Source organism: Carassius carassius, chromosome 48, assembly GCF_963082965.1.
Source record: "Carassius carassius chromosome 48, fCarCar2.1, whole genome shotgun sequence".
In the NCBI taxonomy this organism is placed as follows: Eukaryota; Metazoa; Chordata; class Actinopteri; order Cypriniformes; family Cyprinidae; genus Carassius; species Carassius carassius.
Genome location: NC_081802.1, coordinates 18,590,182 through 18,651,129, shown reverse-complemented (window position 1 = coordinate 18,651,129; position 60,948 = coordinate 18,590,182). Strand labels below are relative to the sequence as shown.

Here is a 60,948-nt window from a genome sequence, read left to right as displayed (position 1 = left end):
ATAATAAAGACAGCTAATTTGGAATGCGTCCATATATGCCTTTTCTGTTTCTTTCTCATTAAGATATCAAACCATTAGCCTAAAACTGTATAACCACCCACATGATGAAGACCTGATGGTGTTTTGTGTGCATGTGAGTGTATGGAGTGTGTATTAATTGTGATGTACAAATGTGTGCCCTACTGATTTGAACTTTTGTGTGCTAACTTCAATAAAGTTGCATTCAAAAAGAGACCCGTGGTTCAGTTAAGCAAAGCATTAATATAAAAAAAAAATCACAGAAGGAAAACAAAAATGCGAATAGCGTCATTTATAAACTGCTTCCTTGAAAAGTAATAGTTGCGTTTTTGGAAACGTGTAAAAGTCAAGTACAGGTCCTGATTTCTACAAGTAAATGTAGAATCAGCTGCTCTGGGAGATCTCACCTGAGGTAATGCCGTTATGTGGATATGCAGTGAAAGTCATAAAAGGGAAACAAAAAGGGCTTTCTGAGCATCTTTTCAGAAAATAAATTATGAGCCACTTGAGACAAACAAATGGCACTTCATATGGTACAGAAACTGAGGTTGTAGCTGTCAGCGTCGTTTTCCCATCATTTCTTAGTGTAGCATTTCAATTTCAACCAGAAAAAAGACTAATAAAAACATAAACGGTAAAATAAATATAATATATATTCATTTGTATATGTATAGATTTTTCTTCCATATAAAGGTATCTCTTGAAATTTTTGGAATGCAGTTTAAAAACAAGTTTACAGAGAGCACAGAAACAACAGAAGGTTAACATTTCCACCTGTCCCATATTCTCCCCTTCAAAACCTCCATTAGTGTTTTTCACAAAAACACCCATGACGGTTAAATCATATTTCAGAGTACAGGGATAGAAGCTATTGTACTACAGTATCCTCTGATATTTGCCTTGATGATCAACGTTAAAAGTTAACTTAAAGGATGGGACCTGTTATTGGCAAGATGAGAATAATGTTAAGCGAAACTTTTGATTGTATTCAAAAAGTTTGATTTTCTGTACCTGAATGAAAAGGGTGTAAATATTGGTCAGTCAGACACATGAAATGCCTCGCTTGCCATCCCTGTCATAGAAGACAAAAAAAGAGGGTGAAATAGGAAAACAAAAATAATTTCCCAGAGTTTCAACTGCTCCTTTTCCACGTGCCCCTGAATGGTATTTAAGGATGTGGCACAGAAAGGTGCGTTTATTCCCAAGGATGAGGTATATTGTGCAAAGACTGTAGTTAATATAACATGTACTGTATATGCACATCTTGTACAGGTAGTTATGTCTGCATCGTTATCCGACTGACAAATATTGCGAACCCTTCTGCTGAATCTATCCTGAGATAAGAAAGTACTGAAGGCTACAGTGTACGTTTCAGAGAAACGCAAAAAATAATTGAAACACGAGCAGCAAGAGAAAAACTAAAACAGTCTGTTCAAAGTATGAAATGTGAAAGTGACATATTTTCTAAACAGCTAGTTAAAAGTTATTCGTAATGGTTTACATTCATTTGAGTGAAGACGGTATAACTTCTTCAAGAGGAGGATGTTTTGGACAGGGGGAGCCGTTAACCCTGTGATACATTAATCATCAAAGTCAAATTAAATAAATATGTTGAAATGGCATGCACCATAGTGAATCAGACAGCTGATGATAAATAAAGGTTGCAGAATGTACAGTAGCTTTGTGAAAGTTCAAAACTTTCTAGATTAGCAAATAAAGAAGTGATCGTTTGAAACTTTTAGATTTAAGTGCTGCAAAACAACTTCCAGTCATTGCCATCAGTGCAATCATTTTTAAGTGCCAATTATAGGGGAAAATATTCAATTCTACTAGATCTACTACTAATTTACTAGTTGCACTTCAAACTAATATTTTATCTTGTTTAACAGTAAACATTAAAGTAATTTTATTGGAGAATCCAACTAAACGTATTCTTAAAACGAGAAACCTAAATTTGCCAAATAAAAAATAAGGGTAAGAAAAATGTAATTCAAGGGCATCAAATTTTCTAAAAAACCAAGAAAACATATCTTGACTTCTACATCTTAAGATATTTTTACTGTAAAAAAGGACAAAATTACTGGTTAAGAAATGTTTAAATTGAAAAAGTCAATCAAAACGAGTGGTATTTTACATCACACTGATTAATAAATAAATCTAATTGACTGATTGATTGATAAAGGACCTAACTAATTTCTAATTAGACACTTCAAACGCTCAGCATTGGTAAAGTGTTGGTGCATTTGATGCCAGATGACCTAAAGGATTTACACAGTAGAGCTTATAAGTATGAATATATTTCTAACTTAGTTATGACTCTTTATACATAGTTATTTCCTTCGACTTGTTTCTTGTAGAAGCACAGTAGCATGTGATCAACTTATAAACTGAACCAAATATGTTACATCAGTGGTTTACTATTGTATGTTGTATTGATTAAAATACTCTGATTTCTATTAATTTCAGCATTGTCTCCACACATGGCTATAACTCCAATGCAACTACATTATACAAAGCTAACAAAACAATAATTAAAATGACTTACAAGTATAGCACTGTAGGAAATATATACAATTTACTCAAGCCTAATACAATGTGGGAAATTACTAGAATTACTTGATTTCACTAGGTCTAATATTATAAAGGAGCCCAGGACAGTGTCCCCGGTTGTCTACTTTGATGGCAACCCCGCCACCAAGTGTCAGATTATAAATAGTAAATCAGCCTCCACTTAACTGGTGCATGCCATTTACTTAATGATTCAAATTAAATAGTGAAATAAATAAAAGGTACATTTCAAAGAGTCAGTTTCATCATCAGAAACCCTGAAGTTTGAAGTATAATTTTTTTTCACAGACTGGGTGAGCACCAGGCAGTGATATATACCAGAATGCCCTTCAAAACATCATCAAAGTGGAGCATGCCATTCCAAAAGCCTTCTCTTTGAAATCTTCACAGATCTATGATCTTTTTTCGGGTTTATATACATCAGACGACACAGTTTAGATTTGGAAAAGGGGCGATGTGACAATAAACAGTGAGGCAACACTAGTCAAATCTGAGAATTTAAGCTGTCGACCACTGTATATTGAAGAGATAATTTTTTCAAAACGAAATGAGCATGTTTGGGTCTGAGCTGCAGGACGCCGGGGGTCGTTGAAATGCTCCCCCTTTGATCTTGCAAGTCTCCTTTATGCTATCTGCTACTGCAAAAGCTACTTTAAAACACACACCCAAACATATTCACTTATTTTTAAACAAAGTGCTATTTTCAGAGAGATCTCAGAAAATTCCCAACTGGCCAAGTGTTTCGAATAACATCCCACTGATATGTCCAATTCATGGCTCAGCTCGACCCAACCTACGCCTGGTATAAAGCCCTGCCCCTGACCCAACTCAATGACTCAATGACTGAATTGTGTCAAAGGTTCCAGTTCAAGTAGGTAATATGCATTGTTTCTCTAAAAACACGATCGCTATATTTGTCTCAGTTGCCCTGAGTTTTACACGAGGAAAAGAAACTATTCAGAGACAAGAATTGGCTCTCTGAAAGAATGCTAATTTATAATATAACAGGGTTATATGGTTATAACCCTACCTACATTTCCCCCCAACTAAGTTCCCCAAAACCAACCCTCTGCGAAAATGCTCTTCTTTTTATAAATATATGTCAGTGACTGACTGTAAGCAGCGACGAGGGAGCAGGCAGAATCAGCCAAAAGTGGACTGCGTGCACCCTCCCTTAATTAATTTTAGTAGAAAGATGAGAATCTGAAACACGTTCCTGTCCTGTGTGGCTTAAGTCCGCATTGTTCCTTCATGGGTGTTGAAATGTTAAAGAGTAGAGTACTGTAAAATGAGTATTATGTAGTATGCCAGACAGAACAGTAAGTGCGTAATGCAAGCAGTGTCGAGGTAATCAGGTCTAATTGCCAGATTTAGGCACTGGCGAGCGCCAGACTGCAAGTGTAGTGCAAAAGAAAGCGCTAGAGTTAAAGAAAAGTTTAGTTACAGTAAAGTAAAAAAAATAATAATAAAATAATAATAATAATCTTTTCAACATCACAAACATGCATCCCTGAATGACTAATCTTAAGCTTCATTTTTTTAAATGGACGTGTCTAATTCTTAGTCTGTTTCAATGGTGCAGAATATAAAAGGAGGAAACTACAAAGAGCTGAAAGCAATTGTTTTTACCTGTTAATAGAAAAACGGGCCTAGGATCGATCCCTGGTGAGAATCCAACTCCATTTGAAATAAATTAGTTTTAAAGATCATGAATTATATCATAAACCTACCAATCAGAGGAGATAAATTCCTCATTGAAGGGTCAATTTCCAGCCTTGCACGTAACCCTTGAAACCCGCTTCTCGTTTCTCTAAATGGCATGCCGTCCAATACTAATGGCGCAGCTCACAAAGTTCAGCTGAAGGGGGCAAACAAAGGGTTAATCTGCTTGCTTTTCTTTTTTTAATAAAATGTCTCTGTCGATACTCTCTTATGGCTTTAGTACGCATTTGTTGCTTTATGTTGTAAAAAACTTCAGCAAATGTTTGCAGTGTCAATGCGACCACTGTGATAACTGCCAATTTTTTTCTTATCCCCAGTTATCAGGCTTAAATCCTCCCATGAATCCCTGCAGTTGTGCTCACCCAGATACTGCAAGTATAAATTGGCACAATTAAAGCCCCATCCTCAATTCCAAATCATTTTAGTTTTTTAAATGTCAGAATCTAAAACGTTTTCCGTTTTATGAGGTGTTCTGTGTTATCTACTCGACTTTTTCTCCTGTCTCCTGCAAGACATCCACTTGCATTGCGATGGGTGTAGTGGCGGGCGTCGATGTGGATTCGGTTTCGGCGGTGATCCCAGAGTCCTGTCCCTCTGCCCTCATCATCAGTTTAAGCTTTTTCTTTGGTGGGTTCTTCAGGGTGCCCAACCGCTCTTTCACCTTGTACTCCAAGGTACTGTGGGGAATACCGTAGATGTTCTGCGCTTTCGAAACGCTCATCTTCCCACTCATCACCACAGCAATGGCTTCTTCTAGAATCTCGCTGTTGTACTGACGATACCGTCCCCTTTTCTTTCTGGGTTGCTTGGAGCCAGTCGGGTCTGCCTCTGGATCTGAAGTCGGGTACTGAGGTCCCAAAGTTGGCTGTTCGAGGTCTGCACCCCAGTACTCGCCCACAGCTCCTCCATCGAGAAGACCTCCAAGAGCAGCCCTGCGACTCTGCTTTGGCAAGATGGCCCTCAACTTCCGACTGAGCGCATTCTCAGAGTGCACATTGCCCAAAACTATAGAGCTGTAAGTATAGAGATCCGAGGAATTCCCATGGGAGTCCCAAGACAGATCCATGCCTCTGACTTGCGGGATCTTCAAGTCCACTGGAGGGGAATGTCCGGGTTCTTTCTTTACTGTGATGGAACCACTATCATGGGACTTTGTACCCTTGGTGAACACGCCTTGGTTCTCCTGGAAAAGAGGCAGGTCGTTGAGGTCGCTGCTAACTTGTTTGAGCTTCAGGAGGCCATCTAGATGGGATTTCCCCCATGTCTCATCGCGGGAAAGGATGGATTGGGCTTGGCTGTTGAGAAGACCCGCAGACTCTAGGCTAGCCAAAGATAGAGGTTGGCCAAGGAGGCGATGTTTTTGACTCAGGAGTTCCTCTTTTATGAGGAGCGAGCGGGCCAAGGGTGGCTTGAGGGGTCCAGAACCAATACAGTTCTCCCTAATCCCATCATGCAAGCTTCTCGGTGGCAAGCCATCTTCATCATCAACATCTCGATAGTTGTGATCAGCTCTCTGGGAACGCCTAATTTATGGAAAGATAAAACATTCAGATGTGAGAATGTGGTATGCTATTGGAAGGAAGTCTTGTACTTCAGTACTTCAGAAAGGGGCAATTCTTTTGTCTCATAGAAAGTGAATAGGGCAGTTTCCATGAATAAGATACACTTTAGCATCCCATTATGTTTTTTTTTGTAATAAGAAACAATTTTTTTTGTGTGTATGAGAACTGGATCCAACAATTAAAGTTAAACGTTGTAATTTTCACACAATCTGATGAATTTATGAACAAATATAGTAAAACTAATTATAAAGATTAACTTTATTTTAAATAACCATAAACACAGTTTTTTTGTTTCCAAAATTTTGCAGTCAACCCCATTAACACTTGATTTCCCCCAGTTACCACATGGTGACAAGTAACGCATAGTTTCTTCTCATTTTTTCACACAGTGTAGTGTTGACTGAATACATCAACCCCAATCATTTAACCATTACCAAACTTATTGCAAGAAGTTATTGCAAGAAAAATGGTAAATCAGTTCATCAACTTTCAAGTTGATAAACTTTTTGAATGGGTAACAGGTAAGAAAATTTAGATTACAGTTATTCTGTCGCTGAACTAACTAGGGTTAGCTAGTTTGGGACCAAATATTCAGTGACAGATTAATTTATTATAATTTAGCTAACCTGCTACTACTTCTAGCCTTTATCATTAATAAATGTAAATTACTAGGGCTGTCAGTCAATTAAATTTTTTATCTACTTGATTACATTTGTCGATAAATTAAGCTAATTAATTTCAAATTTAATTTAGCTGTGAAATTACCCACAAAAGATCATTTAAAGCTATTATTGTGTTAAATGAGAAAGTATCAAATAGACATCAAAAAGAGTAGCTTTAGAAATAAATATTTTATTTGATTCAACATAAAATGTATTACACATAAATGTTTAGGCTACAATGGCCTAACATAAACTATGCAACATAAAGGAAGATACTTTGAGAAACATTTTTTTTTTGCAATGAAAGTCACTGGTAACCGAAACAGCTTTGGTTCCAGCTATTTTAAAAACACCACCTTTTATCTTGTGCAAAAGAAAGTCATACAGGTTTGAAACAACATGAGGGTGAGTAAATGAAATAATAAAATTTTTTGGGTGAGCTATCACATTAAGGTTTTTTTTTTTTTTTACGAAATTATAATCTACTTAAGAAACTAAAACTACCAGCAGTAGGGCTGGGATAAACGATTATTTTTTAAACGATTAATCTAGCGATTATTTTTCCGATGCATCGATTAATCTAACGATTAATTTTCCCAGACCGATTCGATTTCGATTATCTCCCCATTAATTGACTACTAACAATTTATACATGTTGATTTACATATCTGAATGATATGTAACATTGCAATATATATTTATTGCTCTTAAAATTACAAAATAAAAGACTGACTAAGAATGCATTACTTTGCACTTGTATAGAGATAGCATTCAATAAAACCTTGAAGCCTTGAAAACACATAGCTTACTGAAACAAGCTTACTGAACACATAGGGCCTAGCTTACTGAAAAAAAGTTCTTCTTTCAGATGAAAATAACAACTTGATGTCTAGCATTCAATAAAAAAGTTCACCCAAAATACTTGTTTAGAGCAATTGAAAGAATACAGTAACCAATGTAAACTTGAGGGCTTTAAGCTAATACAGAGAGTGCTTTTACAAAAAAAAACAAAAAATAAAAATTTAACAGTGGGAGCCAGCAGCCTGTCATGGAGAAAAAAAAAAATCTCTGAATGCTCCACGTGAAACTTTGGCGTTCCGCCCTTTTTCTATCGTGTCTAATGATTTTGGTTAATATGCACGCGGGAGAGAGAGAGCGAGAGAGAGAGAGCAAGACAGCGCTCGTGTAGTTTGAAGACTGTGAGTGCGCGCGAAGCCGGGGCTCTCTCTCATACGCGCCCTGTCACTGTCACTCACCGATCAAATAAGGCTTTGACAGCCGCCATAAAAAAGGTCAATGCAGAAAAACCCCTGGATTGGTTATATAAAGTTGGACAGAAAGTTGATCCAGCCATCGCGTATATTCAGCGCACATAAGATAAACGTTTTGGAAACATTTTTTAGATAAATAAAAACAGGTCGACGAATCGATGCACATATTTTGCGTCGACGTATTTTTTGCGTCGACGTCATCGATGACCTCGACGCGTTGTCCCAGCCCTAACCAGCAGGTTGCAGTAAATGTCTTTATTTACTAATGAGTAATGAGTCATTTACTCATTCGATTCATTCAAACGGCTGATTCATTCAGGAATTAAAGGGATACTCCACCCCAAAATATAAATTTTCTCATTAATCACTTACCATCATGTCGTTCGAAACCCTTAAAAGCTTTGTCTTTGAAACACAATTTATTTATTTAGGCTTATGACCGTCCCATAGACTGCCAAGTAAGTAACACTGTCAAGGTCCAAAAAAGTATAAAAGACATCGTCAGAATAGTCTATCTGCCATCAGTGGTTCAACCGCAACGTTATAAAGCGATGAGAATACTTTTTTATTCAAAGAAAATGAAAATAATGACTTTATTCAACAATTTGTCTCCTCTGTGTCTCTCCACATGACCGTAGCACCATTTTGGAGATCATCCGCTGAACGCAAACTGCATACGCTCTTCTGTGTCAGCTGTGCTGCATGGATGTGCTGTTTTCTTTCAAATCAAAGTATAAATACACAACCTTGACAGTGTAAGTTACTTGGCAGTAAATCGGACAGTAAAAAGCCTCTTGGTTTTCTTCCAAAATATCTTACCGTATTTTCCGCACTACAAAGCATTGAAAAGCCTTTAATTTTCTCAAAAAATGACAGTGCGCCTTATAATCCGGAGCGCCTTATATATGGATCAAGGCGCTCTGTCAAAATGTTGACATTCCCTTTAGCACAGCTCCATCTAGTGGATGCATAACACAAACCCACTCAAACGTTTGACTGCAGTATCTTCTATTCTATGCGCCTTATAATCCGGTGCACCCTATATATGAAAAATAAGCCATTCATTGAAGGTGCGCCTTATAATCCGGTGCGCCTTATAGTGCGGAAAATATGGTAAATTGTGTTTTCCGAAGACAAAACAAAGCTTTTACGGGTTTGGAACGACATGGGGGTAAGTGAATAATGACACAATTTTCATTTTGGGGTGGAGCATCCCTTGAAGTAAACAGGTCTCTCTATCTATGGGCCTCTATTAATTAATCAATTCGTTCAAAATGAGGATTAATTCAGAAACTAAACACTGCCATGCTCCTCGGAGATGCAAATCAATGTATGGCTTTATAGGTAATATTTTTGTTGGCAAAATTGAGCAAAAACAGACAATATTGTGTTTAAAATATAACACAATATTAACTTCTTATTTACTGAACTGCTGTATATAAATCACATTTAAACTCCTGATATTCGAGACAAAAACAGTGCTTGTATGATAATATGCTTTCAATGTTTATGTGATATCACTTATCATATGATATAAATATGAGACAAAAACTCATACATGGGGCATTTTTTTGCCCCAATATCCTGAATTCAAGGGCACAACTGCATTTATGGAGTTGTTGCACCGCATCATGTTTGTCAACAGTCAACTGTAGGAAATGTAAGATGATGTAAAGGTCTGAGGGTGGGGACATCACGTTAACTGCGTTAAAATATTTTAATTACGTAATTTTTTCATGAATTAATTGAACACGTTAAATTGACAGATCTAAAAAAAAGTGTATTTAGACTTTCCCAGATATCTCAAATTTTAACAGTGTTTCAAACAATGCAAACCACATATAAAAATGAATAGATAAAATGCAGAATAAAACAGCTCATGCAATTTTAGTTTGACCCACCTGAGGTTTCGACTTAACATTTTACAATTTTTAACACCTAGCATTTGTTTTAGATTTTTTAGTTTTTATAAATGTGTAAGTTATTTGTATAAAGTTTCATAGATGATCATTCACATTACCATTTTGTATCTTTCAGAAAACAAAAAATGTTTAAGTAAAATAAATGTGCCTCTCCTGAGGAAATGATAGTCTGTACCTTAGTTTACTTACTTTAAAGTGTCTAAGTACAGAAAATAAAATGGACACTGACTGTCTAGTCTGTAATGTGACGTTCCACAAAGGGTGGTCCATAATCTTCACTTCACTCAGGGTCATCTGTTCCTATAAGCACCAGCTAAAATATGAGATTTGATTCATGGCATTGACCTCCTTTCAAATAAAGTACACTGCAGGTATGCACCATTTAACACTGGTGCAGCCAATCTTTCAATGAACTATGCATTTCATAGTTTGGGTTAAAATCCTTACTAGTAAATCTAAAATTACAGATGATGCTTTTCACTTACTAAAGCATATTTTTGCGTATCAGGTGATGCTTCTGCAGTGCTATTTTTGGGAGTTACGACAAACAATAGTGAAACACAAAATAAGCATCTGTGATTGGACAAAAGTCTCATCAAGGCTTCTTATTCACTGTTACAGACATGTAAAACAATCATGTCTGCGATGGTTACAATGCCACAAAGTGTTTGATGCGGGATGATTAGACCTAAACGAAAAGCTGTAATATTTTAACAATGGATAAAAAGACCTCTTACCCCTTAACTGTGGGCATGATTGAGAAACCTTGAGAGCTTTTCAGTGAGACACTACCATGACTGTGGTTTTTCTTAGTTGAGAGGTCAAGGACTCCATCTGAAAATAAAAACATTTCCAAAATAAAATATCGGGCCATCAGATCTTCTAAACATTGTCAATACAATAGTTACAGACATATTTTAATATAGATATTTTATCTTATTTTCAGTTCACTATTGAGATTGAATTTGTTTTTATTTTATATTTTCCATTTTAAACGCACATCAGATATACAGGCGTGAATATTGAATGTTTGACATTTATATTGATTACATATATGTAATTCATATAAATCCTTAATCTCTAATAACTTCATTCTGATCTCTGTTGGTCTGTTGTTGCGTTACTTTGTCTGGACAAATCACTGTTTACACATTGTGTGGTAATGGCTTTTGGTATCTGCGCATTTTAATGAGTACGAGTACAGGAGCACATTATCGGTATCGGTAAATTCTTACTAAATGAACAGACATGTTTAAATAGGTCATTTTCAGGCAAATTTTTAAACCTTGTTTGATTCATTTTAGTGTATCAGAACTGTATATTTGAACAAATGTTCACACACTTATTCAACAATTAATTTGCCTCAATTTTTACAGATTTCCCCTCTTCAAAATGTACATGCTTTATTTTTTAGAACGAAAAAAATATTTAGGTTAATTGTTGTTTATTATTATTTATTGATGTTTATTGATATTTATTTATTGATGACGTTTCGGTCACATGACCTTCATCAGGAATTTTGCTTAAAAAACGTACAGTGAGCGGGATTTGTTTTTTGCATTTTAGTATTTGACCTGTTTGGTCTTTGTCACCAACGCACCTACCTATTGCCGTCAGGTGTGCAGAGTTTAATTGTTAATTAATAACATTAAGGCAAAAAATAAAAAAATATATTGAAGATTTTTCAGTTGCCTAAATAATGACTTGTTTTCAGAGAAGAAATATGTTGAATTAGTTTTCTGGAATAAAATATATTTCCTTCTGAAATATAATTCTGTGTAAAGGATTTTTCGACATTTTTAAAAAGAAAGTATTTTTTGCATACAGCAAAATAGAATATAGTAAATATGAGCAGAAATGTTCCTCGCCTTGTTCTCTGGGTTCAGTCTCTGGTTTCTTGATGGTGAGGTCCAGTGGGGAGTCCTGGTCTGCCATGAGAAGCTTGCTGAGGACGGGATTCTGTGCGGAGGCAGCGGGTGTGGAGGCGTCCGGCTCCAGCGAGGGCGCTTTCGGCAGGCTTTGGTCCTTGGTGCCGTTGGGCTGGGACTGGGGTTGGGGTACGTCCTGAGTTGAGCTGGTTTTTGAGGTATATTCGGCAGCGAACTGTCGGATCATTCGCTGCATGATTTCACGAGCCACTAGAGGAATGTGGGGGTCTGTAAATCTCGGGAGGTCTGCTGAAGGAACATATATATGAAGGGATGAGCCAATTATTGTGTTATAGCGTATATATACTACTTGTTTTTTGAAGAAACAGCAAATAGATTTTAGCTACAAAATATAAAAATCTATCCTCCAAATATTTTGATCACTCCAATGATATTTACTGCTTATACTTCACACCAATGCTATTTTTGTATAATTGAGGTATTATTATACTTGAAATTTGTTTTTTATATATATTACATTTTAATTTGAGTAAGTTTTAGTAATTTTATTGTTGCATTTTTTAATACGTTTTAGTCATTTCAAATTTTAGATATATATTAATTTACATTTTATTCAATGTTTTTTTATTATATTTAAATTTTTATTACATTTGTAGTTTTTTAATTTCATTTTTTTGTAATTTTAGTTTTTTCATATTAGTTTTTTTATTTTAATTAATTTTTAGTTTGTTAAGTTACACTGAATGAAAATAAGTATTTTTTCCTTCGGCAACTAGCTGAGATAAGTTTGATTTTACGTTTTTAGAACAAACATTTTTTGAGTATTTTATTTCACGTAACAGTTTTGAGTATTAGTTAATTACAATAATTCTGCTTCACACACATTTGAAAAAAATATCTTGTATTTTGCAATATTGTTATTGAACATCCAGGGTTGAATATAAGTTAATATTTGACTAAAAGTACCTCTTGTCAAATTTCCTCTTTTAAGAATTTTACATCTTATAACAGTGCATCATTTAACGGTTTCACAAAACACATGGCTAGTGCCATTGTTAAAAATCAAAGCCGCTGGATTTGGCAGACAAGCCTTTGAAAACATTTCCTACAGAAAACATTTTCCTTCCAAAAAGGAAAGGCCCCTTCCTAATATTCGTTTAGAGTAAAAAACATCAAATATACAAATATAAACGGAGAGCCAGAAGACCGAAAACATCTGAACATCAAAGCACTTTTCTTGGACATCCATATACATATACTGTGTGCATAAGTCATGCGTGTGTATGAAATTATAAAAAAACTACTTTTTTTTAATTAATTGTCTGTTATTTCAAAAGTGATATTTACCATGTCATAACTATTTGAATTTTATCTTACAAATCTATTAAAAAAGACATCAATTTAATTCACCATTGCCTATGTTTATATAAAAAAAAGAAAAAATTACATAGAATTATTACATAGAAAGTCAACTACTTTGGTTTCAGCTCTTGTAATGTACAATATAATGCAAGGCTTACCCTTTCTATAGAAGACAACATTGAGGAAATCTTCTGCTTGCTTCTCAAGTTTGTTAATGTTGGACTGCTCTTGCTTGAAGCTGTCCGCTTCTGATAACACTTGGTTGTTCAAACCAACCAGATTTTCCTAGAGAGAAAAAATACAATAAAATAAGAGACAAAAATTAATTAAATAAATAAAACAAACATATTTGAAAATGCATGTACATTTGATAATCATACTTCATTATGAATTGTACATGAATTTCATTGTGGGGTGGGGGGGGGGGGGGTACCTGTAAAATGTACCAGTTTACCAATTATATTGTTAGCCTGTGAAAATGTCTGCAAATTTGTGAATACAAAAGCTGTTCAGTTTCAAAGAAAGAGTAAAGCTGATTTATTATTGCAAAGAAAACTCCAGGGCAAATGACTGACAGTGTTGTAGTTTCTTCACAGTCATCTGTCATGTCTGGAGATGTGTTGTCAAGTAATAGCTTAACAAAAACTTAAGTTAGAATAATAATTACCTGTCATTTGAATGGTAAACATTAAAACTGCTAATGAGCGTTTTTTTCTTTCAACACCAAAGACCCTACTACAACAAACATCTTTAAAGTGCTGCATGGTTGAAAACATTCAATGACTCAATGTGATATGTAAAATTGCTAATGCATTGTCTGTGGAAATATATAGGTAGGAAGATTAATTACCTTGACTTTTTCACGTCTCAAGCAGCAAAAGAGACAGTTTTCATTAAACGACCAATCTGACACACCCTCCGGCTCACAATCTGCAAGAAGAAGAAAAGAATTCTAACATTGCTATTCTTTTACAAACTCAACTAAATACACTTTTATTAAGCCACATATTACAAAACACATGTTGGCCAATTATAAATAATAATGCATTTTAACATAATATTTATATTCTGTGTTCTTCCTACAATGACAGTTTTCAGTAGCATCCCAAATAATAGTTTGTGCCACATTACAATGTTATTTTTATGTATATATATATATATATATATATATATACATATTATATATATATATTTGACTGCAAAATGAGATGAGACAATCTTCCATTTTTAACTACGCCAGGTGTTAAAACAAGATGTCTTATATGGGCATATTCCTCATGACTATAAAAAGTAACATTGTGACATCTGTTAGAAGCAACTAGATCGTGTTGTCAAAGAAAATGAATAACCAGAACTAACCTGTACTGATCTGTGTATAAATTATTAACTTGAGCAACATTTAAAGTGCATTAACACTTCCATCTAGAAGGCCATGTAATTTGTGGCTGTGTGAATTTTAGGTTACTGTTTTTGCAAAAATCAGTATTTCTCTTGATAATTACCAACACAAGTCAAAACTTTGGAAAAACATGACCTTTTTCTCCAACATAGAAATGATCATTGTGTGAAGCTTACATTTTTTTATTTAAAGTTGTGCAAAAAGAGCAAACCACTTTTATAATTGTAAACCATGTTTATAATTCATGTTTAAATTTAGTTTTGATGATTTAAGCTCATGAATGGGTCTTCTGACTTCATTGTATACACCTTCAGAAACAGACAATTAAAACATTTTCTGGTTGATATGCTAATTAGATTGATGCCGCATATTGTGAATTTACAAAATTACTCAAGGGCTTAGAATAGAGCCCTGTGGTACTCCAGAAAAAAAACTGGATGTTTTTCAAATGAGCAATTTTATTTGAGTTTACGACAAAAAAAAAAAAACTTTATTTAAAGGTTTGCTCCCTGAAAAAAACCTATAATGCACTACAGAAACAAGGGAGAATTGTAGATGCTCACTGCGCACCGTTACCATGAATAACATCACATTTCTGAAGCGTGAAACATAAAATAGCTAAGCCAACACAATAACACATGATAGAAGATTTGAAAAGCATAAACACATCGCTAGACAGGTAGCAAACACATCTAGTTAACATTTATAATGAATATTCAGCTGTTGAAAATATATGTTACAGAACAGTGTGTTCAAAAAACATTAAAAACTATGTCTGCCTGTTATTGATTAATAATACTGGTGATGTTCTACAAAATAGTAAATAGTCATGTTACTGTCCAATGTGTAGTATGCGAGGGTCCTTACCAGTGCCCAGATTCATGTACACACTATACCAATTCACTAGCTAGGGAGCTAACTGAGACGCACCCCACACATCTCACTTTTGGCTGCTCCTCTTAGAAGTCTCCACTGTGGATTATCCATATTTTTATTTGACACAGGATTTACTCACTAACTCCACCATATCTTAAATTACATATTTAAGCATTCTTAGAATAAAATGACAGTTTTAACATTTAAATACTGCCAACTTTTTAACTTTTTTTAATTAGTTATTTTTTCAAACTTATTAGTTTAATAAAATTGCACGTTCATTTGGAAATTACTTTAATTTAAAATATAGTTTTAAATATATGTAGTAAATCATATTTTTTTATGGATTTTCATAATTTAAAATATAAAGTCTGGGAAAAGGATAAAATAATAGCATATATACAAGAAAGGTTAAAAAAAATCAGATTCAAATATGACATAATTTAGACTTAAATTAAAAATTAACTCCAAACACAGCATTCTTCTTATCTAAAAAGAACCATCAGTATAATCTTCACCTTCATCGTATCCAATGTAACACTGACCTTGAAAGAGGGTAAGATCTTTAATGAGTCCTGGTCCAAACAGCCCCTCCAAAATGCTTTCAAACCCTGTGAAGAAAACAAAGGTATGTTCTTATTAGCTCTGTGGAAGGTCTATAAGTCGAAATCACATGTCCACCCACGTCCACCCCCGCACGTGCACAAACTGCTTTCAATTTTATGAACTAAATCAATGCTTTTCCGATTTAATACTGCCACTTAGTTTAATTAACTGCAAATACCAGCTCAAGAGCATAGTTGCATGAATACACCCTGAAGAATCTGCTAAAATAGGAAACAAAAAAGACAAGTATTAGCCTACTCTGTGTAAATGTTTTATAGTAATGGTTCTTGGAAAGGAAATCTTGGAAAGGAATCAAATGCAATGCAGACATCGGAATGTCAAGATGTGAATGCCAGTAGTTTTGGTGCTTTAAAAAGGGAACAAATTAAAAGACGCAATATTTTTGAGAGTTATACCATGCTAGTAGCTAATGCACAACACATTGCAATCTCCTAATTAAGTCAACAACAAAAATGATCAAGAAAAAGGCAAAACAAAAATCAAAAGTGAAAAAAAAAAGATTTATAATAGCAGTCATTATAATAAAAATAATTAATGTGAACGGAATAACATTTTTGTGCATTCTCTATTCTAAACCACACACTTAAACTTGAAAGGATCATAGTGGCATTTTCTCTAATTGTTTAAGGCAAACCCTTACAGCTTGTTCAATGACGTCCTGTCGCAATGATTAAGAAGAACATGATCACAAGTTTTTGTCCTTCAGGATACGGCGTTCTTTCTGACAGAAACACAAACCAGCAGGCTTAGTTAGTGCGATTCACTATTCATCAGCTGTTCCCGCTACAGTTTGCTTTTAAAGCATGCATTCCAAATTGTTGCTGGCTACAAAGGAGGCTTTGAAAACAAAAATGAGCACTTCAAAGTGTTCCAACATTCAAGTCCATTAAATGCACAGCATTACTGCTGAAACTGCAGCGGTTTTCAATGTCTAGTGGATAATTGCATCGGTACACAATGATTGAGTACTGTACACAGAACGAAAAGATATTTGTGTTAAAGCATACCATTTACGTTAGAATTGTTTTTGCAAATACATTTGAGAAACACTAACAATAAAAAAAAAAATAAAAAAAAAAGGGAATCATGCTCTTCCAAAAACTCATAAAACCCTCATTAAATCGACTTGAATTTTTTAAGGGATACTGAGTTTGTATTAAATGCTTAAATTCTATTCAATTAAGTGCTTGTTCATATGACGTGTAGTTAAATATGAAAAGCACTAGTGCAAGAGGCCTGTTAGAGGAGAACTGTGTGGGATATCGCCACAAAAGAGCGACTCATTCAACCCAACAAAACTAACATTCATTCACTACACAACACAACCTTAAATCACCAAGACCAAATAAAGAATGCATTGCATACATGCACAAAAATGTAACAATCAGGGTGAGGAAAGGTCCAATTGAAAGGAGCGGAACATACAGAAACAAGCCAATCAATTCAACACCAGGGAGTCACATCAGCAGCTTTTTGTTTGAACTTCCTGGTGACCATTAATTATCTATATATAGTGTAGTGGATGTATGAATAATTTACTTTCACTGGGCAACAAGCACCAATGCATCTAACCAGTAGATGAGATCGATATAGTTTGAGTTCTGCAGATGGTTGAAGGACACTATTTCCAAACAAGCTTTCCACACAATCTAACTGTTCAATGTAAAAAGTAATTAAACTTAACCTAACAAACTGCATACATTTAATCTATATTAAGGACAGATTTTAAGTGAAAAAGTGAGTGAAAGTGAAGTGACATTCAGCCAAGTATGGTGAACCATACTCAGAATTTGTGCTCTGCATTTAACCCATCCGAAATGCACACACACAGAGCAGTGAACACACACACATACACACACTGTGAACACACACCCGGAGCAGTGGCCAGCCATTTATGCTGCGGCGCCCGGGGAGCAGTTGGGGGTTCGATGCCTTGCTCAAGGGCATCTAAGTCGTGGTATTGAGGGTGGAGAGAGAACTGTACATGCACTCCCCCCACCCACAATTCCTGCCGGCCCAGGACTCGAACTCACAACCTTTCGATTGGGAGTCCGACTCTCTAACCATTAGGCCACGACTTCCCTCAAAGGTTTTTACTACTTCCCTTAGGTTTTTAGATGACACAGTTACTGTACAAACAATCATGCTTTTATTTCTAATGCAGAAATTAGCCTAAATACAATTAACTTGAAATGCTTCAATTCATAAACTACACCAGGGTTTTTTAAACAGTATCCTCAAGCTATGTTCTTGTCAAGTCCATGTTCCATTTTGTTAGATCAAATATGAAAATAAACATACTGCAAAAAAGACATAACAATGTCTCTATGCAAAGGATGAAATTTGGCATTATAATTATTTTTTAGCTGTGGTGACTGCATGTCAATTTATAGACTTTCACACATTGGATCGAGTACTGAACCCTGAGGCACACCGCTTGCCATTTGGCCCCTTTAAAATGGACTTGGATATTAACTGCTTCTGAATTATTATTACAAAAATTCATTAAGATTTTGGCTTTGTGAATGTTGTTAAGATTTTTATTTATTTATGTTAAACAATCAAACTGGTTGCTAATTTAGGTTTTCAAATATACACTTTCCTTAAAGACTTAAGCTATTGTCAATGTCTTCCAAACGACTTCTGTAACATTTTAAGGAACTAAGCACCACCCAAGAGATCAATATCATCTTACATAAAGACTAGGGGGAAAAAAGAGCTTTCTCTCTCCGGGGAGGACAATACCTTCATTAAGTCATTAAAATCAGCATATTGGAGACAGTGCATGCTTTCTACCCGTGGTTTATCTTAACCCTAAATTAAGCCAACTCCCTACCCCCAATTCTTCATACATTGGAGGCAGAAAGGGGGTTGGGGTTGTTCTTCAGGGGAAATCTGTGTCAACTACAACCATCTCTATCTGGTAGAGCCAATCCATGAGACGGCCACTACAAAGCAGCCTGGCCAAAGGCAACTAAGACAAGACACAACTTAATTTTGAGTTTAAGAACAAACCAATGAACAAATTGACTAATACAATGAATATAAGTGCCTAAAACACACCTACTTCAATACACACACACACACAGTCACTGTGGCAACCTCTGTGATGGTAAGAGTAGATCGCCCTTTATCCGGCTCTAGGCAATTCAAAAGACACCAAAAAAAAAACCTCCAAAAAATGTCCCCACCCTTATTTTTCAGTCCATTGTTGCGTTTAAAGAGTAGTTTCTCCACATTTCAAATGCATTTATCCAATTTCACTCCAAGCATATTCAAATTGGGGAGGGGCAGAAGAAACTGGGTCATTTCTCTTTGTTTGGTTAAGGAGTTAACCCACAAAAAAAAGCCTCAGTCTCTGAGCAAGCAATCATAATCTGTGAAGAACCTGCCATTGTGACCCTGACGGCTATTCTTTAAATTTCAAAGAAAAAAAAGCAGCAACATTTTCCTGATAATCATCCAACAGGAAGCCGTCGGCTGAAATTCAGTGTGGCGGCACGCAGGAGTCACGCTGTGCAATTCAACGATTCTGTTGGGGCCAATGATTTATTCAGTGTGCCATGTGCCAAAAGCAGAACGTCTAATTAATTATCCAATTATATAATTATCCAACTGAAGGCCACTAAAATGATTAGGAATTCTATTGTTCCTTGTATATAAAAATAAATGAAATAAGATTTGAATGTGCTCCAATATTAACTCAGCAAGAAACATAGCTAGAATAATATATGAATTCATTTTGAGCTAAAATTGGTATAACGATGTATAGATATCCTTTATTTAATCAAACAAGTGATGCTTTCTGAATTTACACTGTAAATCAAAAGTAAAAAGTAGTTAAGTAGTTTAGTTAAAAGTAATTATTTCAAAATCTATGTAAAAAAAAATTCACAAATCATTATCTTCAACTCTTGATGCAGTGACACTTTGCGTCTCAAAAAAGCAGCTAGCAATGTATTCAAAAGTGTATACTGTATGTTGTATTCTGTATTTAAGACGTTCATTTTGTTATTGTTGGAGTTGAACAGATATTAAGGTAATAGAGATCCTGTAGAAGATTTGACTGCTTTTTCTGCAGCCGTAAAGATTCACCCTTGAGAAAGTAGATGAATTCTTAAAGACGTATAGCTGTCTAGGAAGCATTTCTTCTCTTGTCTCAATCACCTGGGAGATACGGCGTACACATACTATACAAATGAATGCTGAATGAATAGAGCAGATATCACATGTGACCGGGCTTGGTGACAATGTGATATCTATAGACTGAAGTTCTCTATTCAGTGACCTCTTCCTGAAAGTGCTTTATAGGTTTCCTACGCTTCAATTCACACGTTCTGCCAGATTCAATTTACTTCAATTCCAAATAAACTGTGAACACGGACACAAAAGCATAGTCCATGCACAGCTGACCTTGTCAAATGCTTTTCTAAAAAAGGAAACTAAAAAGAAACACATAGTAGCAGAAATAAAGTGAAGAATTTTTGGCTCAACACAAACAATGAATTCAAAACATACAAATACAACTTTTTTCATGTTTGGCCTTCTCACAGAGTTTTTTATCAGAGAGAAAAGAAAACATTTTTAAAAGCACAAATAGCAAAAATTTATACCATGTAAGGGTGAAAAGACATGAAAGGAAGAAACTTTTCAAATGCGAAATGTTGCAAGCTGGATTTGAACCAACAGCATCCGCATGAGCATCAATCTACTGCACGGTACGGTTCACTTTTGGGGGGTTTTCCACTAAGTAGGGTACCTGGTACCTTGGTTGAAGTTCCAAGTAAACCGAACCAAAACATGGCGTGTAAACTCTTGAACTTGCAACATAAACACAAAACAATCGCTAGATTTAAATCAGCACAGCCAGAGAAGGATCGAATAAATCTGTTTCAAATGAGCGCTGCTTTTTTTAACCCAACGCCCTCGTCCTGAACGCCCCTCAACTCGCACGTGTCAGTGTTTACGAACAGATTAAATGAAACGGGACAAATTTACTCTTGACAAACTATGTATCATTATAAAGATCTAAGCCTCAAGCATCGACGACAGATTGCTGTTTTTCAATGGAAAGCTTATAAAGACTGTATTTGCTACATTTGTGTAAGCAGTTCACATAAAAACATGAATAATGGAAACGCTGTACATACCAGATCCGTCGTAATAAGGAGTCATAAACACATTCACAGCTGTAAATCCCGGTTTAGTTAGAAAGGTAAGGGTCCACTGAACGACATCTCATGAAGCACGTTTAGTCCAACGAAGCAATAACGTTGTAATATGGATCATAATTCCTTTGTTAATCCCGCCCACTCTAAAGAGATACTAAACTGCAGTGGAAACGCAAACCGAGCCCAGCCGTACCACATAGTCACTAATCTTCAAGTAAAAGCCTACATTAAATTTTTTGGATTCAAGGCCTCTAACTACTAAAAAAATGTTTTCTTTTATGGCAGAAGCGTAAACAAAACAGTCGCACACCACCCGTGTGAGATATAAATAAGCATACGCTACTGCCATTTTGACTGCATCTGCGATTAAATGCCCTCTATCTCAAATTTCATACACAGACATCAAACTAATTAATTTGAAGGACTCTAGAAAAAGCTAATTATGAGGTCGCAAGGTGCACATATTTTATTATTAAAGAGAGAACAGAAAAGGGAAATTTGTAGCGGCAGACCGGCTTTTCTCAGATGTGTGCGACCTAACCTCGGGGCATAAAAAGAAGGTTTGCACATTGCTTAGTGACACTGGGCGAGATCGCTATACTTCTCCTAATTAGCTTTTCCTCCATACCTTTTTGTCTCCTGCTGCCTGCCAGTCATTTCACGGACTAAATATATATAACATGTTTGGTGTGCAAGTGAAAAGTTGCTTTATAAAAACTCAGCTCGTCTGGCTTTTGATTTCTAAAGGACATGTAGTATAAAAGGTGGAAAAAATCCAATCAAGAAAGTGACCCCCATCATCCATTTCATCGTCTTTCTTTGCAGATGAATGACTAATTATGTGGTTAGGGTGAAGTTAGGAAGGTATTTATAACCCTATGGTCATAACCATCTACTGCGGATGCATTAGATCAAACGCAAAAGGTTAAAGGGTAAAATTAGCGCTAAAACGTTTTTATACTTTTATCCACAGTGTATCAAGAATAGAAAATGACTGATGAGTTTTTTTAATGTAGATATTCAGAGATTAGGGTGGCAGATGGCCAGTGTAATAAAGATCTTTTTTTTTAAATACATATACAGTTAAATGATTGCATATGAAATGTACACACATCTAATGTAGTGAGTTTGGCTAATCGATTTAAACTTTTCTTCACTACAAATATAACCTATATATTTGATATTTCAATTGCTGCTTTAATTAGAGTGCTGAGATTTCGCTGTTAAACAGCTCTTTTGAAGACAAAAACATCTGATCATGATCAATTCAGCCTGAAACTGGACTAATCATTCAGGCCCTCCAAGTCAACTAGTCACTCAGGAACCCCTATTAACTACTCTATTTTGAATTTTTGCACATCCCAGCTCAAAATCAGCAAAATATCCAATCTATCCATTGAAATCAACCAACTGGCACACTTATCAGACAAGAGTCAAATAGGACTGAGCAATATGGCCGAAAAAGATTATCACAATACAATTTCCTGAGTGAAAGTTGTAGAAACCAGACCGTTAATTGTGGTTTTAAACTACTCTTTATGGTCATGATAGAACATGATAAACACTTCTCAGTTTCTGTATGTTCTAATGATTGATACTGCTTCAAATCATGAAACGTGTGTATTAATATTACTTTTTTGTCTCTTAGAAATGCACATTTAACAGTAGCTTGAGCTGACAGTGGAAGTAGCTTTGTGCATTATCTGTAAAAATTGAAACAGCCTAATTTTAGATGGTGAAATGTAATTATTCTGACTGAGTTTTATTCAAATGAACCATTGTTCTTCCATAGTAGCTCACATTTAGATCATGTTAACCACAGCGTACAACACCTCAATGGTAAATATTTAACTACATATGATTTCTAGGTATATCTACAGAAAAGACAGTAGTCTAAATAGATTTAGTATAAATACACAAACGCTATACAATCACACAAGATACTGTCAAAATACAGTTCAAATGAGTTGTGCTGTTTCTGTCCACTTTTGGTGAATAAACATTTTATCTTTATCAAACTCGTTTTACCAAGGATGATTATGTCTTGATAATTATCATTATAATTTTACGCCCATAATAATACACATTGCTTGGGTCCAACTGATCCAAAAATAACTCGCTCATTGCTGTACCTTATCTTCGGCTCAATTTAGTAAATACATATTGTGTTAATTTACGTATATTTGATAAGGTTAACAAGATGACAATAATATCTTCCAGATAATTTTGTCCTATTACCTGAAAGACTTTGCTTTTCCATCAACATAAAAACCTGGAAACGATTGCATGAATGTTCTAGCAACAAGGTACAAGGCTAGTGCGCAAAATACAGAGAAAAACAAATAGAAAACACACTCAACTGCTTCCTGCATCAACTATTTTATTTTCCCTTGTTCAACTCCAGCAAGAACATTGCAAGTGGTCTTTTTTTTGTTGCTGAGGAGGTTAAACAATGTCATTCGGGCTCCTCTTGACCTAGATTGAGTTTAGAGTGCGGGAAAACCGTAAACCCTTAGCTGTGCTATGTGGGCACGGCCGATCACATTTAACCCATCAGGACATCGGGCTTCCATGACAGGACCTTTTAGGTCACCAAGCCCCAACTGCAGGGAATGTAGATCCCGTACATGCACCAGTCGTCATAAAGAGGAACTACTGGCCATGAAAGTCAATTTTAAGCTTTTGATGGTGGTGATTAGTGTCAAAAGCAATGTTTACTTGGCCATTTAAGACCAAATGTGCAGCATTAGGTTAAAGTAGACGTCTGGATTTAAGTCCGCTGCAAAGCAGGTTATTTATAGGGTTAAGTGTTCCAAAAAACAAAACAAATGTGATATAGAATAAAGGAACCATTCATACTTGGTTGACTGTGCTTTCAAAAGATGTACACTTCAGTCGATATTCCACAATACTTCATGTTTGCGAGCCACTCTGCGTTAGCTAGTTAGTCACAACAAACGGTTTTATTTTCAGGACTGGAACATGTCAAGCTGATGTGATGATCTCCAAGTAAACCCACAGAACATCTGTAGCATGATTAAAAATATATCTGTTTTTGAGAAAATCATTTTTTATTAAAAACTATAGCTTTTTTTTTTATTTTTTTTATATAGCCTAAGGTCAATCTGAGAATGAAAGCACTCTACAAAAAAGGCTTGGCCTTCATCTTGCGTATCTATGCACTACATTGTCTTTGTTTTTCACCCTAACCTTGGATCAATTATATCTTTTTAATCAGTCTGTCTCTCTTATCTATTTTCTGTTTTTACAATACAATAACATATAGGTAAACTATTATTTTGTATATACAATGCAGTAAATCCCAAGTATATTTAAAAATGCTTAATGCAGCAAGTAAAATACAACTAGGTTTGATTGTGCCACAGAGTTTTCCCCCCAAAATTAAATAATCATATTTAATAATTTTCAATGATTCATACCAATAGAGCAATACATACTGTTTAAAATAAATATCTGTCAACATCTATTTTTAGAACCAGGAACAAAACCACCATCAAGGTCGTTGCACACTGAGTCCGAAAATTTAGTCCGTAATTTTTGTACGTAAAAAAAATAAATATGACCTCACATTATGTCAATCACGTTTACACCGCCTGCGTAATATTAGTCCGTCATAAAAAAATTGGGATCGTGATTGATTTTTTGAATTTTTCGCAACCGTAGCAAGCATGTTGAGAGGTGTTTTGACAGTTCAGAGCCACCGTACAAGCGAACTCCGAAATACAGAATGGCGATTGTCGAGTTCATCCACATCGTCTCGCAGCACAAAGCACTTTATATAGATCCTTGCACACTGAGTTCACAAATTAGTGGTCTTCTTTTTAATATGTGGCTCTAGTATCGCTAGCTAAAATATCAAACTGTGCCACGGACATCCTGAAGTAAACTTTGAATCACCCAGAATTATCCCGCTGCTATTGAGGGGGAAATCTCAGTCCTCTCTATATCTCAGGATTGGATGGACCCAATATTTCCTTTCTTTTTTCCTGCAACAGATCAATTAATACGCATCAGACTCAAGTTGCAAGGTTTCTGTGCGTTACAAATTTTTTGGATTTCAAAAACTCAGTGTGCAGAGACCTTAAGAAAGTCAAATATAATGTTGTTCCCAACTTTCTTTCTTCTGTGAAAAAGAAATTCAGGAGAATGTCCAAGCTGCTCTTTTCCAAACAATGAAAGTGAAAAGAGAATATTTTAATTTTATGTAAAATAGCAGCTTGGACATTCTGTTAAATAACTCCTGACTTTCAAAAACAGAGCGTATAATTATGAAATTTTCCCTTTTTTGGGGGGGTTGAGCTTCACCTTTCATAAAGACATCAGAGAATGTTATCCATTGAATGCCACTGTCATAATTCAACAATACATGAGTGAAAGGAAAACTTCATCTCTCTAGTTGACATACAATGCAGGTGATATGATACTCCATTCAAAAATGCTCTTTCCCACCAAACAATCTGTCTATTGAATCCGCCAGATCCATCCCTGACAAATCAAACATCCAAATCAAAAACATTACATAGATTAGTTAAGACAATGCAGAAATCAGCAAATCAACTCACACACAAACACAAAATCTGCCTTTTTACACAAATGTTCAAAAATTCTTATTTGGCCAGCTGATTTAGCCAGAAATGAAAATAACCTATTTCATCTTATATATCCAAGTCTATTGTTTTGTGTTTCTCACATAATTTATGAGAAGTGGTTTCCCAAGGTTTAAATGCAAAACAACAGCATCTGCTCAAACTTCAGCAAATAACTTTATGTACTTTCTATATCGGCTTAAATATTATTCTAGGCTGGTTTTTAATGAGATTTAATCTAGTTAGGAACAGGTTGAAAAACACAGACAAAAAGTAATAACTTGGCTGAAGAGATAACAGTTATTATGCATTTCCACTAAATGACTTTTATAGTAAGCCTGATGCAGAACTGTGTGGGAATATTTAAATGAACAGAAATAACTTCATAATAATTCACCATTTTCCAAATAATAATATGTAGTTTATTTTACTTTTGTAATTATTTGCAGTTAATGTAGTCTTACATCGGGACTCCAAGTTAATCCTCATTTAATAGCAGAAAGACACTTAAGACAATAGTCTTCAGATCACCAGAGAATAAAATTATCTCTAGTTGGGAGTGGGGGGTGTAATTGATATGAGATTTCAGCAGGCTTGGGCTGTTCAAATCATGTGATTTACACATGCATTCCTGCCCTTTACCACCGAGAAACAAAAGAAATCATTTACACGTGGGATCCACATGGATGTAGGACTGAGTCGTTGGAGAAAATTAATGAAATAAGCATATAGCTCAAGGACGGGCTAACTTGTACCAGTTGGCTGGTTGTGTTTAAAAGTAATGAATTGAACGTTTTTTGATTCAGTAGCAAATTAAAGCATTGTTGCTAAGAAAAAAAAAAACTAGTCAACCTCACTAATCAACTAGTTTGTTGGACTAGTCGACCACTGCAAGGCACCCCAATATAGCTAAACATCATGAACCAAAAATGCATGAAAATATACTGAAAAAATGATAACATCTAAATTAACTATCCATTCATACCAAAAAAACAAATATTTGGGGGGGTTACATAAAATAGAAATTCCTCTTCAATGTAACAGTTGGAGATTACCACTTTTTACATTGTGCATTAACTGCAAAACTCAATATGACATGGACAGCAAGGACACAAGACTGAGACATCAACAGTGATATATACTTTATAATAGAGCAACTTATGTTCATATCAAACTATTTGCAACAATATTACTGGAACTGCATTCAATTAATTGGTACATTTGTAAAATGTAAAATCTAATAAATGCAAAAAGATAACCTGCTGAAAACATGCTACACTTGAACATGTCTTTGTCTACAACATTTCATATGTTTTTCTACACTTTTTAAGTGTTTAAGCCCAAGATTAAAACTACTTTGCTAAATGATGCTAAAACTGCATCATCAGTATTTGCATCAGCTTTCCAGCAGTTCCCTGAAATCATCTGCTGCATTAGGCAGCAAAAATACTAAAAAAAATCCTTCGACCCCCATAGGCAGCTTTTTAGGGCATTCAACTTTGAGTATAATCTAAACCCATTCTGAACACAGCAAGTGTTCAGGGGCTTTAATGGAAAACAACCAGTGTCTCATGAGACTAGTAGGCAGACAAAAAAATGGCAAACCATATGGATGATTTTGACACATTTGGATTTGCAGGGATTGGTTTAGGCTAATGTGAAGTACAGCAAAGAAAGAGGACGAGTAAAAATAATTGAGATTACCTTGTCTTAAACGGTTACTGTAAATCAAAAAGAAACACTCCCAAAGTTCTTGTGCAAGAGCCTGTTAAGGAATGTCTAACTTCATCGAATCAAAGGTCTCGCGTACCTGGAATCTTTTTGGAATTTAAGGAGAAAACTTAACCTGACAGAACAAAATGTGGCCAAAATTCAATGTTCTTGACAACAAAGCCTTATTATACAATTATTATTAATTTCCTTTTGCAAATTTAGTTGCAAACAACATCTAACAAACAACCATTATTAGGATTAGCATCAGTCGAAAAAGTCAGAATTGGGATAAATACGGATTTAATCTAGATGTCCTTTGACAGAATGAGAGTCCCTGGGGTTTAAAAGCAGAAAATAGTGGAGACAGACTTTCCAGATGTCAAAATACTTGTGACAGCCTGACGCATTTAAGATTCTGAACTGCTGAGAACAATCCAGCGAAAAACCAAAAGTATTATCTCTGTGGGAGTATAATGCTACTTCCCTGATAGTCACTTACATGGTTTAACGAAGCCCTGACAGCTTCAGCGCTTCAGTATAAAAGTGGTGGAAACCCAAGCTGTAAACTTTATAGATAAATGCTAAAATTAAGTAAAATCAAAGTTTTAGATACATAAACAAAAATGCAATTTTTTTTTCCAAACGTCCAAACAAAACGTAATTTTCACTTGGCCATCTAAACATTATTTATTTTTTATTTTTTTAATTTAAAGTGCAATGCATCCTAATGGTTTTTGTATGTTTCAGTGAATCGTTCAATATTTTATATAAAATATTAAGTAAAATGCATGATACATTATCAAACCCAGGCTTTTTAACAGTTATTTCATTATTTAACTAGTAAATAATTTAATCAAATATTATATGCAGTATTTTCCTCCTATACTGTAACTACATGCAGCTTCTCAACAAGACAAAGAGCCATACATAATTCAGATTTTTTTTTATCAATTTAAAATGCTGTTGATTTTCAGCGATGGTCAAAAAGAATGCAACTCGAATCAATGCAACTTCTCGCAGCCTACATGCCAATTAAATCCGCTGGAAACTGTCGTCAAAAAGCTCCAGACGCTTCTTTAACGACCTCTTCACTTGGGGGTGGATGTTCAAGAGCTGCTAGAATGGGTTTACAGTCCAGCTAGAAAAAATTAAAGGTAAAGGCACTCTCAATATGCGGCAAAAAGATTCCCAACCCACCAAAACTAAAATGCATGATTAGAAACCAATAATATTTTTTTCTACAGGACTACAATAACTTGTAAAAGGACTAGACGGTAACCAAACTGGATACTTTCAAATATCAAAGGAATATCTAAACCAGCCCTATATTTGAGCGAGATATTGAAAGAAACATAATTGGCCATAAGATTGCTGCTGATCTTTGATGAAACGAGAGGAAAGGCGAATGCATAGGGGAGCGTTTCGAAGAGAGCGAGGGGGAGGTAGATGATGACTAGAGATAAAAATAAAAAGTGACATTTTTCCTGAAGGTAATGCTTCTCACAACAAGCAGCTTTGACCTTCAGTTTTGTTTGAATTTGTGACGCTCTCGTGAATGACACCAAACGTGTGGTGACAAATTCACACAGAAAGAGTCTGAAAAGCCAAGAAAGCCAAGGTTAGGATGAGTTTTGGCACATCCATGTATGTATAAGCTGTTTGTAGCCAGTATAAAATAGATAGCAGACGAATAAATGTGTTTGATTAAAACAGCGGCATCTCACCAGAGTTATTTATTTAACCAACTGAAAGCTCTACACACACATGATCAAACTACATTTGATGCATTTAGAGGCTTCAAGGCTAGATAAAAAGACAACTTCAAGAGTTAAACTAAGATTAAAGACTAATACATCAACAACCCAACGCAACTCATTCAACAACCTTTTCACCAAACCTTGAGCCACCAATAAACGGAAATAATTGAATTGAAATATACTAGATGGTTACTTCTAGTGAATTAAAATAAATGACCAAGCTGTTCACTACCTCGAACAGAAAAGCGTTGATGAATTTGGTGACAAATTCAATGTTGGTACTCTTTGTCAAATATTATTAGTTTATCTATTATTAACATTATAATTATTACTAACGGTAATTTTTTCTTCAAAATGTTTTTCATTAGTTCGCTAATGCAGTATCGGTTCACAGATCAACAAACAAAGACAAAGCTAGCTGTATTAAACATTATAGTCCATGTTACATTACAGAAAATAATTTAGTAGCAGAGTACAAACAGAAAAAAGGAAATTATGGAAAAATATAATATCATTGACAGTCCAAATTCAGCATCAAACTGACTGGGAAAGAATCTTCTATGCTGGCTTTCAAGGAGAGTTCGTTAACAACAACAGAGTTTAGAATTTGGAACTTTGACCCTTGAAAAAAGTTTGTGGGAATGATTTATGATGCTCCCTAAAGCGTTATCAGCAGAGCGAGGACGGAAATTCTTCTCATGTAGGTGTGAATCAACTTTGACATACTTCTAGATTTCAGAAACGCGATGGGAGGTTAAAGACTTTGGTTGCTTTTTACATCCAACGCTAAGCTCTCATTTCCAATTCACTGGAGACTTTCCATTGTCTAAACCCAAATTATTTAGTCTACATTCTAGGCATCCCTAGAAACAAATATTTAAGCCTTCAACACAGCAATTATATTTAAAGCAGAGTTCCACACATTTCTGTATGGCATTTCAAGTCATTCGTGATTGGGATTTCATAACGACTTTATAGGGACTGTACTCTCAAAGAAATATCTTTATTCAGTTAACTAGCCTACATCGGGTAGCGATTAATTTAATAACCTCTATGACTATCGCGGGCCTAAAAACTCACAATGTTTCAATTTCACCAATATTATTGCCTTGGGGGACCTTGTTAAAAGCTCCCAGTCAAATATATTTCCCTTTTCTTCACAGAATAGCAATGAATTAAACCCCCCCCACCCCCTCCCCAAAAAAGCTTTCCCATCTTTAGTGTCCCATATATGATTATATTTAATATCTGATATTAAGGCAGCATTAGACACTCACCATTCATCGTTATATCTACAGTACAATGTTGTGGTTGATAGAAAGAGTGACCAACATTTACTCAAAAGCTGCAGTTAACAGATGCCAAAAGCCACGGGTTTTCTTTCTGACATTAAAAGGGAGATTAACACAAATCTAGGGTTGAAAACTAGGAAACCTGGCGGTTAAGACTCGACAGATAATCTCCCAATAACATCAGATACGGCGATTTAAAGGGATTAAACAAAGCTAATGAAACGTTAGATTTAACGGGGGAGGGGCGGGAAAACAACAGTATCTCTCATATTTTTGGAAATGAGAACCAAAAATGAGTAAATAACAAATAAGAAACGTGACTCTTGGCTTCTTAAAACCAAATATTGTTGATATTTGCTCGACATTTTGGCTACACTAGCACGTCTTGTTCATGACTGCCTTTCTGCTTCAAAGCGAGCAATCGATTAACGAAAAAAAAATCAAAACTGACTCAAATATCAGCGCATAAAAATCTCCTGACTTAAGATCAATGCTCTATGTTAAAATGTTTAGTGAAAGACGAATGTGGCCTTGACAAGGCCGCGATAACAACTAAGCAATATGCGCAGTGTCATTTTCTTTGTCAACCCCCACCTTCCCCTAAAATACAAAATTATTTTCTGACATTTCCCCATTGCAGCAATGCGCGCTCCCCCAGCGCCGATGATTTGAGGGAAGGGAGGGCACGCGCGCGGTGGGGCGGGGACGCGCACAGCCCTCCCCCCCAAATAATACAGTAGCCTACAATAAAGCAGGGAACGCGCACTCTGGCAAAACGGATACCGGTGATTGGTCAGTGCACAATTCCCTCTGTACACGTAACACGCCCTGCTTACAATAAATAAACATCGCCTAAATTTTCTCTAAAAAAATAATAATTCAAAAGAAATGATGTTGGGCCAAAACACCAACTGTTAAACATTCTAAAAAAAAAACGCAAATATAGCTCCAGTATTTAACAGATATTTATCGTCCGCGCAACTAAACTCATAACTGCGATTTTGGATAAGGTCCAGCGGGTGGTGAGCGGCTATAAGGAAAAAAATCGTTGCGAGAAAAAAATAAATAAATGCAATAGATTTTCGCAGGTCCTCACACCAAATAAACACATTCAATCAGCCGGCGATGCCCCACTACACAGTTCTGCGTTAGGTTAAACGAGCTTACCTACACAGTGAATGAGTTTATGCCTCCACGAGTCAAGCTCCTGCCGAAAGCCGCGCCTCTCGATCGTACATTGCTGCCTTCTGCACAGACTCGCCATTTTCTAGCGGCCCCTCCCGCGGGCGCGCGCCTTCTACCGGGAGCTTCCCGGCGACGACGTCATCAGCTCCCTTCCTCCCTCTCTCTCTCTCTCTTTCTCTCTCTCTCTCTGTCTCTGTGTGTGTGTCTTTGAGGCAAGCGCTGAAGGGGGTCTTCAGTGCTGCAGCACTGACATGTCCCTCCCTTATCCAAATCTTATCCAGCCTATGAGTAAAGCTTTATAGCGCATTTTGCTCTGAAGAAGGTCTGATATGAGTGAGGTCTGGGGAGGGCTTGAGAACTGTGCTATAATAACCCATATTAATACAACCCGGTAATTAATACAAGGGTTAAGACAATTCCAAGGGCCCAAAAAGGCAGCTCAGGAGCCCCAGAAACCACATTGACACACTTGTTGATGGCTGTCAGTTTAAGTGCCGGTGATGCAGTGTTGCCAGATATTGCTATGAAGACAAATAAAAGAGATGGGCACAATGATCGATATCTCTTACTTTCATTTAAGACACAACCGACTGTGGATGGTAGGAAACACATCTGTAAATTTCTCCATGTGACTCCAGTGGTTTGACCTCAATTTTATTAAGCGACGTGAGTGCTTTGTTTGCACTACAAATATAATTTACAACTTTATTTAGGAAAATATTGATCTGTATTGTGCGTTCACAAGAGCATCATAACGCATCTGTGTTGTGTTCATATTATTGAGGTTAAACCACTGGAGTCACATGGATTACATTAATAATGTCTTTCCTTTCTGGACCCTTGAATTTGTGAATTGCATGACTGACTGTAGAGGGTGAGAAAGCTCTGGGATTTCATCAAATAAGATCTTAATTTGTGTTCCGAAGATGAACGAAGGTCTTACAGGAGTGGAACGACACGAGGGTGACTAATAACAGTCACAGATTTACCTACAGAATTTAGATTTTATGGTGAACTATTCCTTTAAGACCCCTGTGGATCCAACAGGATGTCATATTGATTCACTTGGCAAAAACTGTGATAGGCTATAGTTAGCAGTACTTTTAACACCGGTAAGAAATATACTGTATAATCTGAGAATAAAGTTTAAAAATTTGGTAAAGTATTTTAAGTATTTCAAATACAAAATGCTGTCTCTCACAGAGTATTTAATTACAAATGACTTTTTTTGGGTCAAATAAAATACAAATGATAAAATACTCAAAAGTAATTGAATACCTATAAATAGCCTACATTGAATTAAAGTGGTCATAAGATGCAATTTTTCCTTTCTCTTTGAAGTGTTACATGCTCTTGGTGCATAAAAAAGATCTGTAAAGTTGCAAAGACTAAAGACTCAAATCCAAAGAGATATTCTTTATCAAATTAAGACTTGTCCACATCCCCCCAAAAAAACAGCTCATTCTAACACCCCCTAACATGTCTACATCACTGTGTGGGAAGATTTGCATAATGCCGCCCAAATGTTTCCGCGCCACCATGTTGAGTGAGTGGAGATCGTGTGAGGGAATCAAGAAAAATCGATTTGCTAACTTTTGGCTCTGGTTGTGTAATAAACCAGGACTTCTGTTCCCTCACAGTTCACGCTGACAGTAAAAGTACAGTACGGTTGAAGGTAGGCTGTTTGTTAAGTGGTAATGGAGTTACTGACAGCTTTTATTGTGCTGGCAGCGGCGCTGCAGATTTCAATGAGTTACTGTGGTAACAATTGAGGCAAATGTTATATAGGCGGGCATGGGAAAAGAAAGGCAAATGAAATGAATAAAAATATAAATGGATTATAAATTCTTTGCTACCTGAGAATAGTGAATGGTATTTTTTCTCCAAGTGTCAGTGTAATAGTGCATCCAATCGTCTGCATGATTTTTCTTTCTTGTGTGGAGAATGTGATGATTAGCTGGATGTCCAAGTTGTTCTTTTCCATACTACAAAAGAAGACAGAAGAAGGGATATCAAACTATGCAAATACAGTAAAAGGAAGAATATGTGCAACTCCAGAGACTCTAGATGTGTTTTTAGGGTGCACTCATTGATGTGTTCACAGACAGGCACAAGCAGGGCTGTAGCTATAGTGGGGTGAAAGATGGAAACATTTCTTAAGACCCAGAAGTGTACATCTATTTCAGTAAAAATCAGTAAAAAGCTTCAATATTTCAATATGTAATCCTCTCCATTTCCGTATAAACATCCTCTACAAATCCATTTAACTAAAATGTAATAAGCATCAATGTTACCTTTTGTCCCGAGCTGCAGTTCTCCACGATCTTGTCACTTAAAAGCAAAAAGCCAGTTAATAAAATATTTCAGAATTTTAACTTGAGTAGTCTGCAAATAAGCACACTGCAGCAAGAACAAACTAAAATGTATTCACTGAAAATACTTCATTGAGTGAGCTGCACCTATGTTTATTTCACTCAGCATCTCGCTATTGGTGTTACAGGGACACAGCGATGTGAACACTGAGATCCTTTACTTTCCCAGCAGAGATGAATATTGTTCAGATGGAAGTCATGGGTCAAAAAGAGATTAAAAAGTGCTCGATGTGAATTCAGACTTTGCAATTCGCTGCAGATAATGTGAAAAATGTGCATTCTGACAGCCAAGGTCAGGACAGTCATTGGAGCGAAAATATATTCAATGCATTTTCTTTTTGGAAAACGAAAGATCTTTGTTGCGTGCTAAATCATAAATTCCAAACAAAACGTCTGCTGATACTAAACGATCATCTCACAGAGTGTCTTCTCCATCTTTAGAGACAGCTAAACACACACAAACTGAGGCGCTATATGTACCAGGGCTCCATGTACCCTCAAGGTCTTCTTTGCAGCATGGTATGAACAAAAGGCATCAGTCCCGCAGGGAAAGACAAAGCAGTCACTCACAAGTGATCTGAATACACTATTTTGGTAATGATATAGTGAACCGTAACAGACACAGTTTTGTTGCGTTTACTGTATACACAGAACAATGCAGTAAACTGATTTGTTGTATCAAGTTCCCATGGAGAGCAAACTGAGTCTGACCTGTTGATTGGTTGCATCTTTTTTTATAAAAAATTTTTTATTAACGTTATTGGCTGCATGACCTTAGACATTTCTGAACATTTAACATTTGAGACTCCAAGAAATGACTATTGAACACTTATCCAATCCCCCCCGACTCAACTTGCACACAAGGCCAGTGTGTCTTAACTCTCTCACTGCCTAATTCGTTCCTTAGCCTCGACTCATGCATACCGCTCAAAGCGTTTAGGGATAATCTGATGTTCAAATACCAGTGTGGTGGGGGAGGGGCTTCACAGGCAGTGTTTCTTTGGAGATTGGGAGCACAGTATGGGAGTTAAAGGGGCCAATACAAACGATTAGGCATTGATGTAATGTACGTCTTCTGAATGCGCAGTGTACGTTTTCAGTAAACCTTGATAGATCTGTTTAGGCTACTTCGTGTTTCCTGAACTGATTCGGTTACTGAATCTCCAGCGCCACGCCAAAACAAATTATATTTCACCTGATATGAGCTTGCAGTCTGAATTCGATATGATGACATACATAGACTGAGTACCACAAAATAATATTAGGATGATAAGTCTCATTTATGAAACACAAGCAGAATGATTTTTATGTAAAAATACATATTTTATGTAATTTTCAGATTAACTAGTCTCTACATTTTCACATGCATGGTAGGCTATGTAAAACATCCAAACATTTTGTTTTCTTAGTTTATATATATATTATTTCAACATTTATTCTTAAAATGGAATTTACTAGCAATTTCTGAGTGAAAATGCACAATTTTTTTTGTGTATACCATAATATTAATACACAAGTTTTTTTGTATTTGCCCATATCTAATCTGCTATCAAGATTGAACTTGAAAGTCTCTTTTGTATTTTTGCAAAATACTGAAGACAAATCTGAGAAGGGAGTCCAAAAATCCCACACATTCCTGTAAATTAATTTAAAAGGGACAATTTCTGTAGTCTATATTTTCCACCACAAGCTTCGTAGCACCTCAATCAACATCGAGTAAGGTGTTTTCTAATTAAATCATTTAACAAAGATTGACATGTTTCCCCTGATCTGCATTCATTTCAAAATAGCTTTTCAGACAAAATCTCAGTTTCCTAACTGAAAAAAAAAATAATAATAATAATTTTTAACAATTAATGTAAGTACCTGCAGAATTAATATATTCCAAGGAAATGTGTGGGTTACAGTAATTAGCTGAGCAGCAGGAGACGTATTAACTTAAATTCAGCAAAAGAAACAGACGTTGCTCTCTGCACGGATAATTGCTACAATAAAACCTTTTTGTATTTACTTGATGAAATAATTGTATTTGCATTTGTATGTATTACACAAGTTACACAGAACAAAATAAAATTATTACAAATCAAACTGAACACTAGTGAATAATGTTGTTTTTTGAAAGCATTTGGGAAAAGTAACAACTCTGGATATGAATGTTGTATTTTATTCTGGTGTCTTCATTTATCAACTTAATATATGATACCATCAAAACCTCAGAATAAATACTTGAAAAAAGAACAGCTTAATAAGTAGTTTGTTTTAAAGACACTCTCGAAGCAAATGTACATACTGATGAATATAATAATGACAGATCCTGTGAAAAGCTACACCTGAAAGTGTTTTCTTAAAAATAATTGGGTCATTTGCAAATTCCTGCTCTTCACATACGAACATCAAAGTTCCTTATTGACACAAAATCCACACAAAGTCCTAATTATCAGGCAACTGTCACTTGATATTGGTTTGATGTTGAGCACGTCACAGATAGTTCTCTCTGTGTAAAAAACAAAACAAAAATAAAAAATAAAAACCCAGAAAATTAAAATAGGTGTGTTTTCCCTCCCCATGTGTTCCGTGTCTCATTGTACCTGTGTTTAGTAATTATCCCCTGTATAAAAATCCTTGTCTGTTCAGACCTGACTGACACAGTTACCTCCGTTTGTCTCCCCTCTGTTTGTTTTGTAAGTTTTCTTTCCAATAGGCATGTTCGACTTTGAGCAGCGCTGCACAAAATGATTACTGTATGACCTCAAAGTACCACGAGAGCGATTTGAATGCATTGGATCCATGTGCTATCTTTCGTTTTCGCGGTACTTTGATGTCATACAGTGATCATTCTGTGCAGCGCTGCTCAAAGTCGAATGCGCCTATTGTGTTGTCCAATGGATGCTCTCCTTCGCCCAGAATACCTCCTCCTCCTGGTGGAGCAGGCGGAAAAAAATAGCTCGTGGCCCACACCAGAAAGTTCTTGGTACTGGCAAGCTTCACCAATTACCCAGACAACGTGCTCCGTGCATTCTAGGACACCAGTTTGAACATCGCGTACAGAGCCCCATCGTCTGAGGGCAGTCCCTGAGAGGAATTCACCACCTTTGTGAAGTGGACATTGGCAAGAAATGGATCGTCGGAGCCCATGATGATGGAGAGCCAATTCCTGCCATGATCCGTGAGCCAGCGCAATACCAAGTGACTGAGTGGAGGATCGCCCCGGACCAAGCCATCAGACCAGATCCAAGAGCTGGCTACAGAGCCCACCACGAGGGAGAAAGCTGCTGACGGTATGAGTGCAGAGAGGAGCTCTGCCACCTGCATTGCGACTGAGGGTGAGCTCAGTATGGCACGGCAAAAAGGCCAAAATGATGAAGAGGATCTCATTGATTGGGAATCTGATATGGAGATCAAACTGCCCCCTCTCCTCTCTCCATTGTCTCTGTTGGTTCTGTCCAGCCCTCCTTTGTCCATATTCGTCCAGCCCCGAGGAGGCCTTGTTGCTTCATCCTACTGGCTCCATTGGGCTCCTTCCTCCTGCCAGCTCCAGCTTGGTCCTCAGTCGCTCTGCCTCGGTTGCAAGAGCCCTTGCCTCCACCCTGGCCCTCCGGATCCTTGGTATACACCTGGCTCATTGGCTCACCGTCTCTGCCTTGGGCTCCTCCTCCGCCAGCTCCGCCACTATTGGTTGGCCCTCTGGAGTCAGCGGCCATTCCTCCTCCATGGCTTTTCCCTCCGTTGGCTCCAACATGGGTCTACATCATGGCTGTGGCCTGGGTCTAGTTGGACTCCTCCTGCTCCAAGCTCCTTCTGGCTTCTCCCTCCATTGTCTCCTACCTGGACTTGTCTGCCATGCCCCCCTCCGGATATCAGTCCTCCTTCTGAACCTCCTCCCTAGTTCCCACCCACTCCTCTCCATGCCCTTTCCAGGAGGGGAGAGTAATGTCATGCCCCTGGAATCATTTTATTGTGTTTTCCCTCCCCATGTGTTCCGTGTCCCATGTTAACTGTCTAAATCTATGCACCTGTGTTAATTATCCCCTGTATAAAAGTCTTTGTCTGTTCAGTTTGTCTCTCTACGGTCTACTTGTTGGTTGTTCTGTTACTGTTGTGTATTATCCCTGTGATTCCTAGATTAAATACTTGCTTGTACTTCACGTTTTTCTCTTGCTCATCCCTCGAGTCCCCACTCCCCTACAAAATCTCCTGGCTAAGAATGTCTTCCTAGATTAGGGAATAGGTAGCTCTGTAAAAGCTGACAGATGGGTACCCTAATTTAGTAAACCATTAGCTGGCAAAAATGCAATAGCTCCCTTCCTCCACTACACTCAAATCCTCACACACCGAGGCCTGAAGATTGTCATGCTGCTTGTGAACTTACACGTAGAATATTTGGCCACTTTTATTCATTTTCTGATCTGAATATCTGCAAAATTCTGCTCTTCAACTGGCTGTTGAAATTTGATATATAAAATATATCAGAAATGGTAATATATGAGGAAAGGCATGCATTGAAAGACCAATGTCATTCATTTTCAGCATCCCCAAGCCCTGTATTCTACCATCTGACAACAGCAAATACTGTCTCACAAGAGATTCTCCAGCACATGAGAATGGAACCTAATGAGATTATGAGTTGAATCAGGTGTGTTAGATTAGAGAGACATCCAAAATATGCAGTGCTGGAAGGCCATACAGGGCTGGGAAATGCATTTTACACAATCTGTAATATTAATTTGTAATGTGCATTCTTAAAAATAAAAGTTTCTTCCAAGTTTCTTCAAAAGTTCCATGAAGAAACTTTCCATTCCACAAAAGGTTCTTTACAACTAAAAATGTTCTTTGGATTATTATAATGTTTTTCACCAATGTGTGTTTGTGATTCTTTTAAGGGCTGTGCTCTCAAAATTAGAGATAAAACTAGAGGTTCTTTACCAATCCTATTCTGATCCAACTCTCCCATAGCTTCCCTTCACAGTCATTCTTGTCTAATAAAGCCAAAAAATAATAATAATAATAAAAAAAAAAAAACAACATATACTGTCCTAAGTACTGGGACAGTAAAGGGAAAATTTATCTGTTTGCTGTGGAGTCAAGAAATCTGTAAGTATGATTAAAAGATGAATATGAGACAAAGTACAGAATGTCTTTATTAATGTCTTTATGTATTTATCTGCACACACATCGATGTTTTACTAATTAAGAAGATCAGCACTTTTAGGCTGCATCCAAAAACTTAGGCAGGTGACTTGCTGCCTCGCTGCCGTATCAGGCAATGACTTTGCAGGCAACGTTTTATGGCACCTCATGAAACAGAGTAATGGTTTAATGATCTACAGCAAAATATAGAGAGCTTTGATGATAACTAAGTGGATAATTCATCACTGCATTTTAAATTTCTCACTAGAAATGACATAAAAAGTGGAAAACGTTGATCAAAAACATACATTTACACACAAACTGACCACTGACCGCAACGTTCAGATGCCATCTTTATTTTTTGGCTTAATTGTCACAGAATGGAACGCACAGGATTGTGGGATATCAAAGGCAGTGATGTATACATCTATGCTGCCTTCAAAAATCGGCCAGATGAAGGCATCTCAGGAGACAGGAACTGAAGCTAACATTGAATTCGGACGTGCCTTGATGCCTTCCTACCTTGGAATGTGTCCTCCAAAAGCAGTATTGTCCATTTTCGGATGCAGCATTAGAGTTTCATCCCACTATCTGATGTGAGCATAAGTATTGGGACAATTGCCTCCCAGGTGTTTGTTTCTAAGTGATCAGCTGTGTTGCATTTGATGAGGACACACACAAACCAGGATAAACACGAGGGAGTTAAGCAAGCAATTTGGATGCTAAAAGAAAAGTGGAACTCAATTAGAGCTCTATTAAAAATAATGAGCATGGAGAAATCAACAGTTTAAAAATGTCCTGAAAAAGAAACAACCCACAGCAACCATCAACGACATGGGGAGCGTTTCCCAAAACCATAGTTGGTTGCAATACAATTTCCCATTGCCAACCAACTAAGTTGCTAACAGGTTAGCAACTATGCTTTTGGGAAACGCACCCCTGGTCGGCTGAGAAAACCAGTCAGTATCTGATGTGCTTACCATTTGCCTCATGCAGTGCAACTCATCTCCTTCAAATAGAGTTGATCAGATTGTTGATTGGGGCCTGTGGAATGTTGGTCCACTCCTGGTTTTCAGCTTCTCCAAAGTTCCAGACGCCTTCGAATGTGAGCATTTGCCCACTCAAGTCGGTTACAACGACGAACTGCAGTCAGTCGAGACCCTGATGAGGATGACGAGCATGCATATGAGCTTCCCCGAGAAGGTTTCTGACCATTTGTGCAGAAATTCTTTGGTCATGTAAACTGATTGTTGCAGCAGCTGTCCGGGTGACTGGTCTCAGACGATCTTGGAGGTGAAGATGCTGGATGTGGAGGTCCTGGGCTGGTGTGGTTACACATGGTCTATAGTTGTGAGGCCAGTTGGATGTACTGCCAAATTCTCTGAAATGCCTTGGGAGATGGCTTATGGTAGAGGAATGAACATTCAATTCACGGGCAACAGCTCTGGTGGACATTCCTGTGGTCAGCAAGCCAATTGCACGCTCCCTCAAAACTTGTGAAATCTGTGGCATTTCACTGTGCAATAAAACTACACACTTTAGATTGGCCTTGTATTGTGTTCAGTCTAAGGCACACCTGTGCAATAATCCTGCTGTCTAATCAGCATCTTGATATGCCACACCTGTGAGGTGGATGGATTATCTCGGCAAAGGAGAAGTGCTTACTAACACAGATTTAGACAGATTTGTGAACAATATTTGAGAGAAATAGGCCTTTTGTGTACATAGAAAAAACAAAAGTGTTACGTTTATAATTTTGTTTAGTATATATATATATATATATATATATATATATATATATATATATATTACATTTGTATTAAATACTATGATTACACAATGACTGGAACTTGAAGAATCATAGTGTTAGACATTTCATCTAAACTGTCATCCATATTTTGTACTGCACATCTACAGGGATGATAATCATAATCATGACCTTTCGTCTCACACAGCTGCATGATCACAAATAAAAGCATTTTTAAGAGAACTGACATTTGGTGGCAAAAGAATCTTAGTGTATTTGAACATTTTTAGGACTGAGTTTGTCTCTTTTTTTAGGGCGACCCCTGAACATAACATTAATTTTCTTTAACTGCAGGCATTTTGTCTACAGTGTTTAAATATTTTATGTACCACTGATGCAGAAAGGCACAATGGTTTTGAGCTGTAGTAAGTAAATATTGCAAATGGGTGGAAGAATATTTTCATTATTGCTTCAAAGGGCAGGTGCCATGGATGTGGTCTACTGACACTTCATAATATTAAACATACTGTATTTATAATAAACACTAATCATAAATATTTGAAAAATAAAAGCAATTAAAAAATAAATGTAAAGGCCTACACAGACTATTTAAATAGCATATCTTTGAAGAAAGGGCACTATTATTTAAAGTTTTAGTTTGCAGATTAATTGTACTTATTTTACATTACATGATGTTATTGCTACTTTAAAAAATAGACAAAAAAAAACCCCACTGACAACACTGCCAACATTAAGCATGGTTTATGTCCTTTTCATAAAATGCATTTTTGACTGTCATCTCTCACACAGAACATTGAATATTTAAGCACTAAGACACAAAGCCAGCTTTACTTATTTTCTATGTTTCTGTAGAACATTTTGTGCCGTGGAATCTGTGGACAATGATACTGTGATAGATGTGGTACTTGAGTTCTCAGCAATGCACCACAATGTGAATATATTATGCAAATTACTATTTGTTTTAATGTCTGCTTTTATTCACAGTGCTGGTTTCTTTGCCAATTTCAGATGTTTTGCAAATCTTTTACTTAATATTTGTTTTTGTTGTCATGTTGTTGTGAATTGTGTGTTAAATTTTAAAGTACATGCACATCTACAATAAAATCAATAAAACATAAGTTCACTCTCTTTGAAAATTAGTGGTACGCATCCTTGACACGGGAAAGCTTAATTTTTGGATCTGTTGAATATGACAGGACTATCGTTACTCATGTAGAGTGAAAGATAAGCATTTATGTTTCAGAATGTATGATCTGCTTCTGGGCTACCTCAAAAAATGATTTTTTTTTTACTCAAAACAATTTTTATCAACTAGCGCTCAAGCTATTATGTGTAGGACTTTGTTAATAGTGTCCACATTTTGTAGGATCTTCTGAGCATTCCATGGAGATCTATGGGCCTGGTGATAGTAGACAACCAGAATGATATATAAGGCATGCTGAGATCTTCTTTGAGAAGGTGAAGACATTTGGGTGAAAGTACTGAGCAATATAGTGTTTGGAATTGGAGAACAGAGATGGACCAAGTACTGAACCCTGTGGTATTCCAGTGTTGAAATTTGGGTTGGGTAGTAAACAATATCATATGGATATTCCAATACAAATTTATGTCTTACTATGATAAGTTCTGGACATTTTTAGTCAATATAAATTAATCTAACATCTATTTATACAGGAGAAATTAAGGCACCAGCAGCTGATCAGTGCATGCCACTGCTAAGTCTGTATATAAGTGCCCTGTGCATGCCCGTCTGTTTGTTTTGTCATTTTTTTTTTTCGTGTCTGTGTCTTATGTTTCAGCACATGGCTTTGTTTTTTTCTGCCATGTGTCTTTGTAGTCTCTCCTCCTTGTTTCCCCTTTAACGCACCCTTTTGTTAGCCCTTGTCTAGTCCTTGTTGGTCCAACTGTGCTCACCTCATGTGCCTTTCTCCCTGTTTATAGTTCCTCTTGCCCTCTTGTCTTTGCTGGTTCGTGGTCATTCTCTTCCTCACTGTCTCTGTCTGTGAATGTGGCTGAGTATTTGTTCCTTTTCCCTTGCCTGATTTGTCTTGTGCCCTTTCTTGTCAAGTCCCTTGTAATTCTATGTTTAAGTCTTACTCCATGTTTTTTGGATTTTGTTTGTTTTTTGCTTTCGTCTTAATATTCATCTAGTTTGTCTAGTCCTGGTTGATGTTTTTAAGTTATTTGTGTTGCTTAATAAGTAGTTATTTTCATTTTATCTTTTTATATTTATTACTTAATTTTTTTATCAGTTCTTTTAGATTTGCCAATATAGTAGATCAACACATTAATTTCATCTCCAGAGCTGCCCCGAGAGACAATTCGCCAGGTGTTCATTTGAGAAAAACTACCATCAGTTACACACTGAAACTGAAATTAAAACTGAAAGACTTTCACAACAAACCCGTCAAAATAAAATTCTGGTTTAACTTGAAGACAAAATGACAGAGCTACTGTATTTTATAGTTGAATACTAAAATGTAATTTTCTAAACGTTATTATTATTATTATATATGTTGTAAGGAGTTTTACACAAGCAAGATTATTCATAAAATTTTAAATTCATTAAAATATGATTAAATTCATTAATTTATACAGTTGTTTTGCAGCATCTTGACAAAAAAATTTAATTTTTTTTGTAAATTGTTATATTTTTATTTGTTTGCATTTTAAAAGATTGATGTGATATGACTTTTATGATAAAATTGTATATAATTGTGGCAGCTTTGACTAGAGGTATACTAAAAGAGTCACCGACTACGCCACCCGGGGGCCTCTTTCCGGGAAAAATGCCCTTTGGTTAACTAAGGCTCAGAGGTTCGTTGATCAGAGTCAGATATCAGACATGGATGTGTAGAAAAATAGTACAAAGCTTTATTTTCTCCATAAAACCATATTAAATTTTATTCAATACAACACCAATAAACATAATCTAAACACAAAATGATACGGACGCTCACTTCAGAATGGGGCACTGGCTCGCTTTAGCAGAACGGATATAGCGATCATACGTGCCCACTCACTGCACACTCACTGCACCCCTCACGGTGACCACAACATTCAGGCCAAAGAACCCACCACCACAATCAGGAAGAGACGCTTATTTCTCTGCCACTGGCTGCCCCATTTCTGAAGAGAGAGAAAAAAAAAGGAAAATAACACGAAACACACACACAATATTTAAAACATTAAACAAAGCAGCTGGCCGTTTAAGGCACAATTTTAAAAGAGTTCACCACAATCAGTTTGGCGCATCAGATTAAGGTGTCGCGTCCGGCCACCCTACAATATTGGGCGGACAGAAATGGGCAAAACAGCAAACACTGGTATAATGAGCACCTGCCCTCAGATTATCCACACAAGAAACATACTCATGAATAAGCGTGGTTACAGTGAATATGTCACACCAAATGAATATATGAATAACACATTCAGCAAACACAAATCAAAGGGAAAGGATATATAGCCCACAAACAGTGAACTCACAAAAAAACACAAACTAAAGACAACAAAATGTAAAAGAGCTGGTGACAGTTAAGTGGCGGTTCTAGTACTTGGGCGCCACTGGAGGTTTATGGCTCCATTTATTTACTCACACACCGTCAATAATGTACCGTGCCAACGGCCCACAGGCAGTCCACGGCCCAGCTGATGGAGCGCGCGCTGAACGTAAACAAAGGACGAGACGCGGGGTTAAGCAGCAGCGCGTCACACACGAGCTGAAACCAGTCAATGAAGCGCGCTCGCCAGTTCAATGAGCGAGACACACTCGGAACAGCCCCGCCTCACGTAATAATCAGTGTGATTATCACGGTGAAGAGTCTGACGGGAGTCAGAAAAAGTAGCAAACACAATGCAAACCGCAGAAGGGAAACATCCACCCGGCGTTTTAGATGAACCCAGAGGAAACCCACTGTAACGTCTTGCGCACGTTGGCCCGCACCTTAAATATAAAATACAAAATATTAATTTACCCGGCTACTAGCAATCGTGTGTTCGTCCGCTGTTAAAACATACCTGGTAGTGAGATTCACACGGCACCCAACCAGCTTGGTATTAAGCACTCATTAAAATGGCGACATCACACGGAGTTCCTCCGTCCAACCTTTAACAGATAAAATCATGTAATCCCTGTGAGACAACCCCACAAACGAGCCATGCTAGTATAGTCGCTGACAACAGCTCTTACCCTACAGCATTCACGAGTCCCGCCGGAAACACGGTGTCTCACTCTGATGACGCAGAGAGAGAGAGAACGCATGCACATAGCGACACCCCTATATACACAGAGAACGTAATTAAAGGGCACTCCCCCTTCATATGGAGTAACCCCAACAGACAGTAAACAGTACTGCTACATAATCATACAACTCTAAATTCAGAAAAAAAAATTATAAATTGGAAAACACGAAACTTAGGAAAAAATTTAAATTGCATTTCATGGGGCCCTAAATTAAAATGTAGCTTACTCACTGGAGTAACTGTGAACAAACTATTTATGTCTACATTCATTTTCAAGATCAAACATGTGGAAAGCATTTAGGCTACTTGTACAGTTAAAGGGTTAGTTCACCCAAATATTAAAATTATGTAATTAGTAACTCACCCTCATGTCGTTCCAAACCTGTGAGACCTCCATTTATCTTCAGAACACAGTTTAAGATATTTTAGATTTAGTCCGAGAGCTCTCAGTCCCTCCATTGAAGCTGTGTGTACGGTCTACTGTCCATGTCCAGAAAGGTAAGAAAAACATCATCAAAGTAGTCCATGTGACATCAGAGGGTCAGTTGGAATTTGTTGAAGCATCGAAAATACATTTTGGTCCAAACATAACAAAAACTTAGACTTTATTCAGCATTGTCTTCTCTTCCGTGTCTGTTGTGAGCGCGTTCACTGCAGTTTGTGATATCCGGTTCGCGAACGAATCACTCGATGTTACCGGATCTTCTTGAACCAGTTCAACAAATCGAACTGAATCGTTTTAAACGGTTCACGTCTCCAATACGCATTAATCCACAAATGACTTAAGCTGTTAACTTTTTAAATGTGGCTGACACTCCCTCTGAGTTAAAATAAACCAATATCCAGATAACGAATGAATGATTGACTCATCCTCGAGTCAAGAACCGTTTCTGTCAGACGTGTCCGATTCGAGAACCGAGGAGCTGATGATACTGCGCATGTGTGATTCAGCGTGAAGCAGACGACACACAGAGCGTCTGAACCGAACTGATTCTTTTGGTGAGTGATTCTGAACTGATTCTGTGCTAATGTTATGAGCGCGGGTAAACCGAAGGCTTGAATCAAGGGCAATCATCGCCCTTTGTGACAATGACGCCATTACGTCGAGCACAAAAGAACCGATGAACCGTTTTCTTCAACCGATTTATTGAATCGAACTGTCCGAAAGAACCGGTTCACGGTAAAGAACCGAACTTCCCATCACTACTGGTGATCCGAAAACAGATGCAGCCGGTTCTTGACTCGTGAACGAGTCATTATCTGGCTCGGCTCGGTGTTCATCTTCAGTTTTGGACCAAAATATATTTTCGATGCTTCAACAAATTCCAACTGACCCTCTGATGTCACATGGACTACTTTGAAGATGTTTTTCTTACCTTTCTGGACATGGACAGTAGACCATACACACAGTTTCAATGGAGGGACTGAGAGCTCTCGGACTAAATCTAAAATATCTTAAACTGTGTTCAGAAGATAAATGGAGGTCTCACAGGTTTGGAACGACATGAGGGTGAGTTATTAATGACATAATTTTAATATTTGGGTGAACTATTCCTTTAATGAATATTGTGATCTAGATTTTTAGGCTCTATTGTTAATGTTATTTGTGTGCACCGGGGGTCTGAGAGTAACGCAATGATTCTCTGTATGTATGTATGTACTGTACATGTGGAAGAATTGACAATAAAGCAGACTTGAGACTTGTGATAAATATTGGTAATTTCTGAGATAATATATATATATATATATATATATATATATATATATATATATATATATATATTGTGATAATATTTTTGGCCATATTGTTAGCCCAAATTGAAAGTGTGTGTTAGCCTTTGATATTTTATCAAAGTGAAAAATAAGCCATGAAAGTGAAGAAATCGAAAGCTGGTGCTTAATAATGTTATACTGCAGCAGAGAGACCCAGTGTGTCCACGGGCCATTGTGTGATCAATGTGCATGGTGTGGTCTAGTGGTAGTTAAATCTCTGAGCTTGTAAATGAAAGGTTTTCAGGTTCAAACTCTTCTAGGATGATCCAGTAAGCATTGCATGATTGAGCAAGGCACTTAACCCCAGGTTGCTCCAGGGGGACGGCTCCTGTATTAACTGTTTTATTCAGTGTCACTTTAGAGAAAAGCATACGCTGAATGACTAATTAGCGCAATCATTTGTTAATTAATTAGTGTCCAGTGCAAGACACTTTGGCTGATGTAAGCACTTCAGTTATAGCAAGCAGAACAAGGCTGGTAACTAAACCTGATATGTATCAGCTTAATATATTAGACAGTATTATTTTAAACAGTTGTCTAATATATAGAGATAGATATTATGGTACTGTTGAACAGTCTTTAAGAAAACTATAAAGGCTAACATTTTCAAGACAAGAAAAATTTATAAAATAAAATAACTATTAAACACCAACAACCTTTGAATTAGACATTTTATTTTTATTTCCAGAAAGAAGCTGCGGCTGTTGAAATGTGAAAATCTGAACAAATTTTCTTTAATCAAATATATATTTTTCTTTGAAGATGAAGGAGGACTGATTTTAACCCTTTAAGACATTTGTAAAAATTTGTTGTTGTAATTCAAAAACTAATTGAGGAACCCTGGTATAGAGGATTATACTCCTGCAAGTGAGCACATAATGGGAGTGAATCACTTACAGTAGTTTATTTAAGAAGTCACTTGATGTTCATATGTGATGTTCATCTGAGGATGCTATTTTACATCTCCCTGTCATCACAAAATGCTCCTGCTCTGTTGACATAGTGACATTGTACTCACCATGATTTGCATCACCTTACGATGCTGCAGCATGCGAAGTACTGCAACAGTTTAGCCTGTTTCCCAAGCATAGGGACTGTCATGACAAAATACTGAAACATTCAGAACTGTTGAGCATTTACTTGACATTCAAAGTGTTCTAAGTAAGAACTTGTAAGAAGTGTTTTGTTTGATTCATTTTGCATACTATTTTCCCCCTTTGTTTTCAGGTTGCAAGACCGAAATCTTTGGTAGGTCTATATTTCTGAGCAGAGTATGAATGGAGAGCAGAGTTGCATGATTTTGCCTTGAGCAGGAGTGTTTTTATCTTTTTATTTAAGACTCTCACTCCAGGCTCACTTCAAAACCACTCCACCACAATAACATTCAAATACCCCAAGTGTCTGCATGAATTCACCATTTGTTAAAACATTTAAACGCACTATTAGTATTCTGAAATAAAGGTGGAATTTGTGAAATATTGCTGGAAAGACATTGAACAAATACCAAATGTGGACTGAAATGAATGATGTGAAATGTGAATGCAAGTATTGGGACAGCTAAGGATTCGCTCATTTAAAAAAGATGAACGATGAAAAAAAAGTTCCGTTCACATGTTGCAATAAGGGACTTTCAAACAAGAGGAACGTTTTCATAGTTTGTATATCTATTGGTGGAATATATATATGGTCTTTTTGGTGTGTTCGCACCACAAGAATTGGGAAAGGTTTTAGTTATAGGAACGCCTTTTGGTGGGACTAAATTAGCTCCTACTTCAGACTAGGGTCTAACCTAGCACAATATGAACTACCTGTGACACAAGTTAGCACTCGTTAGCTTGTCATTAGTGTTTTCATTCGAACCTATCACTGTTTTCTTTTCTCCTCTCCTCTCTCTCGCTCCAGTTTTTCACAATTCATCAAACAACCGCAGTAAGAATATTTCATCAAGCACGGTGAGTAATGGCTTCTCCTGCTATTTTTATTTGCACCTCTTGCCACATGTACAGTTTATCTATCTCTGTCGCAGATGAGGGATTCACATGTGATAAATGCAGGGAAATAGTTAGGCTGACAGAGAAGATTCAGAATTAGAGACACGCATCCAAACTTTAATTGAGGACAGTAAGAATGACAGAGCCCCTGCAGCAGGGCAACTGGGTGACGGTGAGGCAGCGTAGTCGTGGGTCAAAACACCGCTCCTCTGTTCCGATCAAAACATTAAACAGGTTCTCCCCACTCAGTGATGCACCCACTGAGAAACCTGATGAAAGTGCTCTAGTTATTGGTGATTCTATTGTACGGAACGTGAATATAGAGACACCAGCCACCATAGTCAAATGTTTACCGGGAGCCAGAGCGCCTGACATCTTGGCAAATTTAAAAGTGCTGGCTAATGCTAAACGTAAATACAGTAAGATTGTTATTCATGCCGGCGCTAATGATGTTCGACTTCGCCAGTCGGAGATCACTAAAAATAACATTAAAGAGGTGTGTGAACTTGCAAGCACGATGTCAGACACTGTAATATGCTCTGGTCCCCTCCCTGCTTACCGTGGTGATGAGATGCATAGCAGATTGTCATCACTCAATGGCTGGATGTCTAAGTGGTGCCCACAGAATAACATAGGTTTCATAGACAATTGGACGAGCTTTTGGGGCAGACCTGACCTGTTGAAAAGAGATGGTCTTCATCCCTCCTGGGGTGGTGCCACTCTTCTCTCTAGAAATATGGCAAATAGTCTTAGTGTTTATACTTGACTAACTGGGACCCAGGTCAGGAAGCAGACAGACTGGCTAAACCGACCGTCTGCTAGCTGCCTCCCGTCACAGAGGTCAGTTAATTCTCAGCACATAGAGACTCTTTCACCTAGATATCACACTTTAGAGACTGTGTCTGTTCCCCGAACTAAAAAATACAAAAAACGTCCAAACCAAGTTAAGATTAACAATTTAATTGAGGTTCAACAAATAAAAAACAGATGCAATATGGATAAACAAATGATAAAGCTTGGCTTATTGAATATCAGATCCCTTTCTACGAAAACACTTTTTGTAAATAATATGATCACTGATCATAATCTAGATGTGCTCTGTTTGACAGAAACCTGGCTAAAACCTGATGATTACATTATTTTAAATGAGTCCACCACCCAAGATTACTGTTATAAACATGAGCCGCGTCTAAAAGGCAAAGGGGGAGGTGTTGCTTAAATTTATAACAACGTTTTCAGGATTTCTCAGAGGGCAGGCTACAAGTATAACTCGTTTGAAGTAATGGTGCTTCATTTAACATTATCCAGAGAAACAAATGTTAATGATAAATCCCCTGTTATGTTTGTACTGGCTACTGTATACAGGTCACCAGGGCACCATACAGACTTTATTAAAGAGTTTGGTGATTTTACATCCGAGTTAGTTCTGGCTGCAGATAAAGTTTTAATAGTTGGTGATTTTAATATCCATGTTGATAATGAAAAAGATGCATTGGGATCAGCATTTATAGACATTCTGAACTCTATTGGGGTTAGACAACACGTTTCAGGACCTACTCATTATCGAAATCATACTCTAGATTTAATATTGTCACATGGAATTGATGTTGATAGTGTTGAAATTATGCAGCCAAGTGATGATATCTCAGATCATTATTTAGTTTTGTGCAAACTTCATATAGCCAAAATTTTAAATTCTGCTTCTTGTTACAAGTATGGAAGAACCATCACTTCTACCACAAAAGACTGCTTTTTAAGTTATCTTCCTGATGTATCCAAATTCCTTAGCATATCCAAAACCTCAGAACTTGATGATGTAACAGAAACTATGGACTCTCTCTTTTCTAGCACTTTAAATACAGTTGCTCCTCTACGCTTAAGGAAGGTTAAGGAAAACAGTTTGACCCCATGGTATATTGAGCATACTCGCACCCTAAAGAGAGCAGCCCGAAAAATGGAGCGCAGCTGGAGGAAAACAAAACTAGAGGTATTTCGTATTGCTTGGCGGGAAAGTAACCTATCCTACAGAAAAGCATTAAAAACTGCTAGATCTGATTACTTTTCTGTCCAAGATACTAGAAAAGGTGGTATCCTCACAATTATATTCCTTCTTAGAGAAAAATGGTATATGTGAGGATTTCCAGTCAGGATTTAGACCGTATCATAGTACTGAGACTGCTCTCCTTAGAGTTACAAATGATCTGCTCTTATCATCTGATCGTGGGTGTATTTCTCTATTAGTTTTATAGGATCTTAGTGCTGAGTTTGACACAATTGATCACAGCATTCTTTTGCATAGACTTGAACACTTTGTTGGCATTAATGGAAGTGCATTAGCATGGTTTAAATCGTACTTATATGACCGCCATCAGTTCGTAGCAGTGAATGAAGATGTATCATATCGATCACAAGTGCAGTATGGAGTACCTCAAGGCTCAGTACTAGGGCCGCTACTCTTCACGCTTTATGTAACATACCCTTGGGAGATATCATCAGGAAACATGGTGTTAGCTTTTTGTTATGCTGATGATACTCAGCTCTATATTTCTTCACGGCCCGGTGAAACACACCAATTTGAAAAACTAATGGAATGCATAGTCGATATAAAAAACTGGATGACGAGTAATTTCGTACTGCTAAATTCTGAAAAAAACAGAGGTGTTAATTATAGGACCTAAAAACTCTGCTTGTAATAATCTAGAACACTAAAGGTCTTAGACTTGATGGTTGCTCTGTCAATTCTTCGTCATCAGTTAGGAACCTAGGTGTGCTATTTGATCGCAATCTTTCCTTAGAAAGCCACGTTTCTAGCATTTGTAAAACTGCATTTTTCCATCTCAAAAATATATCTAAATTACGGCCTATGCTCTCAATGTCAAATGCAGAAATGTTAATCCATGCATTTATGACCTCAAGGTTAGATTATTGTAATGCTTTATTGGGTGGTTGTTCTGCACGCTTCGTAAACAAACTAGAGCTAGTCCAAAATGCAGCAGCAAGAGTTCTTACTAGAACCAGGAAGTATGACCATATTAGCCCGGTCCTGTCAACACTGCACTGGCTCCCTATCAAGCATCGCATAGATTTTAAAATATTGCTTATTACTTATAAAGCCCTGAATGGTTAGCACCTCAGTATTTGAATGAGCTCCTTTTACATTATAATCCTCTACGTCCGCTACGTTCTCAAAACTCAGGCAATTTGATAATACCTAGAATATCAAAATCAACTGCGGGCGGCAGATCCTTTTCCTATTTGGCGCCTAAACTCTGGAATAACCTACCTAACATTGTTCGGGAGGCAGACACACTCTTGCAGTTTAAATCTAGATTAAAGACCCATCTCTTTAACCTGGCATACACATAACATACTAATATGCTTTTATTATCCAAATCCGTTAAAGGATTTTTAGGCTGCATTAATTAGGTAAACCGGAACCGGGAACACTTCACATAACACCCGATGTACTTGCTACATCATTAGAAGAATGGCATGAATGTTGTTCAGTTGCTTTGATGCAATATATTTTGTTTAATTCGCTATATAAATAAAGGTGACTTGACTTGACTTAACTGTATGTTGATTGGCCGAATACAAGCTATATGAAACACCATCACCCACCATTTTTAAAAAGCTGTGTAAATGCACAGTTTACATTTACTTGCTCCATGAACTAATGCCACAAACATACAGAACAGCGATAGATGAGCCGATGGTGAAGTCCAGGCCCTTCTTCATCCTCCATCCTCCAGTTGTTGACATTGTTGAATGCCTTGCTTACATGTCGCTATCTGCTGATTTAAAATGTTGTTTTCGATGACCGCCCTGGTGGCCAGTTCTTATAACTGATTTCCTATATGCGAAAACCCCTTTAATATCTAAAGAAGTGCTATACTTCCCTACATTGTTTCAGATGTGTAGTCCATTCAGTATTTCAGTAAATAATACCACCATAATACCTCACTATTGTAAGTGTACTTTGCTCCAAATATAGCTGTTGTGCTTGTTGACACGCACCCAGCAGGCTGTGGACATCTATATAATGTCAGATTGACGTTGGACATGACTTCAGGCAGACGTTGCATTTTGGTTGAAAATGAAAATCGTGTTGATGTCGATTTGACATTGTCTTAACGTTAGATTTTGGTTAGACAACCTAAAAACAACAAAATATCAACGTCAGCTGACGTCAGTATTTCTTATGACCTTGTGACGGTTCAAGTCTGAGAGTTTAGACTTGTTTATACCAAGACGAACATAGAAAAAAAAAAAAAAATACACAAAGGGTACCAAAAACTAACATTAGGGCAACGTTCAACGTTCTGTGTTTTCTGGGTAAACCACTTCCCGGGTCGACATTTCATTTGGTAATGTTAGGAAGTTTTGATTCATATGCTGTTTAATGCTTGATTATTGCGTTATTTTACATATGCATCTGCTTATATTCGCGATCGCTTGTTTTTGCTTCTTCGCCGTGTTTTAATCCAGAGATTCACTACTCTTTCAGAAGGTGTGTTCTAGCACATCACACTGTATAATAGCGAAAACAGACAGCATTGTCTTGTAAATTACAAAATATTTTCATCTATGGCAGTTCAAGGGATAGTTCACATAAAAAAAGAAAATTCTGTCACTAATCACTCACCCTCATGTCGTCCCAAACCCGTAAGCCTTCGTTCATCTTCAGAACACAATTTAAGATATTTTTGATGAAATCCGAGAGCTTTCTGACCGTGCATTTTCATTTTTGAGTGAACTAACCCTTTAATGTGTCTATTTAGACTATCACAAGCTGTCAGTAAAAGTTATATTCCCTTTTTTTCTTTCGCACTGCAAATAAACAGACCAATTAGAGTCACACTTTTGGTCTTGTACCTGTTTGAGGGTTTCAGACCCAAAACTTTGCAGTCCTAAAGCTGTCACTAGGGCGGTGCCTTTTCAAAAGGTGTAAATATGTATTATTTATGTACTAATGAGCATCTGTAAGGTGCTTATATACATCATTTAGAGGTAAATAAGGTACAATTGTGTACCTTTTAAAAGTCTGCCATCCAAGTGATGGCTCATGTACTTTTTTTCTGGAAGTGTGGGTACATGGCCAGTAAGAGGTTTGCTACAAACAATGGACGCATCGATCACATTTGCAAACTGGTTTTCAAATTTAACTGTTGTGTAAATGTTAGTGGATGTCAGAAGGAAAAAAAGAGAGTTTGCCGAGGGCACTAGTTCAACATGTGGGCATGGAGCAACTCTGCGCAGGAGCGGAGCAGGAAAGGTTGGGCCTGAAAGCACAGGGGACAAACAAGGGTCAAGAGTACGGTATCATATCAAAATGATATGAATACCTTTAAAACATCTCTCTTCATAACCACTGCATTAATGACTGAGAGAGTAAGGGCTTGTTTCAAGCACTAACTACCAGCCGAGGTCAGCGCATCGCCTTGGGTGAGCACCCGTGCTGGAGAAGTGGTTGTGCAGATGCGAGAAGAAAAAATAGTTCAACTAAAGTTTGACAACAAGGACAATCAGACGAGAACTTTAGAGAGGAAACGCAGAAATGTCAGAGCGACGGCACTCTAAATAGGCCAAGAATGAGGTGAAGAGGGAAGATAATGACTGCTCTCTGTCTAGAGTTTCTTCTCATTTTGCTCCTAGCAAGAGTCGTAAATGTAGCATAGAAAAAGTGTTTTTTTCTTATCATTTTCTCATTCTGCTACAATCTACTCTTTGCATGACTCATATATCAATGCTTTTTATCAGTTTTAAAAGAGACCACAGGTTTGCACTTCAGCAAATATAACACTTCTCAGTGGTGCAGAGCACCCGCTTGTGGTCACACATCAAACTGAAACCTCATGCATGATTAAATCACAAATGAAAGCCCAATGCTTCTCGTTTATAAAAAACAACAACACAAATGTTACTCCTTAACAATAATGTAATAAGTATTGAAATTAGAAAAAAACTGCACATATAGTTTTATTAAGAATATAATTACATTGTCCAGTGACCATACAGAGGATAAGCAGTTTGGAGAATAGATGGACAATATTGTTCTTTCAAAATATTGAAAGCATCTTGGTTACATCAATGCAGTTCTTTCAAAATATTGAAATTATTGCTTCACTTAAAAAAAAAAAAAAAAAAAAAAAAAAAATATATATATATATATATATATATATATATAATCTTCAAAATACTAAAATCATTCTGTAAGCATTTAGGAATGTAATATTGCACTGTCTGTCAAATTCTTCAAAATATAGATTTTTTTTAAAGCAAGAATATATATATATATATATATATATATATATATATATATATATATATATATATATATATATATATATAAATTGAACTTTAAAATATTTCGAAGTATTTGTTCCCTTTACTTAAATATGTATATAATGCATACTGTAAGTACTAAAATATACAAAATATTATTTTGGTTTACTTCGAAACAAGAACAAGATGTCATGTATAAGAATAGATGTCAATCACATCCAGAATGGTTCAGAAAGGCTTTCTAAGATCTGCTGCACACATCTTCAGGGAGAAATGCTAGGTGAAAAGGAGAAATGATATTGTGAAAGAGTTTTTAATAGCCGTTGTTTTCAAAAACAGATAAATCCCACAAACTGCAATATAGCTTGCAAATCATATTTTAATGCAATGTTATGAGGAACATTTCTTAAAATCAGTCTGAATTAATGATAACACAAAAGGAATAAGCAAGCGTTCCGTTTAGAATGTCATGGTACTGTATCACTTTGATTCTGTTTCTAGAGCCAGCCACTGGAGGAGAATGTGACGTGAAGCTGCTCTAAATCTATCTTTGATAAAGCTTCAGGGGGACCGACACACACTCCATTGCTTGCTTCAAAGCAGGAACACCATACTGCTGAGTTACCTATAAAAAAAAGTATAAAAAAGTGGGGGAGGGACATTGCAATTTAATGAATAGAGTCAAAATCAATCACGGAGTCTCTTTACACAAGGTCAAAGGCATAGTTCAGAGTCTATTCATTCTGATCAAACCTTTTAGGATGAGACAATTATTTTTTTCTTGTTTCAAAAGTGTTCTTACACCATTGTGCGACATTTGTCATGGCCTTTAAGGCACAGCTCGTGATCATCAGGTCTTGGGGGAAGGGTTGCTTCCAGTGTTTATCATGCATAACTCTATATCAGTAAATGTATCTGTGGTATGAATGCGTGGTGTTGCTATGGTGATGTGATGGGTTCGACGAGGTGATACTGGAGCTCTCTAGCCTCGTCCCAGCGTCCTGAAACACACACCTGCTGACCCAGGACACACCTCACACGGTCCCTACAACACACCAAGCGAAATTAGCTCTTAAAAGGAACAGTTCACCCAAAAATGACAATTTGTTAGAGATGTCCTCGCCCTCAGGCATCCAAGAGTTTGCTTCTTCATCAGATTTGGATAAATGTAGCATTGCATCAGTGTCTCACAAGTGGATCCTCTGCAGTGAATGGGTGCCGTCAGAATGAGAGTGTGATAAAAACATCACAATAATGCACAAGTAACCCACATCACTCCAGTCAGTCAGTTAATGACCTGTGAAGCCAAGATGTGAAAAGAAACAAATCCATCATAAAATCATGCTTTTTTTTTTTGCCAAAATTAAAATCTATAATCCATAATAACATTTCCTCCAGTGAAAAGTCTATTTGATTTTGCTTGTAAATGCAGCTTGATCTGTGCACATTGGACTATAGATTCATATTTAGCTGGAAGCAATGGTTTAAAGTTAAAAACATCTTTATGATGTTTTAGCTCTTTTTTAAAAGAGCTAATTTCGCTTGGTGTGTTGTAGGGACCGTGTGAGGTGTGTCCTGGGTCAGCAGGTGTGTGTTTCAGGACGCTGGGACGAGGCTAGAGAGCTCCAGTATCACCTCGTCGAACCCATCACATCACCATAGCAACACCACGCATTCATACCACAGATACATTTACTGTTATAGAGATGCTTTCTCACAAACATGGAGCTTTTGGCTTCACAAGTCATTAATTAATGGACTGTGGTGATATGGGTTAATTGTGGATTACTGTGATGTTTTTATCAGCTGTGTAGACTCTGATGGCACCCATTCACTGCAGAGCATCCATTGGCGAGCAACTGATGTACTGCTACATTTCTACAAATCTGATGAAAAAAAAAAAAGGATGAGTACATTTTCTGAAAAATGTCACTTATGGATGAACTTTTTCTTTAACGACACATTTGTAAGATACACGTGCAACCAATGGTTTAATTTGACTGTGTGAAAAACAGTTCGAAATTCAATACTGCTAATTTTCCTCTGCTCTCTGACTGACAAACTATAGACAACATAACACATAAACAACAGCTTGATTGACACACTGACAGCACCCTTGCACATGATACGTCTTGTAACTCTTCCTAACAGATGACAGGTGACTTTGATTGTGTTGATTAATTGACAGGTTAGACTCTCTCCCACAAGCTGGCATTTAATTAACCTCAGATTTGTCTCCCAGTAATCAGAACTGGTTGTTATGAGAAAATCGCAGTGGATATTGTATCAGGACTGACATGTTTCTATTAGGGACGGTCTTTCTACTGCTATTTCTGTGAAAGGACATTAATCAGTTGCCCTTCAAGGTGAACGGCGACAATTTGCATGATTTGACGCAGTCATCTGGGCCCGTATTCATAAAGAATCTTAAAGCAAAAAGTAGCTCCGAGTGACAAAATTCTAAGAAAATTCTTAGAAATGTGGGCGTTTACTCTTAAAATTAAAGAAAAAATCCTAGTAAAGCAAAAAGTAATTCAGAAAGCATCTTAACCCTTAAAAGAGGTCTTAAGGTCAAACTTGTTAGGAGCACAGATGAGGACTTTTAAGAGGCTTAAGAGTTTCTTTAGCAGAGGAGAAAATGGCAGAAAGACGAAGAGGCAGAAGAAATGTGTTGCAGACAATGGATGACAGTGAGTTAATAAGACGCAATAGATTATATAATAATTTATAATTTAATATATAAATTAAAGTAATCACTACATTACGATATTTGGCAACTGGGATAATGCAATAGTGATGATTTGGGTCTGTCCCAACCTTCTGTAAGCAGAGAGATCACACAAACAATTACAGCACTTTCAGAACATCTTATTGTGTCGCAGTTCATTTCGTTTCCACTGGACATTCCCACCTTGCAGGCTCAAAAAACTGCATTGATGAATATAGCAGGCTTAATGTGCGCACAAGCAGGGGGAATGAACCGTTAATAGTTTGTGCTCTACGCTCCCATGTCTGCTTCTTGTCCCTTGCTGTGACACCCAGCCCGAATTTTCCTTTAAGGATGGCCTTGTGTTCATCCACTAACTGGGCTAACAGTAAACACTGTTCCTCTGTCCAGTTTGGCTTTCTCGCTCTTCTTGGTTTTGATTCCATGTTTGATACATTAAAACCAACATTCAAACCGCCACTTAAATAGGACAGCAATCACTTGGAAAGAGTGGAACAATTTTTATCATTCTAAGCCAATCAAATACTTTATAGGTAATTAAAAGCATGGTAAATAAAAAAAAGGATTTAGATACATATAATGTGTGTTTGTGTGTGTGTGTGTGTGTGAGAGAGAGAACGGTCAAATAGGAAAAAGCATGTAAATTCAAAGTGAGGATTAGAATAGACCCTATACTTAAAATCACTATTTTTTTCCCTTCTTGGACAAGCAACCAATCACAGTCTTCAAAAGATTGTGTCATACATAGCAACGGGGTCAACCCCGCCTTCTCACTAAGATGAAAGTTTTTGTCTTTTCCTTAATCAGAGTTGCTCTCAGATCGGTCCCGAATCACTCTTAAGCTAAGACTCCTACGTAAAAGTTTTTAAGCTAAATTAAGATTTTTCTGAGAGGATTCTTAGAATCTTTATGAATACGGGCCCTGGTCGTGTTTAAATGATTACTCTTAATATACATTCAGGACGAGGACATTGAAACCGTTTGTACAGACAAACAGAATAAATCTACTGCAATGTCTCCAACATAGGTCATAATTCACCTAAAGTCGAAATAAAGAATAATTAAAGCTTATTTTTAGGTCCAATGAAATATTTTTTGCATTGTGACATTTTAGTAGTTCCACATCAAAACGCCCAGGACTCTGTCGCTAAAAAAAAAATATATATATATATATAATAATAATAATAATAAATAAATAAATAAATATATTACAAATATATATATATATATAAACTCTTACATGTACAGAATAATTTATTCATATTAAATAATAAATAAAAGATACGTAAATATTGTATGACAGGGTGCACCAATATATATTAATCAATATTTAATATTTAAAAAAATTTGATGGTGTAAAGAAGATAGAAGAGAAAGACAAAACAGAGAGAAATATGATTTCTCACCTGTATGTCTTTTCAAATTAAAAACACCTCATGGAGGAAAACTAAGTAGGCTACTTAAAAAATAATTGATTACTTCAAAGTAGATCAACAGAATTCAAACTGTCAAATGCCAATAGCAGAATAAATCAATAAAATAAATAAATACATAAATACACTGCCTAAATAAATTATTTTCTTACTAATTCATATAAAATGGAGCTGAGACGACTTTGTTTTTGTGTTGCTGTAGACTGATTAAAGTCTGAGTGCAACACCACGTTTTACAAGTTTAGCTTTTTAATATTAATTATATGGTCCTGACGGAAGCCTTCTTGAAACGTTATGTCACTTACTGTAAATAAGTCTGCCAGAGACTTAATAAAGTGCAATAGTCTACTTCCGGAAGTAAAAATCAATTTAATTTTTCTCCGTAAGGGGATTGACCTTGAACAACTACTTATAAGTTTGTAAAGACAGATGTACCATCATCTTCGAGATTGATTATGAATGATATAGACTTAAACTGAAGCAGTCAGTCAGTCAGTCAGTCATTAAACAATGTTTATTAGCGCGATTACTGGTGAAGAACTACATTACCCATAATCCTACAGAAACTTAACGACCAATCAGAGAGTGGAAGCTCTGCAGTGCTCCGCCCACTCTTAAAGCACCGCCTGCAGGTCTTACCTGTTTTTATGGCCTACTAGTATATGATTTTAAATCTTGTTAAATTACCAACATAATATGCTTGTTTTGTTTATATATTATTAATAAAAAAACGGTAAGTCAATAGTTTTACGTTTTTGACTGTTGTTTATTACTTTGTTCACAATGCTTTATGGCACTGTAGTTAATTCCATTTTTACATTTTTCTTTTTGTCTCATTTTCACATACTTTCTGCTTCTCATATAAGTTTGAGATGGGGTGATTCACTGTCATGGCAGGCTTATAACTCTAAAGAACACGTAATTACTTGGAAAAATACTTCTGAGCCAAGGCTGAAAAAGTGGTCCAGCATTGTTGTACTCTAGGCTAAACGATTCATTTATTCATAAGAATTAGTATTAATAAATTAGGATGCCCCACAGTGGTTATATATCAGCTGCATGCTTTTCAGTTTCAAACAGGTCACAATTAATCAGCCTTAAACACAATATACAGATGAATCAGATGCTGTCAAGGTCTTTTTGCTCGTTTTCTTAGACAAAGTATTAATAACTGATCATTGTATAGTCAAGATAAAAGTTTTAAGTCAATTTGTGTTTCTGCACACACTCTGCTTGAATTACAATCTGTACATTTCTTCTTCTTGACTCATGCGAACCTTCTTCTGACATGAGACATGCACTTTTTCTTCTGTTTGTATGGTTACTCACTTACTGTATATAAACTGTGGCCTGACACATATTCATAAATCAAACATTCACCAGTTTTGCAAGCTAACTTCTATGCTGTGTCTACGAGATTGCTTTATATACAGCAGGTCTGAGGACCATACCATCATAGCGGTCACAGAAACACAGTAGATTCACATCCAAACTCGCTTTATTTCCTTCGTTTTTAATGTAGAACAGCTTAAAAAAAATCAAAAATCACCCCACGATGACATAAAACATCAACTATCACATTAATAAATAAAAATCTATCACATGTATAAATAAAAAAGAATAATT

The 60,948-nt window shown here is 36.7% G+C and overlaps 1 protein-coding gene across 2 annotated transcripts; it reads right to left on the bottom strand.

Annotated features, from left to right (window-relative positions):
* Positions 1–648: 648 nt before the first annotated feature.
* On the bottom strand, positions 649–31,742 carry LOC132131546 (ligand-dependent corepressor-like). Of its 2 annotated transcripts, none has more exons than XM_059543597.1 (7): positions 31,586–31,742; positions 15,797–15,862; positions 13,827–13,906; positions 13,135–13,261; positions 11,594–11,902; positions 10,463–10,559; positions 649–5,831 (listed from the first exon to the last, which is right to left on the bottom strand). In XM_059543597.1, exons 1-7 carry the CDS (start codon positions 31,680–31,682, stop codon positions 4,790–4,792), a joined length of 1,818 nt encoding a protein of 605 aa, XP_059399580.1. In that variant the 5' UTR covers positions 31,683–31,742; the 3' UTR covers positions 649–4,789. The 2 variants fall into 2 exon arrangements, with proteins under 2 accessions (XP_059399580.1, XP_059399581.1); XM_059543598.1 differs by having other exon boundaries at positions 11,594–11,899.
* Between the last annotated feature and the right edge of the window lie 29,206 nt (positions 31,743–60,948).

Excerpts from the sequence above, each read along its gene's own strand:
- LOC132131546 (XM_059543597.1), bottom strand. The coding sequence starts at position 31,682 with ATGGCGAGTCTGTGCAGAAGGCAGCAATGTACGATCGAGAGGCGCGGC. Across the intron at positions 13,907-15,796 it reads AGATCTTACCCTCTTTCAAG|ATTGTGAGCCGGAGGGTGTG; the intron begins GTCAGTGTTACA and ends TTCTTCTTGCAG. Across the intron at positions 5,832-10,462 it reads ATCATGCCCACAGTTAAGGG|GCGTTCCCAGAGAGCTGATC; the intron begins GTAAGAGGTCTT and ends TCCATAAATTAG.